Genomic DNA, 72,089 nt, shown 5'->3' with positions numbered 1-72,089 from the left:
GTGACCCTTATAAACTAACTAATTAGATCCATTTGATTTTTTGTAGAGTGAAAGGTCGGGTATGTTGAGGCATGCCCCGGAAAAAAGTGCCGCAGACAAGTTCCGGAGGCTGGCTGAACTTCCGGGGACCGACCCACCCCCCCGCAGCCTGGTCCGATCAGGAACCGACACAGAGCCCTTGGACACCCACCGCCGCTGTAGCCCGCGCTTTCTTCCTTATATAGAAGGACCTGGCCTGGACGCCCGGCCCGGGTTATAAAACCTCTCCCCACCTCTCCTTCCTCGCAGACTCCCTTTGTCTCCTCGCTCACCCGCCCCTCCTCGGGAGATCTGCCTGAGAGCACCCGCCCAATAAAGGCCTTTTACCACCGGTCCTTAGAGGTCGCTCTTTCTTCCTGCGGCGTTTTCTAACATAGAGTCCTTAATATTTTCTTTCGATGGACTACAGTCCATGGGGTCACAAAGAGTCAGACACAACTGAACAACTTTCACTTTCATTTTCTACCTATACCATGATGATTCAGCTCAGTTCAGTCACTCAGTTGTGTCCAACTCTTTGAGACCCCATGAATCGCAGCATGCCAGGCCTCCCTGTCCATCACAAACTCCCAGAGTTTACCTAAACTCATGTCCACCGAATTGGTGATGCCATCCAGCCATCTCATCCTCTGTCATCCCCTTCTCCTCCTGCCCCCAATCCCTCCCAGCATCAGGGTCTTTTCCAATGAGTCAACTCTTCACATGAGGTGGCCGAAGTATTGGAGTTTCAGCTTCAGCATCAGTCCTTCCAATGAACACCCAGGACTGATCTCCTTTAGGATGGACTAGTTGGATCTCCTTGCAGTCCAAGTGACTCTCGAGTCTTCTCCAACACCACAGTTCAAAAGCATCAATTCCTCTGTGCTCAAATTTCTTCACAGTCCAACTCTCACATCCATACATGACCACTGGAAAATCATGATGATATTTGCCCACAAATATATTTTTGTAATCTTGTCACTTCTTTTCTCATCCATATGTCTTTTATTTCTTTTTCTTAACTTGTTTCAATTAGCTAGGTTGCAATGCAGAACTGAAGTTGAAAGTTAAAGACTTGTTTTCAATCTTAGAGATATTTCATCATGAAGTATGATGGTAACTGTGGGTTTTGTATAAATGCTCTTTATAAGCTTGAGCAATTCGCTTTTTTTAAATTCATTTGACAAAATATAGTTTTCATTCAAGCCCTCCTTGATAGTGAGAGGGTAACAGGCAGGAAGGCCAGGGGTCTCCAAATGGAGGAAAGAGGCTACAAGTGCCAGACATTTTTATCTCTCTTAAGCAGCAGGAGGAAAAACCAGCGATAGGTTTTTCCTTCTCTATACAAATTTTAAAGGAGGTTTCTCTTAACATGCTGTGTTGCCATGACACCTGGTCTCACCTAAAGCTAACTACTCTCAAACCTTGAGTTAACCAATACATTTCTTTTTCTTATGGAAATGTTGTCTTAAGCTATGTTAATGAACCCCAGACTCTTATCTTCAAGTTGGTTCCGCCATATGGCCTAACTTACTTACTCAGGTATTATTCCCCTAATCTATGTAAACGGAACTATTTGTTGGTATTCTGCCCTTCTACAAGATTCAAGTCAATCGTTTTATGGCCGGGGATGAATTATCTGGTGCCATTCTAAATTTTATGACATTCCTTTCGTTTCATTAACAGACTGTGAGTGACTATATAACATACAGATAAAGACTAGGAGCGGGTAGTCTTTTGCCCCCTTCTGATGCCTATGTCAAAAGTTTTCTCTATCTCCTTTATACTTTAATAAAACTTTATTACACAAAAGCTCTGAGCGATCCATCCTCGACTCTGGCCCCGGATTGAATTCGTCTCCTCCTGAGGCCAAGAATCCCAGTGTCTTATCGTTCAGCAATAACCTTTCAATAGCTCACCAGTAAAGAAATTTCCTGCTATGCAGGAGATACTGGAGATGTTCGTTTGAACCCTGGGTGGGGAAGATCCCTTGGAGGAGGACATCACAACCCACTCTGGTATTTCTGCTGGGAAAATCCCATGAACAAGAGAGACTGGCAAGTTACAGTCCATGATATCAGAAAGAGTCAGACAAGACTAAATCCACTGAAAATGCTCAAATGGATTTTTATTTATAAATCTAAATTGAAATGTATCAGTTTGTATGTATCTATTGAAATAGTCATGTGATTCTTCTCCTTTATCCTATAAACTTAGTATCATTGATTAATATTGAACGTTACATACTATTTTATTCTTTGTGTACACTGTCATGATGATTTGTTATTAAATACATTGATTGATTTCACATATATTGTTTAATATCTTGGTGCATATGTTCAAGAGAGATATGTATCTGTCATTTCCTTTCTTGTAATGTCACTTGGCTGGAGAAGGCAATGGCACCCCATTCCAATATTCTTGTCTGGAGGATCCCAGGGACGGGGGAGCCTGGTGGGCTGCCATCTATGGGGTCGCACAGAGTAGGACACGACTGAAGCGATTTAGCAGCAGCAGCAGCAATGTCACTAGGCACTTAGGCAGTCTTGGTTTTAGGTAATAATGATACTGTTCTCTGTTCTTTATTTTCTGAATGAAAATATCTAAAAGGATATTTGGGTATTGGGTAATAATGTTACTTATGCCTTAGAGTTTAAATGGCCCATTGGTTTAACACTCCTAAAATAGTTAAATATATGTAGTCAAAGTAATATCACCCACTATGATATGTCAAAATGAGCAGAGCTACTAATAAAAACCTGGGAATTGAGTAGAGTATAATGAACATATGCATGTATATGCATATATATAGTCTAATATAAACAGGATATAGTCTAATATAAGCAGATAGCTATATAGCTCATTATATATATGTATATATATATATATATATGTGCATACATGTGTATATATACAGACAGATGGATAAATAGATAGTCCAGCATGATCTCTGTCTCAATAAATGGTAACAGGTGTAATTACATTGCCTTTCTTTTGCACTGCCTGTCAGTATATCACAGCAGTGAAGAACATGGTCTAAGAGGCAGTTAGATTCTGATTACTGGTTCTCCAATGTGGGGAGCGGCTTGAAAGAGCTGACTCTGGGAGCTGCCTTGATTGATTATCAAGGGTCCCTTCAAGGACGTAGCTCTCTGTCCCGCCACCCCTCTCCTGGAATCCAAAGTTAATCAGAACATTAGTAAGCCTTGAATGCACACATGATGCAGATAGATAAGCCTTTCACGACCACCCTTAAGATAAACGGGATGCCCTTCTTATCCCTTGACGTTATCAGAGAGTTCTGGTGATTGTTATCTCAAAGTGATGTTTATGGAAAAATATTTTCTCTTCTTAAGATTCTCTTCTTGGTTTAGTATAAATGTAACCCTGAGAAATAAAGAATCATCGCTGACTGCAGCGATCCTCTCGACCCCATCTGTTCTGTGTCTTTATTTCTTAACCTAAAGGAACGTGCCGTGTTGCTCGCTTAAATCTCCCGGCTGGTCCGGCACTCCATGATTTCTGTTTTGGATCATCCTCTTTTCTGTTTGTTTACTCACCTGTAAAATAGGGCTAATAGCAGCACTTACCTTTTTGCATAGCATTAGAGATTACTGCTAAATATCACTGAATGTTTTATTTTGTTTATTTAATTATGTTGGGATAAAAGCTTATAAATCTGTATACAGAGACAAAGTTAGTAAGACTAAGTTCCAATTTTGTAGAACTTTTCCCATAAGCTGCAAAGTCCCAGGTGAGATTTTCTTCCATCCATTTCTTTTTCTGTACTTGTAGAAGCTTTCATTTCTACTGTTTTTATTTTTCTTCACCACATAGGTTTTCCTTACTCATAATATCCATTTTGATCTTTGCATCAATTGAGTGAACATTGGGCTCCAAGCACATTTTATTTATCACTTAACTTCACTTTTCTACTAAATAATTTCCTAATTGCATTTTTCATCTGGTCATTTCTCAAGGTATAGATTAATGGATTTAATGTGGGAGCTATGATGGTGTAGAATATAGCAACTCCTTTATCAATAGGGAAAGTAGCTGCTGGTCTCATGTACACAAATATGCTGGGTACAAAGAATAAGAGGATCACCGTGATGTGGGAGACACAGGTGGAGAGGGCTTTTTGCCTCGCCTCCAAGCTCCGTGTCCTTAAAGAGAGCAGGATGACTGTATAGGAGCTAATCAAGAGAAGGAAGATTAACAGACAGATGAATCCACTGTTGGCAGCAACAAAGAGCCCTAGAGTGTGGGTATCAGTGCAGGCAAGTTCGAGCAGAGGATTCAGATCACACATAAAGTGGTCTATGACATTAGGGCCACAGAAGGGTAACCTGAAGATGAAGAGGATCTGAATGGTTGCATGAAGAAAGCCTCCTGCCCATGCCACTCCCACTAGCAACCAACACACCTGCCAGGTCATGATGGTTGTGTAGTGCAAGGGCTTGCAGATGGCTACATAGCGGTCATAGGCCATTGCAGTCAGCAAGATGATGTCAGCCCCTGCAAATAAATGCTCTCCAAAGATTTGGGTCATGCATTCATTGAAAGAGCTGGTTTTCTTTTCACGGAGCAAATCTACAATCAGTTTAGGGGTACTGACACAGGAATAGCAGACATCAATAAATGAGAGATGAGCCAGGAAAAAGTACATGGGGGACCTCAGTAATGAGCTGGTGGTGATGGTGACCAAGGTGAGCACATTTCCTACCATACACACGAAGTAGACAACCAAAAACACTGCAAATATGACTTTCTGCATCTTTGGATTCTGTGTTAGTCCCAGTAGAATGAACTCTGTCACGTTGTTTATATTCTCCATGTGTCTCAAGTTATAACTTATGATGGTACCTGAAAAAAGTTACAGTTTATTAGCTCTACTTTGAATTTAGTAAGCCTATCAATGTAATAAATAATTAATCCATAGTTTATACTGTATTGTACATTTTATGACTTTTTCTGATAAAACAAAATAATTCTGAACCACTGAAAATTACTTAGATATGAGTGTATGAGAATATAAAAAATATGAGTATAAGAATTTATATGAATTCTTGAATATGAATGTAGTAGAGAAGAAGGTTTTGAGAAAGAGGGAATCTTGCATACAAGTATAGTAAAATTTCCATGGACTTGGATGAAATAAGCTGGAATTCAGTAAAGGGATGGAAAACAGAGAGTTTAATGCCTTTATCAAACTATTTGTATTAGTTGACATCGCATTGGCATTGGGAAAGTAAGGAAAACATACAGGGGCTATTTTAATAGAATTGATAATCCAATTGCCTAAACCCGATAGTTTTATAATAGCTGATATACTTAACGAATAGTTTACATGGACATGGCATGATAACAACCTGGAATTTGCACATATTCTCAGAGACCAATGTCAATTAATAATACTAATGATAATATTAACTAAATCTTAATTTAAATAAACAATGCTCCAATAAAATTATTTTAAAAAACGTAATGAACACTTACTGTGTCCTTTTTTTCCAAGCATTTGGTTATTTAATCCTCATTATAAATCTTTAGGATGTTTATTACCATCATTTTTATACTTATTTTACATATCAGGAAGAGAAAAATAGAGAAATGAAGAATCCTGCCAAGATCAAGCAGCTAATAAAATGCAAAGTCAAGATTATATCAGATTATACTTCTTATGTTCTTTTTCCTCCACATTCTTACACACACCTTATATTGTGATGCTATATAGTAAATAATCTTAAGCCAGTAAACTCCTTTGATATGACCATAATAATAGCAATAATTATTATAGTTACTTTAATTAATGTCTTTAGGTTCCTGTCCTAACAGAACAACTAATGAAAGATAGGTGTAAAATTACTTCAGATTATACTTTTCCCCTTCCAAACTCTTAAGATGCATCCCTTATTGTTAAGTTTAAATTTACACTGAATTAGAACTCTCCCTTTTGACATGAGCTATAACCATAATAATTATAATTGCTTTGATAGTACATCAGAGTCAAAAATATATGAAGCAATTTCATTGACAGTCACAAATACATATACGCACAGACTCGGACACAACCACACACAGTGTAACATACTGGAATTCCCACATGTTGAAAGCTATGCTGTACCGCTTTCATTGAAGGTCCATTTTATCTTTGTCTTTCTTTTACCCCCATTTCCTTCCTACCACAATTTCCATAGAAATCATACACTCACAAACTCTTCAGTGAAATGCTGAAATGGTAATCCCAGTGGTTAAATATACTGACTTGAGAATCTAAAGACCATGTTAGAATCTTGCCTTTTCTACTTGCAACTTTTGATCCAGGGTACATTTCTTGTCAACTTACACCCATGCTTCCTCTAGTATCAAGTGAGAACATTATGTCTGCCTCATAGTCTCTCATGAAAATTGACTGAGGAAACACATATGAATATATCCCTCATACTGCTGTGAAAACGCAAAGCAACTTCAGTTTCTTTTATGGCTCTATATGCAGCTAGTAGACAGGAAGAACTGACAATTTAAGTAATAATACAGAGAAACTTTTAAATATGCAGTACACTGGGAGAAGCCAAAGGAACTCATATGCTCATAGCAGTTGACCCAAGAAATAACTATCCTTTTTCCTGCTTGGAATAAAGGTGATTATTTTTATCTTCTAATACATTTATATATTTTGTGTACAAAGTGCATTAAATTTTGTTTTCATCCCTCAGAAATGGCTTTCATTATTAAAATAAGTGTTTCCTGACAACAAGAAAAAAAAGAATATATAGTGATGGAGTGTTAGTTAGCTCACACAAATTTCTTAATCTCCAGCCTCAAATGTATCATCTATCAAATTAGGTTAATGTTATTTACCAGCTATCTTTTAAAGAAACAGGTGAAGGTGTAATGTTCTGTATCCATATTTTAAAAGTATTGAAGCATTTGATTACTAACTATACATGTAAAGTAACAATTTAAGAAGTATTAACACTAACAAATAACTTACCTTCTGGTTTTACATGATATTAATGATATTTGAGAGCATACAGAGTTAATTCTATTTTCAAATTGATTTCAACTTGGGATAAGTAACTTTCAGTTTGAAAACTATGACATAAAGACATTTCAGATTATTTAACTTAAGAGTAGATATTAATTCTTTATATAACACTAAATGTTTTATTCTAGCCTAAAGTCTTATAAGTTTTCACAGAAAACCCTGGAGTTGAATTTAGAATGGATTCATCTGGAACATTATGTAGAAGTGATCTTGTATAGGTGGTTCTTGTCCCACAGACAAGAGGCAGAAAGTTTAGTGAAAACACATTCAAGTGAGTCATCCCAACATTGATGAATCTTGCTCTGCATATGTAAACAATTCAAAAAAGACTTTTTCAGTGGCAATACATGGATATTTAAAGAGCTTTCCACAGATGTTCAAAGACTTCATCTTATAGATGCTATTTTCTCTCTCAGGAATTAATTAACTCTTGATGGAAAAGCCTTGCATGAAAAGCAGGTATTCTGAAGAGACATGCTTGTGGAACACTGCCTTTGGGGTGGAAAATTGTATTCCCTGCACTTGCAACCAAAACATGTGAGCCTCATTTCTTTATCTGAACCTGGGTTTCTAAGAAGCCTGAATGTCATGTGAATACCAGTGATGACATAATTCAGGCATGGGCACATGTGATACAGTGAACTTGTGGATGCATCTCAAAGGGAAAATTTCTATCTTTGTATCAGTATTTAACTTTTTCCTGGAAACCTAGTGTTGATTACTTGAGAGTTAGAACAGTGTGAAGGTATAAAGTTAATGGAAGTCATTTCAAAGTACTTTAGCCCAAAGCCCACCATTTTTTGCATTCATCAGAGGGCTATATATGTAAACAGAAACTCCAATAGGATCCATGTGATGGTCAGCATGAAACAATAGGCACCACTAAGTATGTGGAGAGATGTTTAAAGCAAGAAGGAATGCCTAAATCAAGCACAAATACTTTTGCACATTCTGGTCTCTTTGTATTATTTTCCATTCAGTTGTTCTAGGAGGTATGCTAGATTAAATTACTGTAATTTAAACATTTTAAAATATTTTTATTGGTATATCTTTTGGAGGAGGCATTTGTTTTTAAGTTCTTTCCATAATTTAAAAATAGTAGTTCTTTGTTTCTTATCACTTAGTTCTTTCTATATATTCTATATACGTTTGCCATATATATGTTTCATATATATATAAATATATTTATGTACAAAAATATGGTTAAATTTCTGTATGTTATATATGTGTATATATATATATATATATATATATAATCCTAATTTGCGGATTCTCTTTTCTTTTCTTTATTTCTTTTGTGAATTTCCTTTTATTTTAAAAATGGGGATGATATATTGGGTGTGCAGGACAACTTGGCAGGCTTTAATTTAAATTCTTTTATGCTTTATGCTTTCCATCATATCTCATAAATAATGGTCTATCTCAAGGTCAAAACTTTTTTCTAGAATGTTTATATATTTAGATGTAACTTCTAGACCTCTAATTCATTTGTATTAATTTTTGTGTATAGCGTGTGGTAGTGATTCAGGCTCATATTTTTTTGCATATAGATATCCAACTGATCAAGCATTTGTTCAGAAAACTATTCTTTCTGCATTGAATTACCTTGATTTTTTGGTTTAAAATTTATACATATATATTTATTTATAAATATTCTGTCACATTTCAACAGCACACAACTTATGGGAGCTTTATAGTTCATCTTGAATATTGGTAGAGTAAGTTCTCCAGCTGTGTTCTTCCTTTGAACGTGAATTTCTATTCCACATACTTTTGAAACTGTATCTTCCTACACAAATTTCAAAATAGGATTGTCACTTTCTTCTATCTGAGCCACCAGGGAATTCATGTGTATATGCCAGTACTAAACACCTAATTACCCCCCTTCCTCTCCCTTTTGGTAACCAGAGGTCAGTTTTCCATGTCTGTGAATCTAGTTCTGCTTTGTAAATAAATGAATTTGTATCACTTTTTGATTCCGCAGAAGTGATGTAATTGTTTGTCTTACTTGGTCTGACTTACTTCACTTAATATGATAATCTGTAAGTCAATCCATGTTTCTGCAAACATTTACCTTCCAAGCAATAGTTTCTAATTTTATTATTTTTAAATTACTTTAGTTGTTCAGTTTCTAAGTCATGTCTGACTGTTTGTGACCCCATGGACTGCAGCATGCCAGGCGTCCCTGTCCTTTACTATCTCCTGGAGTTTTCTCAATCTCATGTCCATTAGTCACAGTTTATTTAAAATGTGTTAATTTCTACTGCTGAGCAAATTGATTCACTTTGCATATATGTATGTATATATATCAGAGAAGGCAATGGCACCCCACTTCAGTACTCTTGACTGGAGAATCCCATGGACAGAGGAGCCTGGTAGGCTGCAGTCCATGAGGTTGCTAAGAGTCGGACACGACTGAGCGACTTCACTTTCACTTTTTACTTTCATGCATTGGAGAAGGAAGTGTCAACCCACTCCAGTATTCTTGCCTGGAGAATCCCAGGGACAGAGGAGCCTAGTGGGCTGCCATCTATGGGGTCGCACAGAGTCGGACACAACTGAAGTGACTTAGCAGCAGTAGTATTCTATTTCATATTTTCCATTGTATTTTATCACAAGATATTGAGCATAGTTCTCTTTGCTATACAGTATGTGTGCTCAGTGGCTCATTCATGTCCAACTCTTTGTGATCCCATGGAATGGAGCCCACCGGGCTCCTCTCTTCATGCGGATTCTCCAGGCAAGAATACTGGAGTGGGTTGCCATGCCCTCTTCTAGGGGATCTTCCCAACCCAGGGATTGAACTCAGATCTCCCACATTGCAGGTGGATTCTTTACCATCTGAACCAGCAGCTACACATTAGGACCTTGATTGTCCATACGTTTCATTCTTGGAATGCACATAATTGGTTCTCTCTGTCCTACTTCATCTCAGGTTTTCCTGAAAGCTACTTTAGTTTCCCTCCCAGCCTTAAGAAAGCTGGAAGAACACAGAGCAGAGTTTCCCGAAATGCCTTGTCTACAGCCTTTGTGAGCCCCCAGGTGAATAATACCTGAGGCAAGATAAGATAAATTTGGAAAGTAAACAATCAGAGGAACAGGGACATTACCTTGAACATATTGCTTGACAATCTTTGTTTTAGATATATTTACAAATACCTTTGGGAATATAATTACTTAGAGCTTTCAAAGCCATTAATTTTTGCTTAGTTACTAAGGTTTATATTCTGTACTTCCCAACCAAATTTTCCTCAGGCATAGGTATAAAATAGGTGATACCCAGGACCTAAATATGATTTCCTGAGGGATAAAGATACTCTGCTTTCATTACTGACAATTTTAATGAATATTTTAATTCTGCTTCCCTTGTAAACCTGTGGAAGATTTAAGATGTATTGATTTCCAAAATATTTGAGAGATATGTTTGAATTACTGGTTTTTTTTCTTTGCATTTAACTTCAGATTTTTTATACAAGGAACAAATTGACAAATAAGTATCTGGGGGTGGAATTCTTCTTGATGCATCCTAAAACTAACCTGACAGCCACACAGGTCTGAAGTTTGTGACACTGGTTTGGGTAGTGTCCCACCATCCATGTGCTAGCTTGATTATATGCTGTTTACATTTGTTTGATATAATTTCTTTCTAAAATCTATTAATTCTCTTGTAACATGTGATAATTTAATTATTATAATAATGTCACAACATATTTTAGTTTTAATTATGTATTATTTAAATGAAAAATTCTGTTTAATAACAGAATTAAAGCATTCTCGAGTTGACAATGTATTTCACTGTGCCTCATTGCCTACTTGTATGCATTTTCCCATATTGCTATTAAGATAAGACCCAATTTCAACTTGAATATCCATAAATATGAGTAATACTCCATTTCAAAGTATCTGCCATTTTAACATAGATTAGTTTTATCTAGATTAATAAAACTAAGTTTGTAACATGCAATGTTTTAATAAAACAAGAGAAAATTTAAATATATTCTGGACAATGTAAGTTAAATATGAGAGTGCCTGATCTTATGCTGACAGCATAATGAAGAGCAAAGATATTTTCAAATGAAGAAATAAAGTAATTTTGGAAAATTTTTTCATGATGCAAAGAAAATCATACAATTGATATGTGTTAAAAATTGCCTTAAAATAACCAACCTATCATCAAACTAATTGACATTTTTTCATCACCATATTGCTAAAATTAATGCTTATATAATTGCACTTGTTAAAATTATGAGGGATTTTTTTTTCTTTTTGTTGAACTTTTATGTAGGCATGACAGTTTCTTTGACTGCTAAACTACTTACTCAAACAAAAATGAGCGTTAAAAAGTATATCATGAACCATATATATCACTGGGTATTTTATATTTTTCATCAAGTTTTTGAGTTATGTAATCATATCTTAACGGTAAGATAAATGAGATGGGACTTTCAAACATGTTAAACCATTAGCCTGAGGATCACACTGGTTAGTTAATTTAGCACTCCTCAATTTCCCATACTTTGCTGTCGTTACTTGAACCCCTGTTTACTGGTTGCCTGGTATTCTTTATTTCATTCATTGTGTCTTCAGTTTTTGTATGGATTTCCTTACTATCTCATGTTCAAAATGTTGTTTTATGGCAATGTTTTCTCCTCACCTGACTTTTCACATTTCCTTTTACCTCTGTTAATGCCATTCATTACATTATAATAGCTCAGAAGATACAATGCTCTTTTAACCTATAATTGATTAAATGTGTTTCTTTTAAATACATAGTATCTTTTTACAAGTGCAAGCACTCAGAAAGACACACTGGACGTTCATTAACCCAATATTTGCATGTTGCTTTCTGCTAAGATGAAGATTCCGAAATGAAGTTTCATTATTTTCATTGCTGCCCTTTGTGATATCGTCTTCCCCATTCACCTCAAGTCTCCTGTTTAACCTCAGATTAAAAAAGAGTCAGGGTTTTTTGTCTTTTTTCATTTTAGTGTATTACTTTTCAATTCTGAGGAATTATTTTGACTCTCTATCTAGGTCTCTTCTAAAGTCAGAAATTCAGGTTAATGAAGTTATTTCTCTCCAATTTACTTATTTATTTATTTTTGTCTACTTATATATTTCTTTAAATCAATTTTATATAAATGATTTTATTTGACATATCAAAATTATTCCACTTCACAAACAAAAAAATCTATGTATCAATTGCAATTATGTAGAAGACAGATCAGTGTACTGCAACTCCCCCCCAAAAATACCTTTTAAATATTTTCGAGTTAATGCCAATTGCTGAACACTGTGTGATGCATATTTTGTTCTGGTAGTTACAGAAAAACAGGCTGGAGGCTTTATGGTAACAGTGAAAACAAATAATGAGGAAATTTAACCTCTGTGATATTGCAGTTTTGAATAATAGTTTAAAATAGGATTGGTGCCATACAGGCAGTTTAAAATGCCTGTTAACTATTTGCCATCTAAAATCATCATCAAGACTATAAATAGCATTAATAATAATTTTGTGAAGCCCTAGACTTGACAGTTTTTAAATATGAAAACCATGCACTTCCTATAAAAAACATTCATTCTCTGTTTGTTTTCTTTCTTTTCTTTTTTTTTTTTTTTTCTTTTAAATAGACATTTGGGGGCCTGGATATGACTGTCAAACACTAAAGGTGTGCTAGGTTTTGCAAACTCACTGTGGACAAATAATTCCTCATCAGTGGTTAAAATAGCATCTAGAAGTGAACTTGTTCTATCTTGCACTCACTTTACACTGATTAAATAATGTCTTAAGATTATCCCTTAGTTACAAAAGATGAAACTCTATAAACATTTCATTAATTCTTTACTGCAACACATGCCACTGAGGGATAACGGGACCAAAAATTGTTCTATCATCTCTTTTACTAACAGTATACATATATATATATATTTTTGCATGAAGTTTCTAGCAACAAACACTTGAGCAACTTCACAATGTCTATTGTTCTTTACCAATATCCAAAACAAACTTCAGTATCAGTATGTATTTTTTAATTGTCTTAACACATGAAATATAAACATGAGAAATAAATTAATTTGTAGATTTTTTGCAATTTAAATAATAATTATAAATAAAATATAAATTATAATGTAAATCTTAACATATATTTTTCAAAAGTTCTTTACCTTTTTTATGTAACAACAATCACATTGATTTACCATGATCTATTAACTATGCTTGATCACAGAGTATGTGTACATGCTGACTTGTGTCCAACTCTTTGAGACGTTATGAGCTGTAGCCCTCCAGGCTCCTCTGTCTATGGGATTTTCCAGGCAAGATTACTGGAGTGGCTGTCATTCCTTCTTCTAGGGGTTCTTCCCAACCCAGGGATCAAACCAGTGTCTGCTGCTTTGAGGCAGATTCTTTACCACTTGAGCCATCACAGAAACCTTAGGATGTCCTATTTAAATTAATGTTCAGCAGTTCAAGCTGGGATTTTAAACAAATTTGCATTTCTTTGGGGCTCTTCCCAGATAATTCAGGGAATTTGGTTAGATAATTTTAAAAGAAGGAAAGTTGCCTTCATGTATATAGCCACAAGAATTGAAAAATATGCAAACAAATATTTTCTTGCCTTGGGTCAATTAGCCTTCTTTGTTTTGTAAAATATTTTATTAATAGCAATTAACATTTCTATTTTCAAAATAATGCTCAAATATGTAAAAATTTTACAAGTATTTGAGTAAATTATATAATAATTTTCATTATAAATTGTTTTGCAATAGATTTATAAAGTAAGAGAGATTAAAAACATTTACTAAATCAATAATTGATATTAAGATTTTATTCATGCAAATGTATTTTTGTAAATTTTTTATTATTGTGCTCATATTCACCCAAGCATGTTTTCTTTTTTTCAGAAATGTAAGTCATTTGTGTAAAACCTACACTAAACTCAAATGGAAAACCAGAGAAACATATCAGAATTCATTCTTCTAGGACTTTCATATAGCCATAACATACAAATATTTTGCTTTGTGTTTTTCTTATTCTGTTATGTTGTCCTGTTGGTAGGAAACTTTCTGATCCTCTTCTCCATTCAATGCAGTCCTCTTTTTAACCAACCAATGTACTATTTCCTCAGCCACTTATCCCTTATAGACATCTGCTATACCTCCAGCGTTACACCCAAAATAATTGGAGATCTGCTCGTAGAGAGAAAGACTATTTCCTATGGTAATTGCATGCTGCAGGTCCTTGTTATGTACTTCTTTGGAGGTACTGAGATCTTTATTCTTTTTCCATGGCTTTGATCACTATGTTGCCATCTGCAAGCCTCTCCACTATGTGATTATCATGAAAATAATAAGATGCGATCTTCTCCTCTTAGCTGCCTGGGCTGGTGGATCCGTCCATTCCTTTCCTCATTTTTTTTATGGCAATCGGCTTGCCTTTCTGTGGTCCTAATGAAATTGATCACTATTTCTGTGATATTTTTCCACTGCTAAAAATTGCATGTACTGACACCTACCTCACTGGTGTGCTTGTGATTGTCTTTTCAGGAATGTTTGCCTTAGTTACATTTGATATCTTGTTTGCTTCTTATGGCATTATATTATTCACTTTAGATAATCGTCCCGCCGAGGAAAGACACAGAGCCCGCTCTCCCTGTGGGCCTCATATAACTGTGGCCATCTTATTTTTTGTACCTGTTATCTTTATCTATCTTAGACCTCCCACTACTTTCCCTGAGGATAAGATATTTGTGCTATTTTACACCATCATTGCCCCCATGTTCAATCCCTTAATCTATATGCTAAGAAATTCAGAGATGAAAAATAATTTGAAAAAAAATTAGTATCAAACTTTGTTTTCAAAGGAATCACAGCTTTAAGGAAAAAGTTGTGCGGCAAAGAGGTATTTATAGTAGCAGCTAATTTAATGTGGTTCCTGTGAGTCAACTCTCTTGGTGCCCTATGGAAAATAATAATGATACAAAGATAGAATCAATAATTCAGATCACTGTAAACAAATTTACTTGCTTTCCACCTAATGACCTAACTTTAATACATTTCTAATATTAGTTAAGGAGTTGTATAATTATTTACCTAAATTTATAAGTAAGTGGCTAGTCATTGTATCCAGAATCAAAACCCACTCCTGTTAAAATGAAAGTGCAAATCATTCAGTTGTGTCCAACTCTTTGTAACACCATGGACTTTTCCATGGAATTCTCCATGCCAGAATGATAGAGTGGGTAGCCTTTCCCTTCTCCAGGGGATCTTCCCAACCCAGAGATTGAACCCAGGTCTCCCACACTGCGGGTGGGATTCTTTACCAGCTGAGCCACAGGGAAACCCAAGAATATTGGAGTGCATAGCCTATCCCTTTTCCAGGGGATCTTCCCAACCCAGGAATGAAACCGGAGTCTCCTGCATTGCAGGCAGATTCTTTACCAACTGAGCTGTTAAAATGAAGGGGGTAGGGAAAAAACAAAACAAAAACTAGTAAAAAGACAAAATGTGGCCTATAAACAGATTATCACACACACACACACACACACACACACACACACACACACACACACACACATAAAGAAAGCAGTTTTGCTGCACATGGATGTTTATAGAAGCTTTACTCATGATTACCAAATATTGGAAGCAACCAAGATGTCCCTCAATAGGATATAAAGAGATAAATAAATTGTAGTACATCCAGACAATGGAATATTATTCAGAGTTAGAAAACTATAACACACTGATGAAAGAAATCAGAGGACACAAATAGATGGAGAAATATACCACATTCATGGATTGGAAGAATCAGTATTGTCAAAATGACTATATTACCCAAAGCAAGCTATAGATTCAATGCAATCCCTATCAAGCTACCAACAGTATTTTTCACAGAACTGGAACAAATAATTTCACAATTTGTATGGAAATACAAAAAATCTCGAATAGCCAAAGTAATCTTGAGAAAGAAGACTGGAGCTGGAGGAATCAACTTGCCTGACTTCAGGCTCTACTACAAAGCCATAGTCATCAAGACAGTATGGTACTGGCACAAAGACAGAAATATAGACCAATTGAACAGGATAGAAAGCCCAGAGATGAATCCACATATCCGTGGACAACTTGTCTTCAACAAAGGAGGTAAGGATATACAATGGAAAAAAGACAACCTCTAAATAAGTGGTGCTGGGAAAACTGGTCAACCATTTGTAAAAGAATGAAACTAAAACACTTTCTAGCACCATACACACACAAAAAAAAAACTCAAAATGAATTAAAGATCTTAATATAAGACCAGAAACTATAAAACTCCTAGAGGAAAATGTAGGCAAAACACTCTCCAACATAAATCACATCAGGATCCTCTATGACCCACCTCCTAGAATATGGGAAATAAAAGCAAAAATAAACAAATGGGACCTAATAAAACTTAAAAGCTTTTGCACAACAAAGGAAACTATAAGCAAGGTGAAAAGACAGCCTTCAGAATGGGAGAAAATAATAGCAAATGAAGCAACAGACAAAGGATTAATCTCAAAAATATACAAGCAACTCCTGCAGCCCAATTCCAGAAAAATAAATGACCCAATCAAAAATGGGCCAAAGAACTAAACAGACATTTCTCCAAAGAAGACATACAGATGGCTAACAAACACATGAAAAGATGCTCAACATCACTCATTATCAGAGAGATGCAAATCAAAACCACAATGAGGTACCATTACACTCCAGTCAGGATGGCTGCTATCCAAAAGTCTACAAGCAATAAATGCTGGAGAGGGTATGGAGAAAAGGGAACCCTCGTACACTGTAGGTGGGAATGCAATCTAATGCAGCCACTATGGAGAACAGTGTGGAGATTCCTTAAAAAACTGGAAATAGAACTGCCATATGACCCAGAAATCCCACTCCTGAGCATACACACTGAGGAAACCAGACCTGAAAGAGACACGTGCACCCCAATGTTCATCGCAGCACTGTTTATAATAGCCAGGACATGGAAACAACCTAGATGCCCATCAGCAGACGAATGGATAAGGAAGCTATGGTACATATACACCATGGAATATTACTCAGCCATTAAAAAGAATTCGTTTGAATCAGTTCTAATGAGATGGATGAAACTGGAGCCCATTATACAGAGTGAAGTAAGCCAGGAAGATAAAGACCAATACTACTAACACATACATATGGAATTTAAAAAAAAAGATGGTAACAATAACCCTATATGCAAAACAGAAAAAGAGACACAGATGTACAGAACAGACTTTGGGACTCTGTGGGAGAAGGCGAGGGTGGGATGTTCTGAGAGAATAGCACTGAAACAAGTATACTGTCAAGGGTGGAACAGGTCATCAGCCCAGATTGGATGCATGAGACAAGTTCTCGGGGCTGGTGCACTGGGAAGACCCAGAGGGATGGGATGGGGAGGGAGGTGGAAGAGGGGATCGGGATGGGGAACACAAGTAACTCCATGGCTGATTCATGTCAATGTATGGCAAAAACCACTAACATATTGTAAAGTAATTAGCCTCCAACTAATAAAAATAAATGAAAAAAAAAGAAAAGAAAAGAAAATGCCCTAAAACGTATTCACTAGTTAATACATTCAAATTTAATGTCCATTTAGACGATATTTTCATCTATTTTTTTAATAAAGTGTTCTTTGTGGTGCAAGTCTTTTGACATAGAGTGCTGATGAGTTGTGGGTGTTAGTCAGCCTCATTTTTGCAGGAGTGTTATTGGACACAATCTCTTAAGAGGCAATTTTCACCATCCATCATATTACAACTGCACATAGACATGGATCTAGTGATGTCATTCCCTACAGTTACTGTCACTCACAAGGACAGTAACTACCACTGCAACACTTTCTTTGGTAGCAAAAGATAAAAAAGGACTTAAAACACATCTGAAAGGAGTTTAATGAATAAGGATGGTACTTACAGTAATACCATCAATTGATAGAGCCATTCCTGAAAACAAAGCAGATACATAAGTAATGCTATCTAAAGTCTATTTCAAGGTGAAAAGTAAGAGGATAGAATTATATGCTTGAATGATAAGTCAATTAAATCAGATAATATGTGTTACATACATATACCCATATATTAATAATATATATTTAGAAGAATGTCAGCAAGAGTATATATTTGTATTCTCTGTGTGAGGAATATTTTGCTGGCATCAGCTACTTGAACCATGCTTAATTTTAAGATATACTCTGATAATTTTGAAATACATCATTTTCATGTGTTGTATTAAAAATATTTCTTTTAACTAGTTTTATTCTAGAAAGCACAGAACTGCAATGATCATGGTCAGACATCATTTCTTATTCTGATGTTGAAAAATTTTTATTCAACAAGCCTCTACTGGATGCCCAAGACTCTGGACCTTCTCAAAATGATTAAATTTATTCTACTAAAAAATTAATGTGTTTTGAAACCTCATCTTAGTTAATGGACTATTATTCACAATTGCACATCATTAAGCCATAATGATTACCTTCTTATTTACGCAGGAGTGGCAGTGATATTTTGGAGAGAGTAGCAGACTTGAGAGCATGAGTAAGATGCTCAGGCAAGTACAGAGGCAGTTACAGAACTCACTGCTTTTTAATCACATTGAACAACAGCACACAATATTTAACTAACAGTTTGCTTGTCTAATTAGGTGTTTTCCAAGTATACTCTTGTCAAGACTCTTCAACAATCAAATGAAAAAAAAATTTTGCTGTTTATGTATATGAAGAATATTATATAAATATTTCTCATCTATATTTATATATTTATACATATATATATAGATTGATAACAGATAGTCACATTTGAATCATTCACATAACATGTTTACATCTGTATAACTATGTAGGTACATATGCATACATTAAAATTGCATGCATAAAAATGACACTAGTTGGAATGAAAAAACCAGGAGCAGAATTTTTACCCATAAACTACTGAATTTGAGCACCTAGAAAATAGTATGTGCTTGACCAATATCTGTTGAATGAACAAAACTTTAAGGAAATCTGTGCATACAGCCCCACAGTGTTTCTCACTACACTATGCTTGGATGCCATTGAGGAAAACGGAAGTCTGCATTCTACTACCTCCACCACAAGTTATCATATCTATGGAATATATCTTGAAACTCACAGATATTATTTCTATTTACTGATGTCTCACATCCTCAGTTCCAGTACTCCTACCAAGCAATGCTCATTTTCTTCAGAAGCTGCTGTGCAAGACATTTATTTCCATCATCTGACTTTAGAATACAAAACACACCTAGAAATGTTCTAAACTTTCTATTCTACCATAGCTGTGTTATATATATTAGACACTCACAGTGTCATTAGTGAGATTCTCTTTCTCCAAGTATCATATATACTGTTACTCTTCAATAAAAGTCATGTTAGCTCTGTAAGAATTCATGCAGAGGTTAGGGTGTTCAGTTTCCCTCTTTTCAGTCCAAGAAAATTTTGAACACCATTTACTCAGCTGAGAATAAAACAAGCCATCCTAAAATTCGGTTTATCTGGAACCAAGGATTCTTTGATTTCATGAGAAGACTTAGGTCCTCACCTGCACATTAGAAGACAGAGTTTATTCTGGATTCACCGCACACATTCTGAAATCCACCCCATATAAGATTTTGACTGGGCAAGTGTATCTATTTTTCCTTCCCTGTAGGAGTATTTACATGTGGATGATGTGCATAGAATTCTGGAGAAGGCCATTTCCTTGAGCGTCCCTTCCCTTCATATACACTGATGAAAATAACCCAAGGGGACACAGGGGCCAAATAAGAGGGCCCCCAATGCCCAGTGCTAAGGAAAATGTCAGCAAAAAAATAAACATTGAACTGAGATATAATGCAAAGATCAAGATATAAATATCTGTGAGTTATAAAGATGTAAATAATTAAATAACTATATAAATAATTAGGTGAGAATAGACAGAAGAATTCCAAACAGGTTATGTAGCTATTCTATCCTCAAACACTTAAGTGACTTCCTTCCAAAGAACACAGAATGGAATGAGGGAAAAGAGTAAATTTACAGGGGTGGGTGGAAATTATGACAAACAGTACCTCAGGTGATCAGGATTCACAGCACAGTGATACATCACATTGAGAGCATTTACCTGCTGATATAGTATGATGAAAATAGCACTTTCTCTGTGGGTGTTTCTCCAATAACCTATAACCTTGGTCTAATTGTGAGCAAAATGTCAGACAAACCCCAATGAAGGGTTTTAATACAAAACGTCTGACTAGTCCTCTTCAAAGCTATCAAGGTCTAGGTCATTCAAAACAAGAAAAGTCAGAGAAATTCTCACTGTCTGGAAGAGCAGAAAAGAGCTTGAAAAGTGAATATAATGTTGTTTTTGGATCACATTCTGGAGGAGAAACATGACATCAGTAAAGACTAATGAATCTAGTTAAAGTGTGGATTTTAGTTAAAATATGTGATATGGTCTTTAATTAGCTGCGACATATGTACTGTAATAATAAAATCTGCTAATAGGAGGAACTGAATGTAAGGTACCTACAAACAACCCTACCACCCTAGTGGGTCAGACAGTAAAGAATCAGCCTGCAATGTGGGAGACTTGGGTTTGGTCCCTGGATTGGGAAGCTCCCCTGAAGGAGGGAATGACTACCCACTCCAGTATTCTGGTCTGGAGAATTCTGTGGACTGTACAGTCCATGGGGTTGCAAAGAGCTGGACATAGCTGAGTGACTTTCACTTCACTTCACCTGTAAACATAAACCTATTAGAGAAGGTAAATTTTATGAGGAATGAATGACTTATTTAACACATCCTCACAATTTATCTGTGTTGTACCATGAGTACACTGCTCCTTTTTAACACTGAATAATATTCTATTGACTGTATACCACATTTTGTTTATCTGTTCATGAGATAATGGATACTTGGTTTGCTTAAACATTTGACTCTTCTGAATAATACTGTAAAGAACATGGTTATACAGATTTGGAATAAAAGCTCATTTCAAGTTCTTTGCCCATTTATTAATTGCATTATTATTAGTTTATTGATTTGCAGAAATTCCTTATATAGTCTGGATATGAACTCCTTATCAGATGTGTCTTTGTTTCCTTCCATTTTGTGGGTTGCCTTTCCTCTCTGCTGATTGTATCCTTTGACAAATAAAAGTTTTAAATTATGATACAGTCTTATTTAACTATTATTTTTCTTCTGCCTTTGTTTTTGGTGTTATTAAAAAAATAATTGCCTAATCTAATGGCCTGAATCTCTTCCTCTCTATTTTTACTAAATGTTTCATTATTTTAGCTCTTATGTTAAGGTCTTTGATCCAGTTGAGTATATTGTGATATGATGAAAGCTAAGGACCTACTTTCATTCTTTTACACATAGCCATCTAGTTTTGCCAAGTACATATGTTGAAAAATTGCTTTTGAAGTTGGATGAAGTTGGCATACTTTTAAAGTCATTTAACCATTCATGTAATGCTTTATTGCTGGCTCTCTTTTCTATTGTTCTATATGCCTGTCTTTATGCCAGTACCACACTCTTTTGATTATTGTGGCTTTACAGTAAGCTTTAGAATCATGAAGTGTGAGATATCCAAATTGTCCTCACTTTTCTTTCACCCATTTCTTCTCCCCTTGTAGAATCTATGATGTATACTGGATGTTTATGTTCCTTTTATCTCAAAGATATTCTTTGCTGAAAGCATCAGTAATACATTTTTGACATTTGCATCAATGGAATCACTGCTGTGCTCCATGCTTCTTTTTTTTTTTTTTTTTTTTTATCACCTGAAATCACTTATCTATTACACAAATACCTAATGGCATTTTTCATCTGGGCATTTCTCAAGGTATAGATGAAGGGATTTAGCATGGAAGTTATTAAAATGTAGAATACAGCAGCTGCTTTATCAATAGGTAAATAACTGATGGTCTCAGGTACACAAATGTGCAGGGCACAAGAGGTATGATAACAACTATGATGGGGGAGACACAAATGGAGAGGGCCTTGCACCTTGCCTCCAAACTGTGGTTCCTTACAGAGTGCAGAATGACCACATAGGAGCCCATCAAGAGGAGGAAGTTTAACAGACAGAGGAATCCATTGTTGGCAACCACAAAGAATCCTAGAGTGTGAGTATCAGTGCAGGCATTATTGAGCAAAGGATTCAGATCACACAAAAAGTAGTCTATGACATCAAGGCCACAGAAGGGTCATTTGAAGATGAAAAAGATCTGCATGATCGCATGAAGAAAAAATCAGACTTATGTCACTCCATTACAGGCCCACACACCTGCCAGTTCATGACACTTGTATAGTGCAAGGGCTTGCAAAGGGCCACATCGCTATCATAGGTTATCCCATAAGCAGGATGACTTCAGTACCTCCAAAGAAATGTTCCCCAAAGATTTGGGTCATGCATCCATTGAATAGGATGGTCTCCTTTTCATGGAGTTAATCTGTGATCAGTTAAGGATATTCACAGAGGAATAGCAAGTATCAATAAAAGAGAGACAGGCCAGGAAAAAAGTACATGGAAGAACTCAGTAATGGACTGACTATGATGGCTACCATGATGAGCACATTTCCTACAACAGTGATGATGTAGATGACAAAAAAACACAACAGATATGATCTTCTGCATCTTAGGATTCTGTGTGAGCCCCACAGGAAGAAATTCAGTCATTTTCCTATTCTCCATGTATCTTATATTATGATTAATTATGTTACCTGAAAAAATACTTTCTATTAGCTCAACTGTGAGTTCACTAAGACACTACATGTAGTAAAAAGATAAATGGTTTGATTCTATTGAATTCCAAGTTATTTTCAGTTTTTCTTTTGATATAGGAAAACAAGTTTCTGATCTTTAAATCCTCTCAAGGGCAGGAATGAATAATGTTTAAAGTTAGATATGTGAGGAAATCTGAACACACAGGCAGGGGTTTGTCTATGCACATTAATCACGTGAGATGCTCAGAATCTAAAATGAATTAATAGATCTCTCATATAGTTGCAACCAACCTGAAGTGAAAGGTAGAAAAAAGTTGTAAAAGATATGAATGTAAAGGCAAGTAATTTTCCCTTTATTCTTAGGAAATTGGAAAGCATGCAAGGTAATTTGAGAATGTGAGAGCATAAGGATGAAGACAGATTTGAGAAAGAGTGACTCGAGGATATAATTCTAGGAATGACCCTTGAGTGATCTGTATGAAGTGTGCTGAGTTTAAGTAAGGAGATGGAAGACACAAAGGATCACTAAAATCAGACTATTTATAATAATTGGCATAATGTGTAACAGAGCATTGATAACGGGAAAGCAATGAAAATATACAGAAGCTACTGTAATAAAATTAACATATTTTAAATCTAATAACTTTGTGATAACTAATAAATATACACTTAATGATTGACTGTTATAGGCATGATATGATTACAACCTATGTAAATAGTATTATTTCATCCATAAAATAGATAAGAAAAAATCTTATTATTTAATAGTAATAATATAATAATAATATTATCTAAAGTTAATTGTTAATGGAAGATACTTTGTTATACAAGCTCTATTAAAAACTTGCAAGGTGGTGATAGCTTACAGTGAATGGTGTCAGATTCCTGATCTTTGAAGATTTGGCGTAAGGACAAGGGGTCAGGTTTGATCACTCAAGAGCTTTCGTGGAGCAGAATTTTATTAAAGTAAGAAAAGGGACAGAGAAAACTTCTGACGCAGACGTCCGAAGGGGATGGAAAGTACACACCTTCAGTTCAGTTCAGTTCATTTCAGTCACTCACCATGTCCGATTCTTTGAGACCCCATGAATTGCAGAACGCCAGGCCTCCCTGTCCATCACAAACTCCTGGAGTTTATTCAAAGCTCATGTCCATCGAGTCGGTGATGCCATCCAGCCATCTAATCCTCTGTTGTCCCCTTCTCCTCCTGCCTCTAATCCCTCCCAGCATCAGGGTCTTTTCCAATGTGTCAACTCTTCACATGAAGTGGCCAAAGTATTGGAGTTTCAGCTTCAGCATCAGTTCTTCCAGTGAACCCCCAGGACTGATCTCCTTTAGGATGGACTGGCTGGATCTCCTTGCAGTCCAAGGGACTCTCAAGTCTTCTCCAACACCACAGTTCAAAAGCATCAATTTTTCGACACTCAGCTTTCTTCACAGTCCAACTCTCACATCCATACATGACCACTGGAAAAGCCATAGCCTTGACTATATGGACCTTTGTTGGCAAAGTAATGTCTCTGCTTTTTAATATGCTACCTAGTTTGGTCATTACTTTCCTTCCAAGGAGTAAGCGTCTTTTGATTTCATGGCTGGAGCCACCATCTGCAGTGATTTTGGAGCCCAGAAAAATAAAGTCATCCACTGTTTCCACTGTTTCTCCATCTATTTCCCATGAAGTGATGGGACTGGATACCATGATCTTAGTTTTCTGAATGCTGAGCTTTAAGCCAACTTTTTCACTCTCCTCTTTCATTTTCATCAAGAGGTTCTTTAGTTCTTCCTCACTTTCTGCCATAAGGGTGGTGTCATCTGCATATCAGAGGTTATTGATATTTCTCCCGGCAATCTTGATTCCAGCTTGTGTTTCCTCCAGCCCAGCATTTCTCATGATGTACTCTGCATATAAGTTAAGTAAGTAGGGTGACAATATAAAGCCTTGACATACTCCTTTCCCTATTTGGAACCAGTCTGTTGTTTCATGTCCAGTCCTAACAGTTGCTTCCCGATCTGCATACAGGTTTCTCAAGAGGCAGGTCAAGTGGTCTGGTATTCCCATTTCTTTCAGAATTTTCCACAGTTTATTATGATACACACAGTCAAAGGCTTTCACATAGTCAATAAAATGTCAGGAAGCATTTAACAGGAGGCGTCCTGTGTGCTGTTTTGGATCTGTCAGGAATCCTCTGGCCCTTATTAATTTCTGAATATTCAGGAATTAAGAGGAGAGGCACGCCTTTCCCAGGGCTGAGGAATCCAATTATGTCCCTTGTTAGTTTTTCAACGCGGTGATAGGTACCCTTTTCCTTTTTATGAACCATATGGTAAAAGTGATTGTTTACGACTCTGTTTGATAAGGATCACCTTACATATGTTTTGTAAGTCTTATATGCCCACACCATGTTGATTAAAACACCTTTGCTCCATCGGAACTTGAGTCCCAGTGTCTGTCTTTCTTTCTTTCTTTCTTTCTCTCTCTCTCTCTCCCTATTTCTGGCTGATTCCCTGGAGCGCGAAAGTCGGTTATGTAACCCAGGAAATATTAGCCTCTTTCCTTCTTTCACTCTCTCATCGTCAACTCCGGACCACCAGGTTCCGGCCCAATAAAGCAAACATAGATGCTTTTCTGGAACTCTCTTGCTTTTTCAATGATCCAGCAGATATTGGCAATTAGATCTCTAGTTCCTCTGCCCTTTCTAAAACCAGCTTGAACATCTGGAAGTTCATGGTTCACATATTGCTGAAGCCTGGCTTGGAGAATTTTGAGCATTATTATATTAGCGTGTGAGATGAGTGCAATTGTGTGGTAGTTTGAGCATTCTCTGGCATTGCCTTTCTTTGGGATTGGAATGAAACTGACCTTTTCCAATCCTGTGGCCACTGCTGAGTTTTGTAAATTTGCTGGCATGTTGAGTGCAACCCTTTCACAGCATCATCTTTCAGGATTTGAATTATTTCAACTGGAATTCCATCACCCCCACTGGCTTTGTTCTTAGTGATGCTTTCTAAGGCCCACTTGACTTCACATTCCAGGATGACTGGCTCTAGGTGAGTGATCACACCATTGTGGTTATCTGGATCATGAAGATCTTTTTTCTACATTTCTTCTGTGTATTCTTGCCACCTCTTCTTAATATCTTCTGCTTCTGTTAGGTCCATACCACTTCTGTGCTTTATTGAGCCCATCTTTGCATGAAATATTCCCTTGGATTCCCTAATTTTCTTTAAGAGATCTCTAGTCTTTCCCATTTTGTTGTTTTCCTCTATTTCTGTTCATTGATCACTGAGGAAGGCTTTCTTATCTCTCCTTGCTATTCTTTTAATTTTACATTCAAATGGGAATATCTTTCATTTTCTCCTTTGCTTTCACTTCTCTTTTTTTCACAGCTATTTGTAAGGCCTCCTCAGACAACCATTTTATCTTTTTGCATTTCTTTTCCATGGGGATGGTCTTGATCCCTGTCTCCTGTACAATGTCATGAACCTCCGTCCATAGTTCATCAGGCTCTCTGTCTATCAGATCTAGTCCCTTAAATCTAATTCTCACTTTCACTGTATAGTCATAGGGATTTGATTAGGTCATACCTGAATGGTCTAGTGGTTTTCCCTAATTTCTTCAATTTAAGTCTAAAGTTGGCAATAAGGAGTTCATGATCTGAGCTACAGTCAGCTCCCAGTCTTGTTTTTGCTGACTGTATAGAACTTCTCCGTCTTTGGCTGCAAAGAATACAATCAATCTGATTTCGGTGTTAACCATCTGGTAATGTCCATGTGTAGAGTTTTCTCTTGTGTTGCTGTAAGAGGGTGTTTGCTAGGACCAGTAAGTTATCTTGGCAAAACTCTATTAGCCTTTGCTCTGCTTCATTCCGTACTACAAGGCCAAATTTACCTGCTACTTTAGGTATTTCTTGACTTCTTACTTTTGCATTCCAGTCCCCTATAATGAAAAGGACATCTTTTGTGGGTTTTAATTCTAAAAGGTCTTGTAGATCTTCATAAACCATCCAACTTCAGCTTCTTCAGAGTTACTGGTTGGTGCATAGACTTGGATTACCATGATATTGAATGCTTTGCCTTGGAAACAAACAGAGATCATTCTGTCATTTTTGAGGTTGCATCCAAGTACTGCAATTCAGACTCTTGTTGACCATGATGGCTACTCCATTTCTTCTAAGGGATCCCTGCCCACAATAGTAGACATAATGGTCATCTGAGTTAAATTCACCCATTCCTGTCCATTTTAGTTCGCTGATTCCTAGAATGTCGACATTCACTCTTGTCATCTTCTTTTTGACCACTTCCAATTTGCCTTGATTCATGGACCTAACATTCCAGGTTCCTATGCAATATTGGTCTTTATAGCATCGGACCTTGCTTCTATCACCAGTCACATCCACAACTGCATATTGATTTTGCTTTGGCTCCATCCCTTCATTCTTTCTGTAGTTATTTCTCCACTGGTCTCCAGTAGCATACTGGACACCTACCGACCTGGGGAGTTCTTCTTTCAGTATCCTATCATTTTGCCTTTTCATACTGTTCATGGGGTTCTCAAAGCAAGGATAACTGAAGTGGCTTTCCATTCCCTTTCCCAGTGGACCAGATTCTGTCAGACCTCTCCCCATGACCCATCTATCTTGGGCGGCCCTAGACAGCATGATTTAGTTTCATTGCACCCCTTACTAGTCTTAGAAAATGGAATTGTACACTTTGTCAGTTGGTTATTACAATAAATCAAAATAATGTCTCAAGGCTGTAAAGATATTACTAGATCCACTCCCACAATTTACATTTTAAGATGAAAGGATTAGAACTAACAACAGAAATATCTTTCCAGACCCACTCCCATAATATACAGAAAGTTCTTTTTAAGCAGAAACATATCTTCCAGCAAGATTTATTGTTATACTAACCAAGATATATCTCTAAATCAAATCCCTTACAATTATACAGTGGGAGTGACAAATAGATTCAAGAGATTAGATCTGACAGACAGAGTACCTGAAGAACTATGGACAGATGCTCCTGACATTGTACAGGAGGCAGTGATCAAGAACATCCCCAAGCAAAAGAAATGGAAAAAGGTACAATGGTTTTCTGAAGAGGCCTTACAAATAGCTTTGAAAAGAAGAGAAATGAAAGGCAAATGAGAAAAGGAAATATACACCCATTTGAATGAAGAGTTCCAAAGAAGAGCAAGGAGAGAAAAGAAAGCCTTCCTCAGTAATCAAAGCAAATATATAGAGGAAAACAATAGAATGGGAAAGGCTAGAGATCTCTTAAAGAAAATTAGGGAATCCAAGGGAATATTTCATGCAAAGATGGATTCAATAAAGGACAGAAATGGTATGAACTTAATAGAAGCAGAAGATATTAAGAAGAGGTGGCAAGAATATGCAGAAGAACAATACCAAGAAGATGTTAATGACCCAGATAATCACAATTGTGTTATCACTCAGTTAGAGCCAGACATCCTGGAATGTGAAGTAAATGGGACTTAGGAAGCATCACCATGAACAAAGCTAGTGGAGGTGATGGAATTCCAGTTGAGTTATTTCAAATCCTGAAAATGATGCTGTAAAAGTGCTGTACTCAATATGCCAGGAAATTTGGGAAACTCAGCAGTAGCCACGGGACTGGAAAATGTCAGTTTTCATTCCAATCCCAATGAAAGGCAATGCCAAAGAATGCTCAAACTACCATACAATTGCACTCATCTCACACAATAGGAAAGTAATGCTTAAAATTATCCAAGGCAGGCTTTAACCGTTTATGAACCATGAACTTCCAGATGGTCAAGCTGGTTTTAGAAAAGGCAGAGGAACCAGAGATCAAATTGGCAACATCCCTTGGATCATCAAGAAAGTGAAAGAGTTCCAGAAAAACATATGCTTCTGCTTTATTGACAATGCCAAAGCCTTTGACTGTGCGGATCACAATAAACTGTGGAAAATTCTGAAAGAAATGGAAATGCCAAACCACCTGACCTGCCTCCTGAGAAATCTGTGTGCAGATCAGGAAGCAATTGTTATAACTGGATATGGAACAACAGACTGGTTCCAAATCGGGAAAGGAGTACGTCAAAGCTGTATATTGGTGCTCTGTTTATTTAACTTATATGCAGAGTACATCATTAGAAACACTGGGCTGGATGAAGCACCAGCTGGAATCAAGGTTGCTGGGAGAAATAACAATAACCTCATATATGTAGATGATATCACACTTATGGCAGAAAGTGAAGAAGAACTAAACAGACTCTTGGTGAAAGTGAAAAGAGGAGAGTGAAAAAGTTGCCTTAAAACTCAACATCCAGAAGACGAAGATCATGGAATTCGGTCCCACCACTTCATGGTAAATAGAATGGGAAATAATTGAAACAGTGACAGACTATTTTCTTGGGCTCCAAACTACTGCAGATGGTGACCACAGCCATGAAATTAAAAGACACTTCCTCCTTGGGAGAAAAGTTATGACCAACCTGGATAGCATATTAAAAAGTAGAGACATCACTTTGTCAACAAAGTTCTGTCTAGTCAAAGCTATGTTTTTTCCAGTAGTCATGTATGTATGTATAAGGAAAGCTGAGCACCGAAGAATTGATGCTTTTGAACTGTGGTGTTGGAGAAGACTCTTGAGAGTCCCTTGGACTGCAAGGAGATCCAACCAGTCCATCCTAAAGGAGATCAGTCCTGAGTGTTCATTGGAAGGACTGATGTTGAAGTTGAAACTCCAATAATATGGCTTCACCACCTGATGTGAACTGGTTCATGAACTGACTCATTGAATAAGACCTGTATGCTGGGAAAGATTGAAGGTTGGATGAGAAGGGGACGACAGAGGTTGAGATGATTGGATGGCATCACCAACTCAATGGACATGAATCTGGATAAACTCCAGGAGTTGGTAATGGATAGGGAGGCCTGTTGTGTTGCAGTCCATGGGGTCACAAAGAGTCAGACATGACTGAGTGACTGAATTGAACTGAAGACATTTAGGGGGAAAAAAAAAAAAAAAAAGAAGTATGTTTTTTTCCTCCTTGAGGACCCCAGACCCATTTCTCCTCTTCAATAGCCCAAGACCCCTTTCTCCTTGGAGATCCCGGACTTCTAATCAACCTACCTAGGAATTGACTCTCTCTACTATCATTTTTATGCTTATTTTACACATTGGGAAGTGGAAGTGTAGAGCAGGTCCCTACCCCAAATCAGGCAGCTTAAAAGGGCAGAGCTGAGATTAGTTTAGATTATCTTTTTTTTTCTGTTTCAAATTTTTAATTCAAGCTCTATGTCATTATTATAATAGAGTTGAATTAGTAAATTTCTTTTAATAGGACTGAAATGGTGATATTTATTTTAATATTACTTCAGAGACAGTTATAAGTATATAAAACAATTTCATCAACCTATGAACAGACTCTGAGACATTCACACACAGTATAATTTACCAGAATTCCCAAATATTAAGAAATTTGTGGTACTGCTTCCTGGAGAAGGAAATGGCAACCCGCTCCAGTACTCTTGCTGAGAAAATTCCATGGACAGAGGAGCCTGGCAGGATACAGAGCATGGAGTTGCAGAGAGTCAGACATGACTGAGCCACTAAGCATGCACAAACTGCTTTCACTGGGGGTCCGTTTTAACTTTCTCTTCATACGCTTTTCTTCCATCTACAATTTCCCTATGAATCGTGGCCCTATAGACTCTTCTGAAAAATGTTGAAATGATGATCCCAGTGGTTGAGCATATTAGTTTGGGGATCAGAAAAATTAGATTAGAATTTTGCTGTTTCCTACTTGCAACTTTTTAATCTGAAATGCATTTCTTATCAATTTACATTCTTATTTCTTCTAATATCAAGTGAGAAGAGTAATTCACCTCACAGGCTGTTATGATAACTGATTGAAGAAACATTCAGGAAACAGCACACTGCTGTGGATACACACAAGACCTTCACCTATCTTTATGCCTATTTATGCACCCAGGATTAAGAAGAATTGACATTTTTGGATATAATACAGAAAAACATGTAACCATGTAAGAAACAGAGGATGGATCATCTCCAGTTTCAGGGAAGGCTGGCATGCTGCAGTCCATGGGGTCACAAAGAGTCTGATATGACCGAGCAATTGAACAAAAACAAGCAACTATTTACTGATATCACTTGTGGAAGAGATTATTCAAGTCCTATGGAATGGTACTGGCAAACTTGTGAAAACACAACTGACAAAAATATGTATAAGTTTACTTCTGGACTTTATATTTTTTAATCTATGTTTGTCTTATTTTAGTACACTTTTATTGTTCTTTTATTGTAGCTTTTGGTAAGTTCAGTTTAGAAATATAAGTTTTCCAAATGTGTTCTTAATTTGTCAAGACTGGCTCTTTGGCATTCTTTACAGAGCTATACGAATTTTAGGTTCATTCTTTTTTTTGCAAAAAAAAAAAAAAAGTTATTAGTATCTTGACAGGAATTGCTTTGAATCTGCAGGTCATTCTGGGCAGTGTTGTTATTTTAATTCTGTAGTTGCTAAGTAATGTCTGGCTCTTTTGTGACCCCCATGGACTGTAGCCCTCTTGGCTCCTCTCTCCATGAATTTCCCAAGCAAGAATACTGGAGTGGGCTGCCATTTTCTCTTCCAGGGAATCTTCCTGTCTCGGGGATTGAACCTGCACCTGTATTGGCAGACAGATTCTTTATTACTGAGCTACCAGGGAATCTTTTAACCCATAAATATGGGATATCTTTCTGTTTATAAATTTTTAACTTTCTTAAAAATGTTTCATAGTTTTCAGTGTAAAAACCTTGAAACACGGTTAAATTCCTTTTTCTTTCTTTCTTTCTTTCTTTCTTTTTTTTTTTTTTTTTTTTTGAGCATATGAAAATGGTCACTTTTTTTGTAGTACACTATTTTTTTTTTTAAACTTGTTATTTTATATTGGAGCATAGTTGTTTAACAGTGTTGCTAGTTTCAGGTATACCACAAAATTTCTCAGTTACACATAAGCATGTACCCTTTATCAAATCCTTTTCCCATTTAGGCTATTATGGAATATTGAGCAGAGTTCCCTTTGAAATAGAGAAGATCCTTGTTGATTATTCATTTTAGTGTAGAATTATGTGCATCTTTCAACTTTTACACTAAAACAAAGGGCTTTTCATAGCACCATTACAGTAGTATTCTGTATCTGTCTTGATATGTAACCATATAAAACAAGTTTTAGTGTTCCCTATGTATTCACATTGCTGTCTATTGTCCTTTTAACTAGAAGAAACTGCTGTAGTATTTGTTATAAGGCAGATGTGAAAAGTTTAAATGTCGTTCACTCAGTGGTATCTGACTCTTTGTGACCCCATGGACTGTAAGCTGGCTAGGCTCCTCTGTCCATGAAATTCTCCAGGCAAGAATACTGGAGTGAGGAGCCATTTCCTTCTCCAGGGGATCTTCCTGACCCAGGGATCAAACTCTGGTCTCCCACACTGCAGGCAGATTTTTCACCACTGAGCCACCAGGGAAGCTCAAAGCAGGTGTGGTGGTGAGTAATAAATGCCCTCAATCTATGATTGTGTGGAAATGTCTTTATATCCTCATCATTAAAAATATATACATTGAAGTATAGTTGATGTACAATATTATTGTTTACACTGTACAACAGAGTGACTTAAAATTTTTAAAAATTATACTCTATAGCTATTATAGAATATTGACCATACTCCCTGTATATTATTAAATATTCTGTATATTATTAAATATTCTTGTAGTTTTGTTTTTTTAATACTGTTGTTGGTAACTCTTCATCCCCTGCCCTATCTTGCCCCCATTTTTTCCCTCTCTCTACTGGTAACCACTTTATCTGTATCTGTAAGTCTATTTCTTTTTCTGTTATATTCAGTAATTAGTTTATTTTTTAGTTTTTGCATATAGGTGCTATCATACTGTTTCTCTTTCTCTGTCTGACTTATTTCACTTAGTGTGGTATCCTTCAAGTCCATCCATGTTGTTGCAAACGGCAATATTTCATTATCTTCATGACTGAGCAATGTTCCATTATATATATATATATATATATATAGCTGCTATGAAAATTGAAGAGACTATACCTATTTTAATTAGTGTTCTCATCTTTTTTGGACATGTAATTAGAGTGCAATTTCTGAGCCATGTATGTGTGAGCATAGTCAGTCTTATTTGACTCTCTGCATCCCCATGGACACCCACCAGGTTCCTCTGTCCATGGAATTTTCCAGGCAAGAACACTGGCGTGGGTTGCCATTTCCTCCTCCAGGAGATATTCCTGACCCAGGGATCAGAACCCATACTCCTGTGTCTACCGCATTGGCAGGTGGATTCTTTACCGCTATCCCCTTCTGAGCTGTTTTCCATAGTGACAGCACCAATTTAACTTCCCATCAGTGTACAAGGGTTCCCTCTTCTCCACATCCTTGCCTATGATTTTTGTCTGTGTTCTTTTTAATGATAACCATTTCAAGATGTGTGAGATAATACTTCACTGTGGTTTAATTTGCCAAAACAATCTTGAGAAATAACAGAGCTGAAAGTATCAACTTTCAAGATTTCAGACTATTTCAAAGCTACAGTAATCAAAACAAGGAATGATGGCAGACACAGAGGTCAATGTAACAAAACAGGGAACCAAGAAATAAGGCCACACTCTGGTTCATTAATCTGTGATCTTAAAAGTCTCAAGAATATGCAGTGGAGAAGACATCCTCTTCATTAAATGATGCTAAAAGAATTAAAAAGCTACATGCAAAAGAATGAAATTAAAGCATTTTCTAATTTCATTTACTTTTAAAGGTATACTCAAAATGGATTAAAGACCTGAATATAAGACTGAAAATCATAAAACTCCTAAAAGGAAGTATAAACAGAACACTTATGACATAAATCACAGCTATATTTTTAAATCAGATTTATTCTGGTTCCTAAAGCAAAGAAAACAAAAACAAATAGATCATAATTAAAATTATTTTCACAGCAATGGAAGCTATTAACAAGATGAAAAGATCACCTGAGCAGGAGAAAATATTTGCCAATAATATGTTTGATAAGGAGCTAATAGCCAAAATACATACATAGCTTATACAATTAAAAAAAAAAAAAAAAAGATTCAAATTGAAAGAAGACCTAGTAGAACTTTCTCCAAAGAAGGCATGCAGTTGGTCAAGAGGCACTTATGAAGATGCTCAAAGTTGTTAATCTTTAAAGTAATGTAAATTATATCCTCTTTTTTAAAAAAGACATGGCTTTATGTATCAAATTCTTGTTTGGAATTTTTTTTTTTCATTTAATACTTTGACTGTATTGTTGCTGTTCAGTCAATCACATCAGACTCTTTGAAACCCCATTGACTGCCGCACACCATGCTTTCTTGTCCATTATCTCCCAGAGTTTGCTCAAATTCAGGTCCATTGAGACTGTGATGCTATCTAACTGCCTCGTCTCATTGACTATATTACACCACACTTTTCTGTTCTGCTAAGTTTCTAACACCAGGAGGGACAATTTAGGTTCTACTTGGTAGCAGAGTTTTTTCTGGATGACCTACTTTCTTTTTAATGAAAACTATTTTTATTCATTTTTTTTAACCTGCTCTCTCTACCATTCTTTTGTTTCATTTGTCTTTTTCCCTGTTAATGTTGTCCAGTGTGAAGCACCTAAGAGTTCCAAATCCTTGTTTCTATGTGATTAATGAAATTGAGAAAAATTGACTTGTTTTCCTAATAAGCTAAATAGACAAATGAAAGCTGCTTATTACACATGAGATGTTTCTGACTAGCATACTGGGGATACCTTTAGGGAAACATTCTCTATAATGCCAATAACTTATGTCATTCTTTCTTTCTTTCTTTCTTTTTTTTTTTATGTCACTATTTCTTAAAATGTTCTGCCTGGAATTCAGATAAGAGCATTTTTTTCCACTGCTCTCTGAAAAGGTTGCTATCAAAAAGATGGTCAGAATTGACACTTATTTAGTGTCTTCTAACAGGTAAGTGAAAAACATTTTTTTATTTTTTACGCAGAGAGGCATCAATACAAAATTAGCCATCATAATTTTCTAATATACTTCCATATTTATTTTGAATACACATTTTACCACATAACTCAGAAAGAAATAGAAGATTTTTTTTTTTAAGATTTACTGTTAGTATAAGAAATAAGTAAAATGAACACAAATATTGAGGGAAAATGATGTTATGAATTCAGTAAATCTTCACATGTTAAAACTCATTATTGTAATGAAATAACAGAGGAATGTATTTCATGTGTTATTGTTTTTATTACAAATTCTAGAGATAGCAGAGTGTAAGAAAGTTTGTACATAATGTTGATATAAGGTAGTGTGACAAGATTCATCTTTACTAGGAGCTAGACGTACTAGAAAGTTTTAAGAGATTCTGTAAGAAATCAGACATAAGGTTCATGGAAACAGTGACCTTCACATAGCCTTGGGAGAACGGCAACTTTTCCATCTCCATGTGACAACTTTGCACAGAATATTGTATATCACAATATAGAATCATCACTCCTTATATTCTCCCAAAATAACATCATAGGTTTATAACTGGAAAGTTCCACATTTGAAAGGTTTAATTTGAAAAGCTGAATACCTATTTCTCAGAAAACTTTTGGAGGAAACATGGCAATGAAGAGCCTGAAAACTATAATTAAGGTGAAATATAATGTGTCACTTATGTGGGACAAGCACTCCTGAAAAATACTTGGTAGAAATATTTCCTTTTCATCAATATTTGTACCTGTCAGTGTTCTTCCACATTTGGTCTTATTTACCCTTATTCATCCACCAGGCACCAGTTTTATGTCTAATAAGATTTGAACAGAAAATAAATATTAATTTTTATATATATATATATATATATATATATATATATATATATATGGCATGAATAATGAGCACTTTTGGGCCACTTTTTGATTCACAAGCAGGCTGTTTTCTAAGGCTCCTGTGTGTTGGATAATCAGAAATCACGGGGATAGAGTGAGGGGCTCAACGAGGGTAGATTATATACTCTTTTACTTGGACTATTGAGTGATAAATAATCTTGGGACAATCTGTTAAACTTTCCACAAAGAATGGTAAGTTCTGCAAAGAAATAAAATGAGTGTAGAATTTCCTCTAAAGATGAACATCTTTAGATGTTCAGTAGGACTGCTGAATCAGGGGAAAGTGGACAAAGAGCCTCCTTAAATTAAGCAATGCTTCTCCCTGTGGTCTCTGCCATAAGACAACTCTTTGAGCACAGATGAATCTGCCTAATGCTAAATAGATAGTTTCACCCTTATCTATTTTTCAGCTTTGCCTGCCTGCTTTTCTTTCAGCTCTTCTCTCCTAGCCCACACATCAAAAGATTATCTGTTTGTTTTTGACAAATCTAGTCATTTTAAATCTGTGACACCCATTTGAAGAGTAGAAGTGAAGATAATATCTATTGAAAATTGGCATTGCTTCTTTTTAAAAGTACATCTTGGGCCTTCTCCTGCTTTGTTTTTTTTTCTGAGGCTTGCAGATTTTCAGATACTTGAACAATCCAGACTCTCCTGGGAATAAAACCATGATCGGATCCTATCCTAACCACTTGGTGACACAAAATCATCTCCCCAAATCACTCCAGATCTGAGATGTTTAAGAAAAACATACTAACTTTTGAGTAATAACCCACCATCCTCCATTTAGTACTGTAACTTCGGGATTTCTGAGTATTCTAAACAGTGATTTTCAGAAGCTGGAAAAAAGATAAACTGAGATATTTGAGATAATGGCATATGAAATAACATTTATTTCTGATCATTAGTATTTGTCTAATACAGAATATCACATTCTAGATGATAACAGCAGATTATTTAAAGGGCATGTTTCTTGTTTCATTGCTCAAGCTGTAATAACTGGAACAAGAGTGCAAGGAAGAGGTGGAACATATTAAAATATATATATATATATATGTAGATGATTAGATATCTCTGTGTATAGCAATTATGTGATACATAAGTGTTTATGTATGATGGTTTTAACAAAGTTAAAGGTGTAGTGTGACTTTATATTTATATCATGAACCTCCAAAGGCAGTCATGTATGTCCTAAATCCCAAGTGATAGACCATGAAACACATGTGCCATAAAATTTTTGAATGTGACAAACAAATGAAAGAAATAACAAAGACTTATCTCTTAACCATGCATTCAGAACATTTGAAAATTTAATCAATAATGATATCAAATTTAGCAAGCTTTCAAAAAAATACTTATAGGAAATTAATACTTTCAGAAGCTTGTTTAAAACTCATAGTAAACTTTTGTATTAGTGGTCATTAAAAATTATCACACAAAGTGTTAGCATGAGTTATCACAGGTACAATGGCCCCCAAAAGCAATATTCCATAACATCATGTAACATCCTATGAATTATTTCCTTATTTTTTGCAGATTAATCATTTCACAGTCATATTTTCTCCTCTTTCATGAAATCATGCAGTTGAAAAGTAATATGACTGAGTTTATTCTGCTTGGGTTGACACAAGATCCTGTTAGGAAGAAAATAGTGTTTGTCATTTTCTTGATTTTCTATTTGGGGACATTGCTGGATAACTTGCTGATTATTGTTACCGTCAAGGCCAGCTGGGCACTTGGGAGTTCAATGTGCTCTTCCTTTTCTACCCATCTTTATCTGATGCCTGCTTCTCTATCTCCATAGAAGCTCCTAGAATGATTGCTGACACTCTTTTGAAGAAGACCACTATCTCTTTCAGTGAGTGCATGATCCAAGTCTTTGCATTCCATTTCCTTTTCTGCCTGGAGATCTTCATCCTTATTCTCATGACTGTTGACCACTACGTGGCCATCTGCAAACTCTTGCACTACACGACCATCATGAGTCATCGAGTCTGTGGTGTGCTAATGTTCCTGGCCTGGTTGGGGTCCTGTGTGCATTCATCGGCTCAGATTTTTCTAGTCTTGGGTCTGCCTTTCTGTGGTCCCAGTGGAATTGACCACTACTTTTGTGATTTGCAGCCTTTGTTACAACTTGCCTGTACAGACACCTATGTGACCAGCCTACGCTTGGTGCTCAACAGTGGGGCCATCTGTACAGTGAGTTTCATCGTGCTGATGTTCTCCTATGCTATCATCTTGCATTCTCTGAGAAACCAGTGCTGAGGGGAGTAAAAAAGCCCTCTCCACCTGCATCTCCCATATTATGGTGGCCATCTTTTTCTTTGGCCCTTGCATATTTATATACACACGCCCTGCCACAACCTTCTCCACAGATAAGATGATAGCTGTGCTTTATACAATTGGAACACCTTTGTTCAACCCTCTGATTTATACCCTGAGGAATGCAGAAGTGAAAAAGGCCATGAGGACGCTATGGAGCAAGAAGTTAATTTCAGATGACAGAAGATGAATAGAAATTTCAAAATGTATTCACTGTTTGAACTGACCTAGAAGAAGTCCATAGAGACCATTCTCTTCTCATTGTGAAGTTAGTATAATTCTATCTTCGGCTGTAACAATCACTGCCCTTAAGATTGAAAAGCAGTAGGCACACATATACTTGTTAGTGTTGAATCAATCTTATGTAGAGGAAGAGAGGACGCTAGGTATAAGCAGACTTTAAAGCCCAGTAGCTATGAAGCTGTGTCTCTATGTCTCTCACACGCCTGATATTAATATCTATGTGGTTTTCACCTAATGTGTTCCCCACCCCTCTTCACCTTGCTGTCCACTGCTTTGCTCCTATGTAACCTTGTCCCATATTCTTATATACACAACTTAGTAATATTTTTGTTTTCTCAGCATTTTATTAAAAGCTTCTGTTTCATCATATCTATTCATTGACCTTCAATCTCTTTTTTTTCCTGATTAATACTAGATTCAAATAAATGCAGAAGCTTCATGTAGTAAGAGACAGTATATAATCTAGCATTTTTGTTTCAATTATTTATTGTTCACTCCAAGTTCTTACCTTATGTTTAACCAGATTCTTCCTTCTCAGATGGAAAGCTAATTTGGGGACAATGTCAAGCTTTCTCTTGAATCATACCAATCATGATATTGAAAAAATAATAGTGGGCTATTATAAACATAGTATAGATGTTACAAATTAAATAGATTTATGTGGGGCTGGAGATGGAGTGTAGACAGTTGATGTTAGTGAATTTAAAATATTAATATATTTGAGCACTGAATGAGATAAGTCAGAAGATATTTATGCTTGAGAAAGAATGATGTATGTACACATATATGAATTATGAATTTCCTTTCTTGAAAAGGAAAAACTAGAATCAGAAAAAAAAGTATAGTGGTTTCTGGAAGTTCCAAAGGAGAAGTAATGGGATGAATAGGTAGCACACAAACCAGTTTTAGGAAAGGAAAGTAATCCTATTTTATGTACTTAAAAGATGACCTACAAATGAACAAGAGGCATATTAAAGATGTTCAATATTGCTAAGTATTAGAGAAATGCAAATTAAAGCTACAGTAAGATATCACCTCACAGTTTTCAGAATGGCCATCATTAAAAATATCTACAAATGATAAATGCTGAAGAAGGTATGGAAAAATGGAACTCTCCTACATTGCTGGTATGAATGTAAAATGACACAATACCTAAGGAGAACAATGTAGAGGTTCCTTAAAAAACTCAGTATACCTACTATGTGACCCAGCATATGGATCCTGGATATATATCAGGAGAAACGCATGGTTCACAAGGTTACATGCAGCCTGATGTTCATTGCAGTGCTGTTTACAATAGCCAAGACTTGGAAGGAACTTAAATGTCATAACAGAGAATGGAGAAGCAAGATGCAGTATATATATACAATGGAATATTACCCAGCAATTAAAAATAAGGAAATATACCAATTACAGCAACAGGTTGAACCTGAGATTATCATACTAAGTGAAATAAGTCATACAGAGAAAAACAAATATCATATGATATGGCTTATATGCCAGAATCTTAAAATAAAAGATATAAACAGACTTATTTATAAAACAGGAACACTTGGAGAATTAGAGGACACAAACATGATATCCAGGGGAAAAGGGGGAGAGGGGAGGGATAGACTGTGAGTTTGGGATTTACATGTACAAGCTGCTATATTTAAAATAGACAATCAAGAACCTACTTTGATGCATGAGACAGGGTGCTCAGGGCTGGTACCCTGGGATGACCCAGAGGGATGGGATGGGGAGGGAGGTGGGAGGGGGTTCAGGATGGGGAACACATGCACACCCATGGAGGATTCAAGTCAATGTATGGCAAAAGCAATATAATATTGCAAAGCAAAATAAATAAACACATACATTTAAAAAAAAAGAAAAAAAAAAGAACCTATTGTATAGCACAGCGATCTCTGGTTAATAGTCTATAATAATCTAACTGGGATAATAATTTAAAAAGCAAAGGATAATTGTGTGTGTATAATGGAATCACTTTGCTGTGTACATGCAACTAACACATTATTGTTAATTAACTGTATTTTAATATAAACTAAAAATATGAAAAAACAGCTAAATGAATGAAAGCAAGGTTGTGAAATATTGATATAAAAATAAACAAAAAAAAACATTGAAACATAATAAAAAGTTCAGAAATTGACTTAAATAGATGAATTGTTTTACCAAGATATCAAAGTAACTAAGGCAGAAATAATATATTTTTCAACAAATTACACCACATCAATTGGATACCCTTGTATGAAAAAAAAGAACCTCAACCACTACCTCATGCTATAGACAAAAATTAGCTCAAAATGAGTCAGAGATCAAAATGTCAAAGCTAAATCTATAGAAAATCTGTAGGAAAAATACCATCAAGAGCCATAAAGAAACTAAAAAGTTGAACATTGTCAATATTTTAAACCTGATCATTAGAGATCATACATTTTAAAAGTAAAAAAGCTATCCACAGAGTAGGAAAAAATTGTATCTATATTGACATGTACAAAATTTTACATTATATATAAATTTATGTGTATAACTGTATATGTAAATTTATTTTATATAAGAATACACATATATGAAAGAAGAACTATATCTAGAAAATCTATATACATATACATATATATACATATATATATATATATATATATATATATATATATATATATACATCACCTACAATTTACTGATGAGAAACCCAGAACTCCTATTTTAAATTGCACAGAGATCTTAAAAAAAAATTCCAAAAAAGGTATAGAAATTGCCTATAATATAATAACATTAAAAATTATTGGCTTCAGTAGTTATCAAGAAAGCAAACTAAAACCTCAAAAGTTGATCACTACATACTTCCTAGAAGGACCAAAATGATACCAAGTGACAAAGATGTCAAATAATTCACTTTGAAATCAGAACTAATTTCCTGTGTTTTATGTATCTATCCACATGTGTAATGTCACTTAGTATTCCATAATGACTGCCACAACTGTCCCAGACATAACTTACTGGAAACTTTTAAGAGTTTCTCTCTATATTTATAGCCTTCTAAGGATTGTGAAAAACGAGTTTTGTATGCAAATACTTTCAAATGGCTGTCATTAGTTTTAGGCCCTCACTGCTCTATCTCTCAAGAAAACAGTACTAGGTATCCAGGAACTTTGATACTGATAACAAGAAAGAAGTTCTCTCTCTGACATGAGTGCACAAATTAACTACATCGCAGGTCCAAAGGCTGGAATGATGCTCTTCTTGTCATTCACATGGCATTTGTCCTTAGAAACCCAGGCTCCTATAAGGGGATTCACATATTTTAGCTGCAAGTGCAGGGAATACAATTCCCCACTCAAGAATGAGTGTTTCTCAAGCATGTCTCTTCAGAATATCTGTTTCTAAGAAAAAGCCTTTCCATCAAAGCATATAATTAGTTCCTGGAAGAGAAAAGAATAGCTATAAGACAAAGTCCTTGAACCTGTATTGGAACCTTATTAAATATCCACACATGGATTTGAAAATGTCTTCATCTGTTATTTACATTTCCAGAGAAAGACTTGTCAAGAGTGGAAAGGCCCATTTGGAGGTGTTTCCACCAGATTTTCTGCCTGCTTACTTATGGAATAGACCATCCAAGGATGATCATTTTCCATGGTTTTCTACATCAATTTATTATAAATTCAAGTTCCAGGTTTTCTGTGAAATTTCATTGACTCTTTAGGCTAGAAGGAAATATATAAACATATAGAACGATTTATCTACTATTGATTTGATATTGAATTATCTGAATAACTTCTTTCTGAATGTGTCACAACTTTCATATTAAAAGGATATTCCTGATCCTAAGAGTAGGTAAATTTGAAGATGGGATTAGTTCTGAATACCCTCAAATACCATTAATATCATCTAAGTAGGTTCTTCAATAGTGTTGATGCTTAGTAAATATTGTTACTTTATGTATACTGTTGTGCAGCTGCTCAGTCACGTCTGACTCTTTGCAATCCCAAGGACTGCAGCATGCCAGGCTTCCCTGTTCTTCACCGTCTCCTGGAGTTTGCTCAGACTCATGTCCATTGACATGAATTTATATATATATATATGTATATATACTATGTTTTAACACTTTTCAAAAACAATAGCAATTTTACAGAATTAAATCTTAAAATTTATTTTTAATTGTAAAAGAAAGAATACACCTCATTTTTCTGCAAAATGTTGAAAATGACAATCCCAGGACTGAGCATATTAGTTTGCTAATCAGAAACACCAGATTAGAATCTTGCCTTTTCCCACTTGCAGCTTCTTGATCTGGGGTGCATTTCTTGCAACCTTATGTTCTTATTTCTTCTAATATCAAGTGAGAAAAATAATCCACCTCACAGGTTGTTATAAGAATATAAATGTATCCAGAACACCGTTGAAGAAACACAGAGGAAGTTTACTTATTTTTATGACTATTTATGCACCCAGGATTAGGAAGAATTTACTTTTTTTGGTAATGATACAGAAAAAATAAATAAATAAATAACCCTACGTTAAACAGAGGAACCGGAGAAGGCAATGGCAAACCACATCAGTATTCTTGCCTCGAGAACACCATGAGTAATATGAAAAGGCAAAAAAAATAGGACACTGAAAGATGAACTCCCCAGGTCATCAGGTGCCCAATATGCTACTGGAGATCAGTGGAGAAATAACTCCAGAAAGATGAAGGGATGGAGCCAAAGCAAAAGCAACACCCAATTGTGGAAAGGACTGGTGATAGAAGCAAGGTCCGATGCTGTAAAGAGCAATATTGATAGGAAGCTGGAATGTTAAGTCCATGAATCAAGGCAAATTGAAAGTGGTCAAACAGGTGATGGCAAGAGTGAAGATCGACATTCTAGGAATCAGCTAAGATTCACCCATTCCCACTGGAATGGGTGAATTTCTCTCAGATGACCATTAAATCTATTATTGTGGGCAGGAAACCTTAGAAGAAATGGAATAGCCATCATAGTCAATAAAAGGGTCCGAAATGCAGTACTTGGATACAATCTCAAAAATGACAGAATTTTCTGTTTGTTTCCAAGGCAAACCATTCAATATCACGGTAATCCAAGTCTCTGCCCCAACCAGTAATGCTGAAGAAGCTGAAGTTGAACAGTTCTATGAAGACCTACAAGACCTCCTAGAACTAACACCCAAATAAGATGTCCTTTTCATTATAGGGGACTGGGATGCAAAAGTAGGAAGTCAAGAAATACCTGGAGTACCAGGCAAATTTGGCCTCAGAGTACAGAATGAAGCAGGACAAAGGCTAACAGAGTACTGCCAAGAGAACGCACTGGTCATAACAAACATACAAAAAGTGTCTTTTAAAAAGAGGCTATAATTTGCATTTCTCTGATTATTAACAATGGTTAATATCTTTGCAAGTGCCTGTTGACCAACTGTATGTCTTCTGTGAAAAATATTTATTATGTCTTCTGTCAATTTTTAATTAAGTTGATTTTTTTGAAAAATACTGAATTGTATGAGCTGTATACATATTTTGGATATTAACCTATCAGTCATACTATTAGCAAATATTTTCTCCCATTCATGATATTTATTCACTTTGCTGATGGTTTCCATTGCTGTGCAAACAGCTTTAAATTTAATTAGGTACCATTTGTTCATTTTGCTTTCTTTGCATTAAGAGACAAATCCAGAAATATTGCTACAATTTTTATCATAGAGTGTTCTGCCAATACTTTCCTTTAGCAGTTTTATGACTTCCAGTCTTATATTTAGCTTGTTAATCCATTTCAAATTTACATTTTTATATGGTGTTAGAGAATGTTTTAATTTCATCCTCTTTTACAACTTTCTCAACGCTATTTATTGAAGACTCTGTCTTTTCAACCTTGCATGTTCTTACCAACTTTGTCATAGATTAACAAACCATAAGTGTGTGGGTTTATATCTGGTGTCTCTATTTCATTTCACTCATGTCTGAGACTGTTTGTGTGCCCATAACATACTGTTTTGATTACTGTAGCTTTATCCTGAGGGAATGATACATTCAGCTCTGCTCTGTCTCAAAACTGTTTTGGCATATTGAACCACAATGAGATACTATCTCAAACTTGCCAAAATGTCTATTATTAAAAAGAACACAAATAACAAATTTTGTCAAGTATGTGTAGAAAAGGGAACCCTTGAAAACTGGTACAGTTACTATAGGAAACATTATGGAGGTTTCACAAAAAACTAAAACTAAAACTACCATATGACCCAGAATTGACACTCGTAGTGATATGTCTGAAAAAAAATGAATGCTTATTCAGTAGATACATTCACCCAATGTTCATAGCAGCATTATTGATGATAGTTGATGTATGGAATCAGTTTGTGTCCATAAACAGATAAATGATGAAGATAACATATTTAATGGAATACTATTCTCCCACAAAAAAAATAATGAAATCGTGCCATTTGCAATAACATGAATGCACTTGAAATGTATCACACTAAGTGAAATGAGTCAGACAGAGAAAGATAAATACAGTATGATACCATCTATATGTGGAATGTAAAATATAAACTATTTAATGAACATAACATCTCACACTCTAGAAAAGTAATGCTCAAAATTTTCCAAGTGAGGCTTCAGTAGTACGTGAACCAAGAACTTCCAGATGTTCAAGCTGGATTTGGAAAAGGCAGAGGAACCAGAGATCAAATTGCCAACATTTGTTGGCTCATAGAAAAAGCAAGAGAATTCCAGAAAAGCCTCTACTTCTGCTTCATTGACTACATTAAAGACTTAGACTGTGTGGATCACAATAAGCTGTAGAAAATTCTGTCTCCTGAGAAATCTGTATGCAGGTCAGGAAGCAACAGTTAGAACTGGAATGGAACAATGGGATGGTTCCAAATTTGAAAAGGAGAATGTCAAGGCTGTATATTGTCACCATGATTATTTAACTTATATGCAGAGTATGTCATGAAAAATGCCCGGCTGGATTCAAGATTGCCAGGAGAAACATCAATAACCTCAGATATGCAGATGACACCACCCATATGGCAGAAAGCAAAGAGGAACAAAAGAACCTCTTGATGAATTTACAAGAGGAGAATGAAAAAGCTGACTTAAAACTCAGCATTCAAAAAACAAAGATCATGCCATCCAGTCCCATTACTTCATGGCAAATACATGGGGAAGTAATGGAAACAGTAAGAGACTTTATTTGTTGGGGCTCCAAAATCACTGCAGATGGTGACTGAAGCCATGAAATTAAAAGATGCTTGCTCCTTGGAAGAAAAGCTATGACCAAGCTAGACAGCATATTAAAAAGCAGAGACACTACTTTACCAATACAAAGGTCTATATAGTCAAATATATGGTTTTTACAGTAGTCATATATGGATATGAGAGTTGAACTATAAAGAAAGCTGTGTCCAGAAAAAAAATGATGCTTTTGAACTATGGTGTTGGAGAAGACTTTTGAGAGTCCCTTGGACTGCAAGGAGATCAAACCTGTTCATCCTGAAGGAAATCAGTCCCGAATATTCATTGGAAGGACTGATGCTGAAGCTGAAACTCCAATAATTTGACCACCTGATGCAAAGAATTGACTCACTGGAAAAACCCCAATGCTGGAAAAGATTGAAGACAGTAGGAGAAGGGGACGACAGAGGATTAGATGGTTGGATGGCATTACCAACTTAATGGACATGAGTTTGAGTAAACTCCTAGAGTTGGTGATGGACAGGGAAGCCTGGCATGCTGAAGTCCATGGGGTCACAAAGAGTTGGACATTATTGAGTGACTGAAATGAACTAAATTGAGGAATGGAGTAGTCTCTTTAGTAAGTGATGCCAATAAACAGGTATCCAAAACAAAAGAATGAGCTTGGAACCTTACCTCCCTTTATATATATATAATAGATCAAGAACAAAATGTACAACTGAAACTATGAAATTCATAGCAGAAAACAAAGGGAGAATTTTTTGAGACCTTGGATTAAGCAACAGTTTTTTAAATATAGCAATAAAATCACAGGTAACAAAAGAAAAATAGATGAATTTGATTTCCCTAAAATTAAAAACTCTTGTGCATCAAAAGACACTATCAAGAAATTAAAAGCTGGAGAACATTTCTGATGGTTATGTAACATGATGTTCTGTATTGAATATACAGTTATTCCTCATAAAGTTAAATACTGAATTGCCACAGGATCCAGGAACTCCTCTACTAGAGAAATAAACAGAAAAATTGCAAACAATTATTCAAACAAACTTGTATAAACAATTGCAGTAGCACTATTTGCAATAGCCAAAAACACCCCAAATTACTAATAACCCATGAATAAATAATAGGCTTTTGCTCTATCCATGCAATAGGATATTAATTCATGACAAAAATTAATGAAGTACTAGTATACGCTACAATATAAATAAACTTGGAGAATATGTTAGGACAAATAACCAAAAAGACCATACATTATTTGATTCTGTGTATATAAAATGCCCAGAATAAACAAATTCAGAGAAATTTAAAAAATTACTTAGTGGTTTCCAGGTCCTCAGGGTAAGGAGAAATGGTAATATGGTAACTGACTTAACTGGCAAGTGGTGATGAAAATGTTCTGCAACTAGATTCCTGTGATGATTGCACAACATTGCTGATGTGTTGATTCAAAGAATTCTATATTTTTAAAATTTTAAAATAATGAATTTTGCCTCAATAAAAATTACTAATACACACTTTTAAGTAAAATAAATTGAATTAATCACAAATTGGAATTTCTGAAAGAAGTAAAATCTTTACAGTTAAATCTAGATATATTTCTTTTCAAATTTATGAAAAATTAACAGAAGAGTAGGAGATACCATGAACAAATTTAAAAGCCAGATAATTTGACAACTTAAAATCTAATTTATCATAAAATTATTACAAAATCTAACTAAAGAAAATTTTTAAAAATCATGAATAGTTCTGTGACAATGGAATACCTTAACTGTGTTAAACATGTTCAAAAAATCAGTCTAAAAATCACTCCATGCCCAGTAAATTCAACTTTTGAATTTCGAAAAGCACTTTTAAAATAAGTAACAAAAATTCTTAAAAAAAAGGTTCAGAAAATAGAATTCTCAGCACATCATTTTATGAATCTACAATAACCTACATGCCAAGTTGTATTATAACAAAAAATATAAAATATATACCTTATGATCATATTAAGCAAAATACCAGTGGACGAGTTCTGTCATTTTATAAAGTAATTATTCAACATGACTGTATAATATATTCCAGCAATAAAATACTATTTAACTTTCAAAAGGCAATCAATGATATTCACTAAATTAAAAGAATAAGGGTGAAAAATCTCATGACTAGTTCAATAGATGTATGCAAATAGAAATTTTTCAATTGAAATTTATGCATAAAAATGTAAGAAAATAAAGGATGAAAGGAATTGATTCAATCTGAGAGAGTATCTGAATAATACCTACATCTATCATCATACTTAACTGAATTCTAAAACTGGAAACAAGTCATGTCTGTCCTCTCTTAATTTCTGTTCTGCCTTGTACCCCAAATTTTAGTCATTAAATTTAAAACAAAAGAAAAACAGAATAAAGATTAGAAAAGAAGAAGCAATATTATATAAATATTTATGTGCATTACTTTGTCAACAAAAGTCAGTCTAGTCAAGGTTATGGTTTTTCCAGTGGTAATGTATGGATGTGAGAGTTGTCCTATTAAGAAAGCTGAGCTCCGAAGAATTGATGCTTTTGAACTGTGGTGTCGGAAAAGACTCTTGAGAGTACCTTGGACTGCAAGGAGATCCAACCAGTCCATCCTAAAGGAAATCAGTCCTGAATATTCATTGGAAGGACTGATGCTGAAACTGAAACTCCAACACTCTGTCCACCTGATGCGAAAAGCTGACTCATGTGGAAAAAACCTGGATGCTGGGAAAGATTGAGGGCAGGAGGAGAAGGGGAGACAGAGGATGAGATGGTTGGATGGCATCACTGACTCAATGGACCTGGGTTTGGTTGGACTCCGGGAGTTGGTGATGGACAGGGGGGCCTGGCATGCTGCGGTTCATGAAGTTGTAAAGAGTCGGACATGACTGAGCAACTGAACTGATATTGATGTACATAATTATATAGGTAGAAAATGCTAAAGTGAAAGTGTTAGTTACTCTGTCATATCTGACTTCTGGTCATCCCATGGACTGTAGCCCACCAGGCTCCTCTGACCATGGAATTCTCCAAGCAAGTATACTGGAATGTGTTGCCATTCCCTTCTCCAGGGTATCTTCCCGACCCAGGAATTGAACTCGGGTCTCCTGCATTGCAGGAAGATTCTTTACTATCTGAGCCACAGGGAAGCCCAGAAACTTCTAAGGTCTCTACAAAATATCTAATAGATATAATCAGTTAATTCAGTATGATTCAGTATCAGTATCAGCTCAGTCGCTCAGTCGTGTCCGACTAATAGTATTTTTTTTTTTTTTACAGAACTAGAACAAAAAGAAATCTTAAAATTTGTATGGAAACACAAAAGATACTGAATACCAAGAGCAACTTTGAGAGAGAGAAATAGAGCTAAAGGAATCAAGCTCACTGATCAGATTATACTACAACGTCCACTCATGCACATATGGTCAATTAGTCTGCAACAAGGGAGGCAATGGAAAGAAAACAATCTCTTCAATAAATGAAGCTGGGAAAACTGAACAGCTCTGTGTAAAAGAATGAAATGAGAACATGCCCAACATCACACACACACACGTTAAAATGGATTAAAGACCTAACCTAACATAAGATACTATAAGACCCAGAGGGATGAGATGGGGAGGGAGGTGGGAGGAGGATCAGGATGGGGAACACATGTAAACTCATGGCTGATTCATGTCAATGTATGGCAAAAACCACAACAATATTGTAAAATAATTAGCCTCCAACTAATAAAAATAAATGAAAGAAAAAAAAAACTCTTTGAAAATATCAGAATACTGTCTGACATAAATTAGAGCAAAATATTTTTTGATCCATCTCCTAGAGTAATAGAAATAAAAACAGGAATAAAGAACAGTACCTAATTAAATTCAAAACTTTTTCATGGTGAAAGAAATGATAAACAAGCTAAAAAAAAAAAAAAAAACACAAAATGAGAGATAATATTTGCAAATGACACAGCTAACAAGCGATTAGATCCCCAGATTTACAAACACCTCATGCAGCACAATAAAAAAAAATTACAAAAATGAACAAAATATATAAATAGACATTTCATTAGTATAGACATACAGATGCCAGGAGACACATGACAAGATGCTCATATTGCTACGTATTACATAAATGCAAATTAAAATTGCAATGAAATAGCAATTCACACCTGTCAGAATGGGCATCATCAAAAAAAAAATCTATATCCAGAATGTAAATTGATACAACCAGTGTGGAGAACAATATGGATTTTTATTAAAAAGAAAACTAAAAACTATCATCTGATCCAGCAATCCTACTCCTGGATATATATCTGGAGTAAACATAGCTCATAAGGATACATATACTCCAATTTTTACCACAATACTATTTACAATAGCCATTATACAGAAGCAATTGTGTCCATCGATAGATGAATGGATAGGAAGATATAGTACATGTGTACAATGCAAGTTTTTCTCTGACATGAGTTCACAGGGTAACTACATCACAGATATTACTGTGATGGAGTTACACCATCCTTGTTATTCATACAACAGTCAGCCTACTTAAAAAAGCAAGTTCAGATAGAGAAAGGGCACTCACATCTTTTGGCTGCAAGTGCAGGGAATAGAATTTCCAACTCAAAAATGAGTGTTTCCCAACCATGTCCCTAGAGAATATCTGCTTCTAAGACAAAGTATTTCCATCAAAGCAGATAATTAGTTTCTGGGATAGAAAATTGCAGCTATAGAACAGATCTTAGAACCTATATGGCAAACTTGGTAAATAACCATGCATGCAACTGAAAATGTCTTTTCTTGATGCTTAGATTTCCAGAGAAAGATTTGTCAAGAGTGGAAAGACTCGTTTGAATATGTTTCCACCACACATTCTGCCTCCTAGCTTTTGGATCAGAGCATTCATGGAAGATCATTTTGCCTTGGTATTCTAAGTGAATTTATTCTAAATTCAAGTTCCATATTTTCTGTGAAAGCTTTTTCAGTCTTTAGGTTAGAAGAAAAGATTTAGACCTATACAAAGACTCACTTATCTTCTATTCACTTGATACTGAATTATCTGAATAGCCTTTCTGAGAGTGTCACATCTTTACTATTGAAAGTTTCTTATCCAAAGAGGTCAATTTTAAAATGGAATTAGTTCTGAGCACTCTCAAATATCATTAATATCATCTAAGACTAGAAGGTAAGTTTTTCAAAAGTTCTGATGTTTAGTAAAGACTGGTGTTTTCCATATATAGTAATTGTTATATTTTAATACTTTTCAAGTACAATAGCAAAACTTTTTACATTCAGCACGTTCTTCCAAAGATATTTGGTAAATGTCATACCTAATTTGACAGAAGAAAATACTAGTCTCACTGAGATTAAGAAATTTTGTAAGACCTTTTTCTCTAACCCCAGATACACTTATTTTGTCATTGGACAATTATTTTAATAATTAAGACAACTCATGAGTATGAAAACAAAACTTAAATGCATTTCACACACAAAAGGATATCAATTAGATGATATGAACCATCACATGTTTAGTACAAACATCCATATGAAGAACTTCCTGGGAGCAAATGATGAACATAATATGGATCTCTGTGACTTCTTTAAAAGTAAAATTGGAAATGATTCTTCCTCAGTCTATTGTATGGTCAAATGTTTAGATGTATCACTGTCAAAAATATTAATTCTTCTTAATCTTGAGTGCATAAACAGCCATACAAGTGAGGAAGGTCCTCTGTGTGTCCCCAACACTGTGGTGTATGCATTCATATGTTTCTTCAGTCAGTTCTCATAATAGCGTGTGAGGTGAGGTGGATTAAACTTCTCACTTGATATTGAAAAACAAAAATGTAAGATGCCAAGAAATGCACCTCAAATCAACAAGTAACAGTGGGAAAAAGCAAGATTCTAATCTGGACCTTCTGATTCCCAAACCAATATGCTCTCCCAATGGGATTGTCATTTTCAACGTCATTTGCAACCTTTTGTAGAACAGTGTGGGTTCATGCTTTATGGGGATATTTTTGATGGAAGAAGTGTAGGTAGGGAAGAGAAAAAGATAAAATGGACCTTTAATGAAAGCAGTGAAGTGAAGCGACGTGAAGTGAAGTCGATCAGTCATGTCTGACTCTGCGATCCCATGGCCTGTAACCTACCAGGCTCCTCCCTCCATGGGATTCTCCAGGCAAGAATACTGGAGTGGGTTGCCATATAGTTATTAATACTGGGGGATTTCAGTAAATTATACTGTGTGTGTGCATCTCTGATCTTTGTATAGGTTGATTAAATTTATATATATATATATATATATATATATACACACATACATACATATATACTAATTTAGCATTGTTTTATTGTAATAATTTTATAGGTTGTGGCTTAAGAATTTGGAACAAAAAAATAAAAGTGTAATTTAAACTAATCTGAACTCTGTCCATTGTAGCTGCCCGAGTTTAGGTAGAATCCTTAACTTCTCTAAGCTTCTACTTCCTAATGTGTAAAATAAGTATAAAAATGATAGTAGTAAACATAAGTTTTAATGAATCTTAAATAATGAAATATCTTCAGTTCAGTTCAGTTCAGTTCAGTTGTTCAGTCGTGTCTGAGTCTTTGAGACTCCATGGACTGCAGCACACCAAGCCTCCCTGTGCATCACCAACTCCCGGAGTTTACTTAAACTCATGTCCATTGAGTCGGTGATGACATCCAACCATCTCATCCTCTGTCATCCCCTTCTTCTCTAGCCTTCAATCTTTCCCAGCGTCAGGATCTTTTCAAATGAGTTAGCTCTTCACATCAGGTGGCCAAAGTATTGGATGGCCTCTTAGAGCACAGTAAATGTTCAGCAAGTTTTAGCTAATATTATTATTACTATTAAATGTTCAGCAAGTTTTAGCTAATATAATTATTACTACTATACTATTATATACTAAAATTTCTTCTCACCTGCTATATGAAAGAAATATACATAGACTATAATCATGCCGTGCATATAGCAATTGATCATTAAAGTATATTTTTCAATTATTTTAAAGTTATTGGATTTAGGAAACATGTTTATTTTATTGGGCTTCCCCAGTGGCTCAGCTAGTAAAGAATCCGCCTGCAATCTGGGAGACCTGGGTTCTCTCCCTGGGTTGGGAAGATGCCCTGGAGGAGGGAGCGGCTACCCACTCCTGTATTCTGGCACAGTAGCTTCTTTAACTTTTCATTACTTTCCCATTCCCAAAGCTCTGTTACACTTTATGTGAACTGTTATAGAGTCTGATACTAATGTTTTTCTGTCTTCCCTCCCCTTACTAAACCTCATCCTACTTCATACAAGTCAGAAAAACATCATTTTTGGAATTAAATCCAACACACCCTCTCTCTCACATCCCTCTTCATCCTTACTCTCACATTTTCATTTAACTTACATGGTTTCTCATTTCCTAAGAATAAAGGGAAAATCCCTTGGTTTTGCATTCATAGCTTTTACATCTGTATTCTACCTTTCATCTCAGGTTTGGCTGCCATATATGTGAGATCTATTGATTCATATTGGGCTTGCATCATCCCCCATGAGTACATGTGCAGAGAAAATCTCCCTCCTGTGTTTTCACAGAGTCCCTCATGTCTCTAACCTATAAGCATTATCTCTTTACAGGGGAGCATGCGAGTTACCTTTAAGAGATCAGAAACATTTTTCCTATATATAAAAAAAAAATGACTTAAAAACTCAGAACTCCATAGAATCTGTACATTTATTTTTTATTACATGGAGAGGCTCAGCGAACTCAAGGTTGAGGTGATGAAAAGTAACTTTTTTTTTTTTTTTAACCAGGTAACATAATGAACCATAACACAAAATACATGGAGAATAGGAACAACATGACAGAATTTGTTCTCTTGGGGCTCATGAAGAATCCAGAGTTGAAGAAGGTCATATTTGTTGTGTTTTTGGTCGTCTACATCATCTCTGTGGTAGGAAATTTGTTCATCATTTGGTCACCATTATAGTCAGTCCATTACTGGATTCTCCCATGTACTTTTTTCTGGCTTATCTCTCCCTTATTGATGCTTGCTATTCCTCTGTGAATACACCTAAACTGATTGTCGATTCACTCTGTGAAAGGAAGACCATCCTGTTCAATGGATGCATGGCACAAATCTTTGGGGAACATTTCCTGGGAAGTGCTGAGGTCATCCTGCTAACTGTGATGGCCTATGACCGCTATGTGGCCATCTGCAAGCCCTTGGACTACACAAGCATCATGAACTGGAGGGTGTTTTGGCTGCTAATTGGCGTGGCATGGGTGGGAGGCTTTCTTTAAGGAATCATACAGATCTTTTTTCATCTTCAGATTACCCTTCTGTGGCCCTAATGTCATAGACCACTTTTTATGTGATCTTAACGCTTTGTTCAATCTTGCCTGCACTGATACTCACACTCTAGGATTATTTGTTGCTGCCAACAGTGGTTTCATCTGTATTATAAACTTTATCCTCTTGATGGGCTCCTATGTGGTCATCCTGCATTCCCTAAGGAACCACAGTTTGGAGGCAAGGCACAAGGCCTTCTCCACTTGTGTCTACCACATCATAGTTGTCACCTTGCTCCTTGTGCCCTGCATTTTTGTATATCTGAGACCACCAGTTACTTTACCAATTGATAAAACAGTGACTGTATTCTACACTATGATAACACCCATGTTAAATCCCTTCATCTATACCTTGAGAAATGCCCAGATGAAAAATGTCATTAGGAATTTGTGTAATAGTAAAGCTATTTCAGGTGATCAATAAGAGGTATATGGAGACCAGCATTGATTCTCCGCAAAGTTCAGAAGGACATTGTTGATGCTTTTGGCAAAGAAGACCTTTGAGATAAAGGGAAAAATAAAATAGTCACTACCAATTATAGATTCCACAATGGGGAGAAGAAATGGTGCATGAAATGTGAGACAAACAGGCAGGAGACTACTTTTTCATGTTTGAAACATTCTGCCAAGTTGAGACTTAGTTTTTGTAGCTTTTTCTATCTATATGCCTTAATAAATTCATTCTAATAAAACAAAAAATAAACACACTGATATTGAGCAGTAATCTCTGTAACTATCCAAATAAGTAGCCATCACTATTATCCTCATTTTATAGGTGATTAAACAAATAGAATGGGAAAATTCCAAAACAGGAATGTTGAAGAACCATATTTTTAGCTGCTGTCTCAGACCATGTTCTTAACTGCAGAAATATGCTGTCAGACAATGATACAAACGTAACATAATTATGTTGTTCGGTTGCTAAATCATTTCTGACTCTTTGGGACCCCATGGACTGCAGCACCCCAGACTCCTCTGTCCTCCACTCTCTCTTAGAATTTGCTCAGACTCATGTCTGTTGAGTTGGTGATGCTGCCCTATGATCTCATCTGCCTCCCCTTCTCCTTTTGCCTTCAATCTTTCACAGCATGAGGATCTTTTCCAATGAGTCAGTTCGTTGTATCAAGTGGCCAAAATATTGGAGCTTCAGCTTCAGAATTAGTCCTCCCAGTGAAGAGTCAGGGCTGATTTCCTTGACGGAAGACTGGTTGGATTTCCTTGCAGTCCTAGGTGCTGTCAAGAGTCTTCTACAGCACCACAGTTTGAAAGCATCAATTCTTCAGTGCTCAGACTTCTTTATAGTCAAAATCTCACATCCGCACATGACTATTGGAAAACCATGTTGATACTACTTACCATTTATGGAGATAAGGACTGTGCTGAAATTGTATATATGGTGTGTGCTAAGTCGCTTTAGTCACATCTGACTCTTTGCGACCTGGTGGAATGTAGCCCACCAAGATCCTCTGTCCACATATATGTGTGTGTATGTGGTATGTGGTGTGTAACACCGTGGTACGTAACTCCCCTCTAGGTCCTCACAGAGCACCGAGCCGAGCTCCCTGTGCTGCACATAAGCTTCCCTCTAACTATATTATGCATGGTATTTTCAATGCTATTCTCTCAGTTCATTCAGACCCTCTTTCCTCCGCTGTGTCCACAAACCAATTTTCAACATCTGCACCTCTAGTCCTACCTTACACATAGGTTCATCTTTGACTTTTTTCTAAATTCCATATATATGCGTTAATATATGATAAGCAATAGAACCTTTAAACTCTAAGGGGAATTTAAAGAATGTTGCACAAAAATATTCCAAATTTTCTTGTTGCATTAAGAATCACTTTGTATTGCTCATGTTACAATCTTATCTGGATAACCCATCAAAAAGAGTGAAGATCCAAGTAAAAGAATGATCTAATATCAGACAGGAATTTCAATTTATTCAACAAACTAAGCCATACTCTGCAAAATATTTAGCTACTTGTTATTAATATTATCTTCAAGGCACAATGTCTGATTTATGATAAATGTTAGATAAAATAGATGTAAGTATAAGGGAAGATGAGTAAATTCAATAAAATATTCAGAAAAATGTAGTATTGCAGACTAGGAAATGTTATCTACCTTTACCTGTTTCAGACTTAGAGAAGTAATCTAGGCTTTTGTCTTTTGAAAACTAAGGTTTGGTTTTATTCTGCATAAACTAGGAATAAAGAAGAAATTGAAAATAAACTTGCTATCTTTTGAAGTACCTTGATATTCTACCAGTCCTAAATATGATATCATCATTCTGTTTCTCCCTATATTTCTGTCAATATTTTTTCAGTATTTATTATTTTATATTGATTATTTCACATTGATTGGTTTTTATATTTTGATTTAAAAATCAAAAAATATTTTTCTGCATTTCCTTTTTGGTAACATTTCATTATAATTTTTTTTTTTTGGTTTATTTTTAATTTGTGGCCCCTTTTACACAAAAAACAGCCCCAGAATAAGTATATTGCATTCATTTCACCCACCCTACATTCATTAAACAACAAATATTTTTCAGCCCAAGGGATGTATCAGATAGTGACAATTGCTGGGGCTTCATCAGCGAATAAAGAAAAACCTGAATGATGTCTTCACAGACTTTAGATTCATAGACTCCCAGAAGAGAGCAAAGACTTACAACACAGCACTACAAACAGCAAGATAGTGGAAGTAAGGGTACTTACTCTGAAAGCATATTTGAGGGACACACAACAAAGACCTGGGGGTTCAGGAGATATTTCAAGGTGAAAAGACATTAGAAATGGGACTCAAGGAGTCAGCAGCATGAATAGACATCAGATGGAGCAAGGCTGCTTTAGAAAAGAAAATATGTAACAAAGTCCAGAAGGTGAAGTGTGTATACAGATTCCGCATAAATGTCACATAGCTGTGGTTGGCAAACTTTTTATTCAACAACTGTTTATTGAATATGCACTGCATTTCAGGAAGCACGTTAGACACTTAGCTTCTAAAGTGTACAAAATAGGGAGCTGGTGTGTCTGACTCTGTGAAGAGTCAGACTTGACTGAGTGAATGAACTGAACTGAAGCTGGAGTGATAGGGACAGAAAAGACTGGGGAGGGCCTCATCATTGTGTTAAGGCTTGAAACTAAGTACTATGTGCTGTGCTGAGTCACTCAGTCGTGTCTGACTCTTAGCGACCCCATGGACTCTAGCCGTCCAGGCTCCTTTGTCCATGGGGATTCTCCAGGCAAGAATACTGGAGTGGGTTGCCACGATATTAAAAGATTTTTTTTCATATTGAAGTATAGATAATTTCTGACATTGTGGGTTCCAGGTGTACAGTGAAGCGATTTCAGTTATATAAGTTTTCAGATTATTTTTGGAAGGTAGTTTAAGCTAACACATGATGCAGTTAGGTTTAAAATTTTAGAATAAAATCTTTGATTATAGTGAAAAAGTGTTAGTTACCCAGTTGTGCCTGACTCTTTGTGATCCCATGGACTGTAGCCCACAAGGCTCCTCTGTTCATTGGATTCTCCAGGCAAGAATACTGGAGTGGGTTGCCATTCCCCTCCCCCAGGGCATCTTCCCGGCCCAGGGATCAAACCCAGGTCTCCTGCATTGCAGACAGATGCTTTGCCATCTGAGCCACTGTGCAAGGTGTTTGGCTATAGTAGAGAAAAAAAATGGAAGAGTACAAGTAGTTGTAATGATTTGGATATGAAATGATGGAGGTGTGACTTCTGGTGGTGCCAGTGATGGTGAAGAATGTTGTAGACCCTCTCTCTGCATCTGGTCAAACCTCATTCACTGCACAGATGCACCTAGAACACAGCTGCTGTTTGCTGGGCTGCTAAAAGCTCACAGCCCCATTCTTCCTGGACAGCTGCAAGAGAGCTAATTGGAACTGCCTTCTTGGGGACTATACCCACCACCCAGGGACCAGGAGTTCACAATGAATGTTAGGAGCAGCACTGAAAAGGCTGGTCCCCTTGATGTATGGTGGAACTAGTACTGCAGGACAACATATATTCCAGGGCTCCAGGGCTCTAGCCTAAAGCTAAACTCTAATTGAAAGAAGGCGCGAGAAGGCGCGCCACACCCTGGGAGAGTGCGCCTGTCAAGCGCCTGAGACACTCAGAAGGACGGCATAGGCACAAAATGCAGGCGCAGCTTTTTGTTCCACGCCTTTGTGGAACACCTGAGGGCTGGAATTGCGCGCAGCGCAGGGCACGCTCCATATAGAGCAGCCAGGAGCCTGAGCAGCGTAGACGGGAAAGCAGCGCCAGCCCCTCCCCGCAGCGCGACAGAACTAGCAACCTGAATAAGAGTCCACCTCCGCCCTCCTGTGTCAGGGCGGAAATTAGGCATGAAGAGACCGGCAAACAGAAGCCAAATAAACAAAGGGAACCGCTTCAGAAGGGACCGGCGCAACAGATTAAAATCCCTGTAGGTAACACCAACTACACCGGAAGGGGCCTGTAGATATCGAGACGTGTAAGCTGGAACGAGGAGCTATCTGAAACTGAACCGAACCCACACTGACCGCAACAGCTCCAGAGAAATTCCTAGATATATTTTTGCTGTGTTTTTTTTTTTTTTTTTTAAGTAAAAGAAAAAAGGAAAAAAAAAAAAAAAAAAAGCTTTTTTTCTTTTTTCATTTTTATTTTTTCTCTTTTATTTTCTTTTAAAATTCCCTATTACTCCCCCATTACTCCTCAACTTTCATTTTCATAGATTTTTGCAATTTTCTTAATTAGGAAAAAAAATGTTTTTCTTGTATTGTTGTTTTTTTTCTTTTTTTTCCCCCTTTTTCTCTTCTATTTTTCTTTTTCTCTTATTTCCTTTTAAAGTCCTCTATTACTCCTCTACTACTCCTTAATTTTCATTTTCATTACACTATGATCTTACAAAAAAATGAAAAAAAGAGAGAAGCCCTATTTTTAAACTGAACTTCATATATATTTCTAAAATTTTTTGTGTGTGTTTTGGTTTTTGTTTCTAACATAGTATTTTTAAGAGTCTAACCTCTACTCTAGATTTTTAATCTTTGTTTTTCAGTATATGATATAAATTGTGGACATTTAAGAATCCAATATTTAGTTCCCATTTTTATTCAGGAGTGTGTTGATCATTCTCTCCCAATCTTGACTCTCCTTTTTCTACCTCAGAACACCTCTATTTCCTCCTTTCCCCTTCTCTTCCTAATCCAATTCTGTGAATCTTTGTGGGTGTATGGGCTACGGAGAACACTCTGGGAACAGACAACTGCATAGATCGGTCTCTCTCCTCTTGAGTCCCCCTTTTTCTCCTCCTGCTCATCTCTATCTCCCTCCTCCTTCTCCTCTTCTTCATGTAACTCTGTGAACCTCTCTGGGCGTCCCTCACAGGGGAGAATCTTTCGGCATTAACCTAGAACTTTTATTAGCAGTGCTGTATACTAGAAGTCTTGAGACTACTAGAAGAATAAAACTGAAATCCAGAGGCAGGAGACTGAGGCCTAAAACCCAAGAACACCAGAAAACTCCTGACTACATGGAACTTTAAGTAATAAGAGACCATCCAAAAGCCTCCATACCTACACTGAAACCAACCAACACCCAAGAGCCAATAAGTTCCAGAGCAAGACATACCACGCAAATTCTCCAGCAACACAGTAACATAGCCCTGAACGCCAACATACAGGCTGCCCAAGGTCACACCTAACACATAGACACATCTCAAAACTCATTACTGGGCACTCCATTGTACTCCAGAGAGAAGAAATCAAGTTCCATGCACCAGAACACCGACGCAAGCTTCCCTAACCAGGAAACCTTGACACGCCAATCGTCCAACCCCACCCACTGGGTAAAACCTCCACAATAAAAAGGAACCACAGACCTCCAGAATACAGAAAGCCCACTCCAGACACAGCAATCTAAACAAGATGAAAAGACAGAGAAATACCCAACAGGTAAAGGAACATGAAAAATGCCCACCAAGTCAAACAAAAGAGGAGGAGATAGGGAATCTACCTGAAAAAGAATTTAGAATTATGATAATAAAAATGATCCAAAATCTTGAAAACAAAATGGAGTTACAGATAAATAGCCTGGAGACAAAGATTGAAAAGATGCAAGAAATGTTTAATAAAGACCTAGAAGAAATAAAAAAGAGTGAATTAAAAATGAATAATGCAATAAATGAGATCAAAAACACTCTGGAGGGAACCAAGAGTAGAATAACGGAGACAGAAGATAGGATAAGTGAGGTAGAAGATAAAATGTTGGAAATAAATGAAGCAGAGAGGAAAAAAGAAAAAAGAATCAAAAGAAATGAGGACAACCTCAGGGACCCCTGGGACAATGTGAAACGCCCCAACATTCGAATCATAGGAGTCCCAGAAGAAGAAGACAAAAAGAAAGGCCGTGAGAAAATACTCGAGGAGATAATAGCTGAAAACTTCCCTAAAATGGGGAAGGAAATAGCCATCCAAGTCCAAGAAACCCAGAGAGTCCCAAACAGGATAAACCCAAGGCAAAATGCCCCAAGACACATATTAATCAAATTAACAAAGATCAAACACAAAGAAGAAATATTAAAAGCAGCAAGGGAGAAGCAACAAATAACACACAAAGGGATTCCCATAAGGATAACAGCTGATCTATCAATAGAAACCCTCCAGGCCAGAAGGGAATGGCAGGACATACTTAAGGTAATGAAAGAGAATAACCTAAAACCTAGATTGCTGTACCGAGCAAGGATCTCATTCAGATATGAGGGAGAATTCAAAAGCTTTACAGACAAGCAAAAGCTGAGAGAATTCAGCACCACCAAACCAGCTCTTCAACAAATGCTAAAGAAACTTCTCCAGACAGGAAATGCAGAAAGGTTATATAAATACGAACCCAAAACAACAAAGTAAATGGCAACGGGACCACACCTATCGATAATTATCTTAAATGTAAATGGGTTGAATGCCCCAACCAAAAGACAAAGATTGGCTGAATGGATACAAAAACAAGACTCCTGTATATGCTGTCTACAAGAGACCCACCTCAAAACACGAGACACATACAGACTAAAAGTAAAGGGCTGGAAAAAAATATTTCATGCAAATGGAGACCAAAAGAAAACAGGAGTCACAATACTGATATCAGATAAAATAAACTTTCAAATAAAGGATGTGAAAAGAGACAAAGAGGGACACTACGTAATGATCAAAGGATCAATCCAAGAAGAGGATATAACAATTATAAATATATATGCACCCAACATAGGAGCACCGCAATATGTACGGCAAATGCTAATGAATATGAAAGAGGAAATTAATAGTAACACAATAATAGTGGGAGACTTTAATACCCCACTCAAAACTATGGATAGATCAAACAAACAGAAAATTAACAAGGAAATACAAACCTTAAATGACACAATGGACCAGCTAGACCTAATTGATATCTATAGGACATTTCACCCCAAAACAATCAACTTCACCTTTTTCTCAAGTGCACACGGAATCTTCTCCAGAATACATCACATCCTGGGCCACAAATCTGGTCTTGGAAAATTCAGAAAAATTGAAATCATTCCAGTCATCTTTTCTGACCACAGTGCAGTAAGGTTAGATCTCAATTACAGGAAAAAAATTGTAAAAAATTAAAACACATGGAGGATAAATAACAAGGTTCTGAATAACCAATAAGTCATAGAAGAAATCAAAAAAGAAATCAAAATATGTATAGAAATGAATGAAAATGAAAACACAACACCCCAAAACCTATGGGACACTGGAAAAGCAGTGCTAAGGGGAAGGTTCATAGCATTACAGGCGCACATCAAGAAACAAGAAAAAAGTCAAATAAATAACCTAACTCTACACCTAAAGCAATTAGAGAAGAAAGAAATGAAGAACCCTAGGGTTAGTAGAAGGAAAGAAATCTTAAAAATTAGGGCAAAAATAAATGCAAAAGAAACTAAAGAGACCATAGCAAAAATCAACAAAGCTAAAAACTGGTTTGTTGAAAAAATAAACAAAATTGACAAACCATTAGCAAGACTCATTAAGAAACAAGAGAGAAGATCAAATTAACAAAATTAGAAATGAAAGTGGAGAGATCACAACAGACAACACTGAAATACAAAGGATCATAAGAGACTGCTACCAGCAGCTCTATGCCAATAAAATGGACAACTTGGATGAAATGGACAAATTCTTAGAAAAGTATAACTTTCCAAAACTGAACCAGGAAGAAACAGTAGATCTTAACAGAGCCATCACAAGCAAGGAAATCGAAACTCTAATGAGAAATCTCCCAGCAAACAAAAGCCCAGGACCAGATGGCTTCACAGCTGAATTCTACCAAAAATTTAGAGAAGAGCTAACACCTATCTTACTCAAACTCTTCCAGAAAATTGCAGAAGAAGGCAAACTTCCAAACTCATTCTCTGTGGCCACCATCACTCTAATTCCAAAACCAGAGAAAGATGCTACGAAAAAGGAAACTACAGGCCAATATCACTGATGAACATAGATGCAAAAGTCCTTAACAAAATTCTAGCAAACAGAATCCAACAACATATTAAAAAAATTAAACACCATGACCAAGTGGGCTTCATCCCAGGAATGCAAGGATTCTTTAATATCCACAAATCTTTCAATGTAATACACCACATTAACAAATTGAAAGATAAAAACCATATGATTATCTCAATAGATGCAGAAAAAGCCTTTGACAAAATTCAGCATTCATTTATGATTAAAACTCTCCAGAAAGCAGGAATAGAAGGAACATACCTCAACATAATAAAAGCCATATATGACAAACCCACAGTAAGCATTACCCTCAATGGTGAAAAATTGAAAGCATTTCCCCTGAAATCAGGAACAAGACAAGGGTGCCCACTCTCACCACTACTATTCAACATAGTGTTGGAAGTCTTGGCCACAGCAATCAGAGCAGAAAATGAAGTAAAAGGAATCCAGATAGGAAAAGAAGAAGTGAAACTCTCACTGATTGCAGATGACTTGATCCTCTACATAGAAAACCCTAAAGACTCTTCCAGAAAATTGCTAGAGCTAATCAATGAATATAGAAAAGTTGCAGGATATAAAATTAACACACAGAAATCCCTTGCATTCCTTTACACTAACAATGATAAAACAGAAAGAGAAATTAAGGAAACAATACCATTCACCATTGCAACAAAAAGAATAAAATATTTAGGAGTACATCTACCTAAAGAAACAAAAGACCTACACATAGAAAACTATAAAACATTGATGAAAGAAATCAAAAGGACACAAACAGATGGAGAAACATACCGTGTTCATGGATTCGAAGAATCAATATTGTCAAAATGGCTATTTTACCCAAAGCAATCTATAGATTCAATGCAATCCCTATCAAGCTACCAATGGTATTTTTCACAGAAGTAGAACAAATAATTTCACAATTCGTATGGAAATACAAAAAACCTCGAATAGCCAAAGTAATCTTGAGAAAGAAGAATGGAACTGGAGGAATCAACCTGCCTGGCTTCAGACTCTACCACAAACCAACAGTCATCAAGACAGTATGGTACTGGCACAAAGACAGAAATATAGATCAATGGAACAGAATAGAAAGACCAGAGGAAAACCCACGAACCTATGGACACCTTATCTTTGACAAAGGAGGCAAGGATATATAATGGAAAAAGACAACCTCTTCAACAAGTGGTGCTGGGAAAACTGGTCAACCACTTGTAAAAGAATGAAACTCGAACACTTTCTAACACCATACACAAAAATAAACTCAAAATGGATTAAAGATCTAAATGTAAGACCGGAAACCATAAAACTCCTAGAGGAGAACATAGGCAAAGCACTCTCGGACATGAATCACAGCAGGATCCTGTATGACCCACCTCCCAGAATATTGGGAAAAAAGCAAAAATAAACAAATTGGACCTAACGAAACTTAAAAGATTTTGCACAACAAAGTAAACTATAAGTAAGGTGAAAAGATAGCCCTCAGATTGGGAGAAAATAATAACAAATGAGGAAACAGACAAAGGATTAATCTCAAAAATATACAAGCAACTGCTACAGCTCAATTCCAGAAAAATAAATGACCCAATCAAAAAATGGGCCAAAGAACTAAACAGACATTTCTCCAAAGAAGACATACAGATGGCTAACAAACTCATGAAAAGATGCTCAACATCACTCATTATCAGAGAGATGCAAATCAAACCACAATGAGGTACCATTACACTCCAGTCAGGATGGCTGCTATCCAAAAGTCTACAAGCAATAAATGCTGGAGAGGGTGTGGAGAAAAGGGAACCCTCTTACACTGTTGGTGGGAATGCAAACTAGTACAGCCTCTATGGAGAACAGTGTGGAGATTCCTTCAAAAACTGGAAATAGAACTGCCATGTGACCCCGCAATACCACTTCTGGACATACACACTGAGGAAACCAGATCTGAAAGAGACACGTGCACCCCAATGTTCATCACATCACTGTTTATAATAGCCAGGACATGGAAGCAACCTAGATGCCCATCAGCAGATGAATGGATAAGGAAGCTGTGGTACATACACACCATGGAATATTGCTCAGCTCTTAAAAAGAATTCATTTGAATCAGTTCTAATGAGATGGATGAAACTGGAGCCCATTATACAGAGTGAAGTAAGCCAGAAAGATAAAGATCATTATAGCATACTAACACATATATATGGAATTTAGAAAGATGGCAATGATAACCCTATATGCAAAACAGAAAAAGAGACACAGATGTACAGAATAGACTTTTGGACTCTGTGGGGGAAGGCGAGGGTGGGATGTTTCAAGAGATCAGTATGTATATTTTCTATAGTGAAACAGATCACCAGCCCAGGAGAAATGCACAAGACAAGTGCTCGGGCCTGGTGCACTGGGAAGACCCAGAGGAATTGGGTGGAGAGGGAGGTGGGACGGGGGATCAGGATGGGGAATACATGTAACTCCATGGCTGATTCATGTCAATGTATGACAAAACCCACTGCAATGTTGTGAAGTAATTAGCCTCCAACTAAGAAAAATAAAAATAAAAAAATAAAAATAAAGCATCTATACTAGATTTAAAAAAATAAAATATAAAAATAAAGTAGAAAGCATATCCTTCGTTTACCCCTACCATAGACCACCTCATTCAGTCTCTCTCTTGTAAATTCCTTTCATAAAAATTTCATCTCAGTGTCTTCTTCCTTGAGAATCCAAACTAAAATTGAGAGATAGAGAAGAGTTCAAGCAATATTTAGGAATTAGAAACAGTAAAGAAAAAAAAGGAACTTAATGTAGGATGAAGGTATGAGAAGAGTCATGAATAAATTCCAGATTCCAGCTTAGATCACCAAAGGTTTTAGGAAACTTAAAAGAGGAAACAAGGAGAAGTTAAGTGTTCTTTATCAGTGATGTGGTCTCTCCAACACCAGAAGACATTGCTACATGTCCTGCCTCTTTAATTAACCCTGAAGAAACTGTAATAGTCTCCCTTGCAGCAGTTGCCATGAAAGGCCATGCTGATTCTCCTGAGGACCCACCTCAGCTACCCTGATTGCTTCTGATTCTGTAACTTGTCTTAGGCCCCAGCAGGCATCTGAAAGCAAGGTACAGACAGTGACATTGGAGGAGGTACACTACACTCAAAAAAAGCTAGTGGACTTTTATAATTTATACAGACAAAAATCTAAGGAATATATGTAAGAATAGCGATAACCAGTATGGGACAACTATAGAAAAAAATAAACTTTGATCAGACTTGATTGCTGATTGAGATGTGCTTGCCAAGCAGAGATTTGATGTTTCATGTTGCAGCTGGAGGGAAGTAAAATAGGATCTAAGGCTTTGTGATATAAATCTAGGGAATGTATATGGAACTTGAAAGAGGTAGAAAAATCATCAGATTGATCAGGCCTAATTTACTGATATGGGCTTATTAAGCAGATATTTCCAATTAATGTTGCAGCTGGATGAGGTAAGAAAGCCTCAAATAGTTTATAGTGGCTAATAAATGAAAAAAATGATGGTCAATTGTGAGTTGCATAGAAATGCCCCCTCCCCCCACTTTGCTTTAATGTAGCAAAAGTGATTAAAATGTAGGTAGACAAAAAAGATCTTCATGACCCAGATAATCACGATGGCATGATCACTTACCTAGAGCCAGACATCCTGGAATGCAAAGCCAAGTGGGCCTTAGGAAGCATCACTACAAAACTAGTGGAGGTGATGGAATTCCAGTTGAGCTATTTCAAATCCAAAAGACGATTCTGTGAAAGTGAAACACTTTACTTGACAGTAAAGTAATGCTCACAATTCTCCAAGCCAGGTTTCAACAATACATGAACCATGAACTTCAAGATGTTAAAATTGGATTTAGAAAAGGCAGAGGAACTAGAGATCAAATTGCCAACATCTGCTGGATCATTGAAATAGCAAAAGAGTTCCAGAAAAACGTTTATTTCTGCTTTATTGACTATGCCAAAACCTTTGACTGTGTGGATCACAATAAACTATGGAAAATTCTGAAAATGTTGGGAATACCAGACAACCTGACCTGCCATTTGAGAAACCTGTATGCAGGTTAGGAAGCAACAGTTAGAATTGGACATGGAACAACATGTTGGTTCCAAAACAGGGAAAGGAGTACAAGGTTGTATATTGTCACCCTGTTTATTTTACTTATATGCAGAGTACATCATGAGTAAGGCTGTCTTGATGAAGTACAATGGGAATCAAGTTTGTCAGGAGAAATATCAATGACCTCAGATATGCAGAAGCCACCACCCTTATGGCAGAGGAAGAAAAACTAAGGAGGCTCTTGATGAAAGTGAAAGAGGAGAGTGCAAAAGTTGGGTTAAAACACAACATTCAGAAAACTAAGATCATGGCATCTGGTCCCATCACTTCATGGCAAATAGATGGGAAATAGTGGAAACAGTGGTTGACTTTATATTTTTGGACTCCAAATTCACTGTAGATGGTGACTGCAGCCATGAAATAAAGACACATACTTCTTGGAAGAAAAGCTATGAGCAACCTAGACAGCATATTAAAAAGCAGAGACATTACTTTACCAACAAAGTTCTGTCTAGTCAAGGCTATGGTTTTTCCAGTAGCCAGGTATGGATGTGAGAGTTGGACTACAAAGAAAGTTGAGTGCCAAAGAATTGATGCTTTTGAACTGTGGTTTTGGAGAAGACTCCTGAGCGTCCCTTGGACTGCAAGAAGATCCAACCAGTCCATCCTAAGGGAAGTTAGTTCTGAATATTCATGGGAGGACTGATGTTGAAGCTGAAACTCCAATATTTTGGCCACCTGATGCTAAGAACAGACTTACTTGAATAGAACCCAATGCTGGGAAAGATTGAAGGCTGGAAGAGAAGGGGACGGCAGAGGATAAGATGGTTGGATGGCATCACCGACTCAATGGACATGAGTTTGGGTAAACTCCTGGAGTTGGTGATGGACAGGGAGGTCTGGCGTGCTGCAGGCCATGGGGTCACAAAGAGTCAGACATGACTAAGCGACTGAACTGAACGTTACTGAAACTGAAATATTAGAATGGGTTTGTTATTAAAAATCTACTAATCCGTCCTGAAAGGGTCCAAAATGCTCACCATTCATCACAACCATGAGAAATAAATTTGAAGAGGATGCTTTAGTAACCTTGAAAAACTGAGATGCCTATTTTCTAAAGCCCAGGTTTCTAATGAAAACTGGTTGCTGGTTTGTGAAATGCAAATGTGTTAAGAGTGATTTGATCCTAGGGAGCAGTCAGTAGTCAAGTGATGACATTTAATCTGAAAGGCAAGGTGGGCTTAGTTACCAAAATGGATAGTAGCATCAAAACGACAATCTAAATAATCAGCATATGAAGTGTTGTCAAGCTGATCATGGTGTTCCAAAAGAGAGGGATTTTGCTCAATTCTCAGTTGACCTGTGTCAGCAGAAAAGTTTTAAATAAAGTAAAAGAAGACTTAAATCAAGTCATGAATATGGAAATTAATGTCATCAAAATGAATTCCAAGACTTGGGCCAGCTTACAGATTTTGAATCCTAAGAAAAAGAGGGAAGACCCAGTCCCCTTGAAGCAGGACTCTGGTACCTTGCTAAAAATGTATAATTAATCTTTACCTCATATTTCCCTAAAGGGACCTCTGACCTTTTATCAGGTTAACTATGCACTGTGGAAAAGTAACTAATCAGAAGTTTCAGGACAATGACTTTAACATGAAAGTTATTCTAGGAGGTCCAAAATATTACCATAGTCCCTTAGTTAGAGTTAGAAATAATGGAGGTCTGGTGATCAATGGAAGTTTAGCTCAGGTCTATTTACAGTGGGTCCTGTGATCATGGAATCCATGCTATGGTTATTTCTCCAATTTCAGAATAGATAATTGGAACAGACGTACTTAGCAGCTGACAGAATTCTTACATTGGTTCACTGATCTGGGGAATAAGGGGTATTATATCAGAAAATCCTCAAGGGAAGGCATTACTACTGTCTGTCCTTAGGAAAATAGTAAACTAAAAGGTGTACCATATTTCTGGAGGGACTGTAGAGATTGGTGCCACCATCAAACCTTGAAAGATGTGGGATGGGAGTTACCACCACATATGTGTTCAGCTTTCCTCTTTTTGCCTGTTGCAGGATAGTCACGGATCTTGGAGAGTGACAGTAGATAATTCTAAGATTAGCCAGCTTCTGTGCCAAATGTATTTCAATGAAAGAACATATTGTCAGAGTTGCCGGTAACTGGTATTTAGCTAGAAATGTGATTTTCATTACTGTGTCAGAAGCAGCAACTACTTTAGATTTTTTTGGTAAGACATTTCCTTGTAAACTAAAATTAGGAGACCCACATTCATTGGGCTTCCCTTGTAGCTCAGTCAGTAAAGAATTTGCCTGCAACACAGGAGACCCAGGTTCGCTTCCTGGGTTGGGAAGGTCTCCTGGAGAAGGAAATAGCAACCTACTCCAGAATTCTTGCCTGGAGAATCCCATTGACAGAGGAGCCTGGCAGGCTACAGTCCTTGAGGTTGCAAGAGTCAGACATGACTTAGCAACTAAACTACTAATAAACTCATTGGAATTTCCAGGAAACCAGTAGTATGGGGCATATAATGCTATCTATCCCTTTTAAGATGAAGTATAACTTGTTCCTTCTGGCCTCTCCTATAACCAAAGATGATGTTCAATGCCTCTTTGCCTTATTGGATTTGAGAGTCATCATATCAGTCATTTGGGTGCATTCCTCTGACTCAATTGCAAAATTACTCAAAAAGGTCCTACTTTTAAATGAGTTCTGGAAATAGAAAAGGCTCTGCTATAGGTTCAGCCTGGCATCCAAGCTTCTCTGAGACTGAGTACAAACAGTAATAATCCAGTAGATCTATGTTGTTTGATGTGTCAGTTGCAGGTAAGAATGTTGGAAAACTTGCAATTCTTCCATATGTGAATTTCAGTGCAGGCAAGTAGGATTTTGGAAAAATAGTCTTGCCATCCTTCCAAGGTAACTACTCTCCTTTTCTGAAATAGTGTTTGGCCTGCCACTGGGCCTTAATTTAATGGAAACTAAATGCTTCACCATGGGTCACCAAGTCACTATGCAACCAAAGCTTATTTCATGTACTTGGTATTATCAAAACCATCTAAGCCATAAAGCTGGGTGTGCACAGCAGTTCTCCATCATCAAATAAAGTGATATAGGCATGATCTGGCCCAAGTAAGCCCTGAAGGCAAATTTTCAGGGAAAAGTAGCAAAAATGATCATGGTCCCCACTCCCATTACACTTCCTTCTCTCTCCCTGCCTTCACCTATAAATTATGATGAATTAACAGAGTAATATAAGACTTTGGACTTGTAAAGGAATAGTTCTGCAATGATATTTAAAATTGGCAGCTGTGGAAATGCAACCTCATCCTGAAAATACCTGAACAATAGTAGCAAAAGGAAATCCTCCCAATGGGTATATTTCAAGGGGTGTAACTAGTCAATTATTTAACTTGGAAGGAGTGTCCAAATGCATAATATATACTGATTCATGGTTTTGACCAATGAACTGGCTTGATGGTCAGAGACTTTGGGGGGGGCATATGGTTAGAAGACTGGTGACACGGAAATTTGAGGGAGAGGTATATGTACAACATATAACTACAATGGTGTGATTACTCACTTAGATACAGACATCCTGGGATGCAAAGTCAAGTGGGCCTTAGGAAACAACACTAAGAACAAAGCTTGTGGAGGTGATGAAACTCCAGCTGAGCTACTTCAAATCCTAAAAGATGTTATGAAAGAGCTGAACTGAATACACCAGCAAAATTTGGAAGACTGCAATGGCCACAGGACTGGAAGAGGTCAGTTTTCATTCCAGTTTCAAAGGCAATGTCAAAGAATATTCAAACTACCGTACAATTGCACTCATCTCACATGCTAGCAATGTAATGCTCAAAATTCTCCAGGCCAGATTCAACAGTACGTGAAATATGAACTGTCAGATGTTCAAGCTGGATTATAAAAGGCAGAGGAACCAGAGATCAAACGGCCAACATCCGTTGGATTGTCAAAAAACCAAGAGAATTCCAGAAAAAACATCTACTTGTGCTTTATTGACTACGCCAAAACTTTTGACTGTGTGGATCATGACAAACTGTGGAAAATTCTGAAAGAAATGGGAGTACCAGACCACCTGACATGCCTTCTGAGAAATCTGTATGAAGGTCAAGAAGCAACAGTTAGAACTGGACATGGAACAACAGACTGCTTCCAAATTGGGGAAGAAGTAAGTCAAGGCTGTAAATTGTCACCCTGCTTATTTATGCTGGGCTGGATGAAGCACAAGCTGGAATCAAGATTGTCGGGAGAATTATCAATAACCTCAGATATGCAGATGATACCACCCTTTTGACAGAACGTGAAGAAGAAATAAAGAGCCTCTTGATGAAAGTGAAAGAGGAGAGTGAAAAAAGTTGGCTTAAAACTCAACATTCAGAAAACTAAGATCATGGCATCCAATCCCATCACTTCATGGCAAATAGACGGGGAAACAATGGAAATGGTGACTATTTTGGGGGGCTCCAAAATCACTGCAGATGGTGACTGTGGCCATGAAATTAAAAGATGCTTGCTCCTTGGAAGAAGAGTTATGGCTAACCTAGACAGGATATTGAAAAGCAGAGACATTATTTTGCCAACAGAGGTCCATCTATTCAAATCTTTGGTTTTTCTAGTAGTCATGTATGGATGTAAGAGTTGGACTATTAAGAAAACTGAGTGCCAAAGAATTGATGCTTTTGAACTGTGGTGTTGGAGAAGACCCTTGAGAGTCTCTTGGACTGCATGGAGATACAACCAGTCCATCCTAAAGAAAATCAGTCCTGAATATTCATTGGAAGGGCTGATGCTGAAGCTGAAATCCCAATACTTTGGCCACCTGATGCAAGTAACTGACTCATTTGAAAAGACCCTGATCTAGGAAAGATTGAAAGCGGAAGGACAAAGGGATGACAGAGAATTTGATGGTTAGATGCCAGCACCAACTCAATGGACATGAGTTTGAATAATCTCTGGGAGTTGATGACAGACAGGGAGGCCTGGCGTGCCGTAGTCCATGTGGTCACAAAGAGTCTGAGTGACTGAACTGAACTGATAGGTACCACTTGTTTGAATGGGAAAAAAAAAAAAAAAAAGATAATATTTCTTTCCCACATCACAGTTTAAAAGTGGGAGTTATGGCCTATACTACTAACCTTATTAAACTATTAGAAAAATTTGTGCTTTGTATTCCCATTAACTTATGCTCTGCTTGCTTAGAGGCTTCAGTTACAAAGAGAGAAATGTTTCCAGCAGGAGATACAAAGACAGTCTTTTGAATTGTGAGCTAAGACTTTTGCCTGACAACTTCTGACTGTTCCTGCCTCTGAATCAACAGGCAAGTAAGTAAGTTAGGGTGATGACTGGGTTATTGATCCTGATTACTAAGAGGCAATTGACTGCTTCTCAATGGAGATAATAAAAAATATATCTGAAACTCAATAGCTCCCACAGATCCCCATTTACTATTATCACCTCTGACGATTAAAATCAATACAAAACTACAATAACCCCATCCAATCAGAATTAACTCTGACCCAGACTTATCACCATTGAAGGCCTGTGCCACCCAACTGGTAAAAATCCAGGGCCAGCTTATGTTCTTT

At 36.5% G+C, this 72,089-nt stretch overlaps 1 protein-coding gene and 1 pseudogene across 1 annotated transcript; one reads left to right on the top strand and one right to left on the bottom strand.

Moving 5' to 3' along the window:
* Positions 1–3,925: 3,925 nt before the first annotated feature.
* Positions 3,926–4,855, bottom strand: LOC136167414 (olfactory receptor 4C46-like). Its single transcript, XM_065935001.1, has one exon. It carries the CDS (start codon positions 4,853–4,855, stop codon positions 3,926–3,928), a length of 930 nt encoding a protein of 309 aa, XP_065791073.1.
* Positions 4,856–16,164: 11,309 nt separating this feature from the next.
* Positions 16,165–38,263, top strand: LOC136167412 (olfactory receptor 4C16-like; annotated as a pseudogene).
* The last annotated feature ends 33,826 nt before the right edge of the window (positions 38,264–72,089 follow it).

Source organism: Muntiacus reevesi, chromosome 4 (assembly GCF_963930625.1).
Source record: "Muntiacus reevesi chromosome 4, mMunRee1.1, whole genome shotgun sequence".
Lineage (NCBI taxonomy): Eukaryota > Metazoa > Chordata > Mammalia > Artiodactyla > Cervidae > Muntiacus > Muntiacus reevesi.
This window is presented reverse-complemented; position numbering and strand designations above follow the sequence as displayed.

Excerpts from the sequence above, each read along its gene's own strand:
- LOC136167414 (XM_065935001.1), bottom strand. The coding sequence starts at position 4,855 with ATGGAGAATATAAACAACGTGACAGAGTTCATTCTACTGGGACTAACA.